Genomic DNA, 71139 nt, shown 5'->3' with positions numbered 1-71139 from the left:
GAAGGGAAGGAGGGAGGGAGGGAGAAAAGGGAAAACGTGGCATAAGGCAAGACACCTAACAGCATCTTGGATCCTCTATTCTTCGGCTGTTATCTCTGTGGATGAGGAGCCACCGTCCACACTCTCTGACCTGGAACACTCATCGCTCTGAGCTTCAGACCTAAGTCCGCACCCCGGGCAAGACTAGTGGAGCAGATGCCATAGCTTGAGAACCACATACGTTTTTAAAAAAAGGAGAGAGAGACCTAAGGGGCATACTTGTGTCTTGTCATTGGGTGTCCTCCACCATGAAGTGCAGTAAGAACATCCTCACCAGATGCCTCCAGAACAATACGGGGAGTAAATCTTTTCTCTTTCCAAATTACCTAGTCTGTGGCATTGAGTTATAGCAACAGAAAATGGACTAAAACATTTTCTAACACTTCATTTCCTCCAGACAACTGACACAACTTACCCGGCTTCTATCATGGAGGCCAGCAGAAATTGCCTCCCAGGGGAAAGAAAAGGACCCAGAGGCTCTGGCTCCATTTAGGAGGCGGGGAGGGGGAGAATGGCACAGAAAGCATCCCATGATAAGCTGCAGTTAGTCACATCCTACTCCACTCAAGGCCAAGGTGCGAATGTTTTGGGAGGAAAGTCACGTCACCAAGAACTCTTATCATGTGAAGACCTCTTATGGTTCTTTGTCTGAAGAAAATGCTATCAGTCTGTTTTCCTGCCAACCATGGAGAGCTGGTGAAGAGACAAAGATGGGGGAGCAGTCCTGGTAATGGGGAAAGCATGGCTCTGACCCCTCAGATGACCCCATAGAAGAATTTCCTTTGGTGTGCTCCAGTGCCCTTGAATGTGTGACCAATTGGCATTGGCACCACCACTTCCTCTGGGAACCCCTGGCTGGTATCCCAGCGTCTGAGTTGGAACAGACACCATGTGTTTGCTCCATTGTCTTCATTCAACACACATTTCTTGAGTCTCTTCATGACGCCTACATTCAAAGGAAGAATGGATGGGGATAATAAAATAAAGAATAGGAGTCATAAGGGTTTTAAAGAAAAGGTAAACATGAGAAAGGAGAGGTGCTGTCTGAAGTTCTCTGAAAAGGGGAATACTAAGGCAGATACCTAAACAGTCAACTGCAGGGAAGGAGAAAAGGAGAGCTGTCTCAAAGGCAGCAAGAGCAAAGGCGCTGAGCTTGGCATTCTTCGGCATGGGCAGAAAGACCGTTATGTTGGCGAGAGGAAAAAGAGGACCTAGAGAAGAAGAAGAAAGGATGGAGAGTAGACCACACTGTGGAAAGCAGGTGACACTAAGTCGTGGGGTATCTTGGAAGCCATGATAAAAGGGGCTTTGAGTTTCGTTGGAAATGTCAAGGGGCGACAGGAAATGGGTACCATCAGAGAGGTGGCAGTTCGTTTGGAGGAGGCTTTGGTGTCAGCGTGGATGGTGCTAGGAGGCCAGAGAGAAAACAGAGAGACAAGGGAGAAAGACGAGGCTCTGGGACGGCTGGGAAAAGCTGCTGGATTACAAAATGGCGGAAGAAGGCATATTAAATATCAGCTTCCTGGGACCAGAAAGATGACTCAGGGGCTAAGACTATGCACTGCTCTTGTTGGAGACCCAAGTTCAGTCCCAGCACTCATGTCTGGTGGCTCACAGCCACTTGTAACCTGAGCTCCAGGGGATCTAACTTGTGTTCTTGCCTCCACCAGCACTCTCATTCACGTGCACATCCCCACACATAGACACATGCAAACACACATAACTCAAAATCAGTCTTAAGTATCAGCTACTGGCACTGTAGAAAGCAGAACCATGCTAGGCAGGGGCTAGAAAAAAAGTCACAAATTGATCCTGAATCCTAAGACTGTTGGCTTGAGTAACTGAGAGCCCATCGCAGAGTTGAGTCTGGGAGGAGAGCGGGCTTGACGAGACAAGGAGAGGAATTCAAACTTAGAACCTGTTGCCTAGCTTCCTGTGGCTCCGTCAGGATACCAGCAGAAAACAGGTGGCCCATTTGCATTAGGGTAATTTGAGGAGGAGTTTTGGTTTACAGGGGAACTATTTACCAAGTGTGGGTGTGGTATGGAGGAACCATGGGTGTGGAGTAACCGGAATTAGTGCTGAGGACCGATTCTCAGAGATGGGAAACTGGAGTAATCAGGATGAGACTCAAGAGAAGTAGATTCAAAAGTCTCTGCCTTCTCTGTTTACTTCCACATTCCTACCCCATACGTCAGGGGGAGTACTCTTCCCCACGGTGTAGATTTGCCTCTAAAGACATGCATTTTTGGTCATTTCATTTGGGCTTTGAAGAAAGGGTAAATAAACTGGGCAGTGGTGGTATATGTCTTTAATCCCAGAACTCCGGAGGCAGAGACAGGCAGATCTCTGAGTTCAAGGCCAGCCTGGTCTACAGAGAGAGTTCTGAGGAAGTCAGGGTTACACAGAGAAATCCTGTCTGGAAAAAAAACCCTAAAATCCAAAAAGTGGGTTGGGGGGATAAGTAGGGAAATTTCACCTTGGTCACCTCTGCCCTTTGGCCCCTGGGTGATGCAATGGGAGAGGAAAGACCCTCCGATACCATCCTTGATGCCTTCTCACTGCTCCAGTGCTCTGAAGTGAGTGCTTGTACGTTGCAAATTCTTTCTCCTCTGTGTGTTTTCTGAAGAATCCAGGTGACTCTAAAATCTTTAAATCCCCTTTTGTTGTCATAGAAACCATGTACCACAACCATTCGAATTTTTCTATTTTCACTGTCACTACTGCAGATAATCCTCTCGGGAATTGTGATTGTCCCTGCCTGCAGTGGAGAATCCGTGTTCCATTTCCCTCTGCCCTTCTTGAATAATGGATCGACCCAATCCCAGAATATTCAGGTTGTTTCCCGGGGCCATCTCCAGTGACAATTACTAATTCAGCCCAGGTCCCAGGAGACAACAGATGGTGCCTTCAACTTGCATCATTCGAGGGGGATTTGTTACAAAGGTCTTTTACAGATATGTGGGTGAGATACAGGGGACTCACGAGCTCTGTGAAGAACCAGGGACCTGAACAGTGAACTTGGCTGCTAGTGCTTCAGGTCACACGGAATAAGAAGAAGAAGCAACCAGGAACTGGAGGTAATACTTCTATAGAGCATGTCACATTGGCTCGAGAACACAGTCAGTCCCCGGTCAAACTCTGTCTGGGGTGGGGGTCAACTCCAGGGTCTCACCTATGCTAGCAAGCATTCTCCCACTATGCTCCACCTCCTTCCCCAAGATAACTCTGTTAGGGTGAGTACTATACTGCCAGTCTACTTACTGGCTCTTGTCCATCTCCTTTAAGGGTTCCACATTGCCTGAAGCCAGGGCCCCGGAACCTGTGGAGCCCACACCTACCAACCCCAAGGACAAAAAGCAAGGCTGGGAAGGGCGGAGACCAAAGAAGAGGGGACTTGAAAGATGTCAAGCACATTCAGTCAAAGAGAAGTATCCATGGGCATGTGACTATAGAAATTCGGAGTTATAGAAGGAGTTGAAATGGAGTTAAAATCTGTCTAGCATCTGCAGAAAGATGGAGTCAGGGAGATAAGCCCACGCAGGAAGTTACAGAAGGAAAAGCTGACAGTATCCCTTGACTTCCTGTGGCCAGAGTCCTGGAAAGGAAAGACACCAAGAAGGGTGGATTCCTGAAAGGCCAGCGAACGAGTCCCGAGGTGGAAGGTGTGATGGAAGGTCTTAGATATTGTCAAGATGCAAGGGCTGAGATGATGATTATAAAGAAGCTCTCATTTCCTTGCCCGCAGCCTCCAAAAAGTAATGGGAGCTCCATGAGGTGGGGGTTGTGTCCTTGGGGCAATGAATGCTGGGAGCAAGAGCCAGTGAGTGAATGAGTGATGCCCCCGTCAAGGTGAGGTTTTTGAGGGGATGAGTGGTAACCCGAGCTTAACTTGGAAGAGCTCATAGGTGTAACAAAACAGTGCAGTCAGGAACCCTGAAGCATCTGCCTCTCAGGGTGTGTGTTGTCTTTGTTGTGAGGCAGGTCTTCGAGCAGAACATGGACGTTCACATCTCCAACCAACTCAGGCCAAAAAGAGAATTGCTGGCCCGAAGCCAGGCTGTCTCATCTTTCTGGGAGCTCTCCTACAACAGCCCAAACTGGAGACGGAAATGCTGCCAGCGCTCTTTTTGTCTCGTTTCTGCTCTAATCTGATGGCTTGATTTTCTCAAACAAATGCCCTCCATACGGCAGGAAACATGTCCACCACTGGCCATACCCCCAGTGTCAAGACTATGCCAACACATAGTAGATACCCAATACGCATTTGTTGAATGAACCAATTGGCTCCGAGTGGAAAGAGGCACTACATTTACCTTAGTTACAGCATAGAATGTCAAAGGTTCAACCCGTCTTAGATGTAATCTCTGGCTTGTCAGCCACGGCCAGCAGGTGTAGCCCTCATTAAACCTGAATGGATGGGATGAGAAAGGAAATTCCAAAGGAAGAATGGAGGATTCCATTGCCAGAGAAGGAAGGTACAGTGGTCACCCCACAAATCCCCATGTCGTAAAAATATATTTTATGATTGAATTGGTTTTTAAAAATCATTAAGATACACTTGTAGGGTTTGACTAAGAGGATTTCTTTGAGTTCAATAGTCAGAGGTGGGCTTTGAGGAACTGATTGGTCCAGGGAGTGCTAGCCTAATCAATAGATTAATCCACTAATGCTCTTAGTTGGTCTGTGGGAGGATGGTGGAGCCTGAGGGGAAGGAGTCGGTCTCTAGATGGACAATTTGTCTCTGGCTCCTCCCACTCCCACTTCTTAGCCGTCTGTGAGTTAAGTGACTTTGTTCCACCACACACACTGCCATGATGCCCAGCCCCAAGATAAGCCCGTGGGAATGGAGCCAGCTGACCGTGGACTAAGATCTCTGAAACCATGCCCCACCCCGCACAAAAAAGGCTTCCTCCTGTTTTTTTCCCCAGGTATTTTCTCACAGCCATGGCACACTGACAGGACACAAAAGCATTTTCTTTAACCTGAAGGCCTAACGCTAACTTCTCAGGGAGACCCTCTCTGATCAGACTGTCCCCAGATCTGTGTTCCTCACTTCATAGCTGTTTCTGCCGTTGACATGTGGATGTGTGTCTTGCACGCTCGCCTAGCTAGGGTACAGATGCCTTCGGGCCGCCCACTCGACTCGCGCTCATAGGGAACCTCTTTCTTCCAGGGCCCCCCTACATCTATTGCCTTTCTCCTCTCTGGAACCATCGAGTCTCTAGGGCTAGGGAGGGTGTGTAAAGGTCAGGATGATGACACACTCAATCTACCTGTGTTCTGATCACTGTGAAAAAGACATTACTCTTGAGGCCAGGGAGAATTAAGGTTGGGGGAGTGGCGGTTAGAGACAATGATCAGATTTCAGAGTCACTTCCAGTCCCACAGCGCCCAGGCCCAGAAAAGGAAGTATCTGCATCTGTGGTCTTGACATAGTGACAGGGGAGGTGAAGGGGTTAGGACCAGAATGACCTGGGGTGAAGACGACTACAGCAGCCAGAATGCAGAAAAGACAGGGAATCTCTTCCCTGCTAGAGCCTTAGAAGGAATGGACCTGCTGATGTCTTCCTTATGCCCGGGGAGACCTGTTTGCAGGCACTAGCCACCACATACCCCGTCACTGTGCCCAGCAGCTTCCCCCGGACTCATAGGGACCCAACTGGTTCCAAGTTCAGCAAGCTGTTGTACCTCTGCTGACCTGCAGCCAAAGTTCCACACAAGGTGTCACCTCTTGTGAGTCCACGTTTTTTATGATTTTAACAAAATACCCAAAGCTAAGTACATTACAAAGGGAGTAGAAGCTGGAGGTGCCAAGGCTGGTGAGATGGCCCAGTGGCTCTTCCTGAAGACCTGGACCTGGTTCCCAGCACCCACACAGCAGCTTACAACTACATAGAGCTCCAGTTCCAGGGGATCTGAAGCCTTCTTTTGGTTTCCATGGTCATCAGGTTTGCATCCAGTACACATACACACATAGGCAAAACACTCACACATAAAAATAAATCTAAAATTTTTTTTAAAAGCAGCATAATACCAATGTCCTGGTGACAACTTCCTGGCTGTGACACCACATGGCAGAGGGGGACAATGAAAAGGCAGCATGCAGGCACCACGCCTCGGGTGGGTGGGTGGATATACTCACTTTATAATGACACAGGAACAAAAATGAACTTACTCAAAAAAGACCAACATGGATCCATTCTGTGGGCAGTGGACGATCCCTCCAGGACCTAAGTACCTCATATGAGGTCACAACTCCTGTGTCACAGTAGCACCACAGTGGGGAGTAACCTCCCTGGACGTGAGCCTTGGGGAAGTACATGAAGACTCATCCAAACCATAACCCTCCCGCTGAGGATATGTGGACACCCCAAGGGCACCCTTGTCTCTTTCAGTGGCGTGGACCTGAACTGCACACACCCACCCCATGGCAAGAGCAGGGGAATGCTGAAGAGATATGGGGCCGAGGAGGTGCCCCAGGGCCTGACAAAGTGTGCCAAGTCTGTCCCCGCCCCCCCCCACCACCACCACATACGCTCTGGTTTCCATTCTAAGACCACCATCCTCTGGCCAGACTTCCTTTCCTGGACCTCAGGTTCCCATCCCTATCTGTATAGCATGGGGCTTGGAATGAACGGCACACAGGGCCTTTCAAATCAGCACGTCCTGACCCTTCACTGAAGAGCTTGTGTGAGTGACTGGCAATAAAAGATGATTGACACCATTGGACACTGGAGGAAAGCAAAATTAAAACCACAGTGAGACACACGCATGCATACCCATGGAAAATAACGATCACTTTCAACTTTTTATTTCGGTTCACAAAGGCAGGGTCTATTTAATTGTTTACAGAGGATTGGATGAGGGGGTCTTCCCCGAGGCAGCCTAGGAATAAATAGAACATTAGCAATCGTTTAAATAATAAGAGATCACACTGGCATTCTCCTAGTACTTCAGTAACATAGTCCTGTACAATCGCTTCTCCCCACACTGCATCGTGGGCCACATCTGCTTATAGCAAGCAACCGGCTTCTGGGTCAGGAAGGTCATGGAATACCACTGGACACGGAGCTATCTGTGTTGGTCTGAGGAACCGTGCACGGTCGTCCACCAGGAGACTTATATCTTTTCTCCTGAGAGATGCAAGCTACAGAGCAGAGCCACCTGCAGGCCGAGACCTCACAGCTGTGGTGAGGTTCTTACCATCATCAGCCATATCAGAAAGGGAGAGATGGGCAAGAGAGAACCTTGACACATTGCCAGGGAGTTCCTGGCAAAAATACAAAGATCCAAACATTTCTTGACACCATTTTGCCCGTACAAGTTGAACTTGAGGAATCCTGGCGTCTCTTTGGACCTGGCAGCTCTCTTTGTACAGATCTTACAATAAAAGAACAATCTCTCTGCCTTTCCTAGCCCCACTGCAGGTTCAAAGCATGTCCCAAGAGCTAGTTTCTTGCTGGGGAGGCAAGAGCTGAACCGCTGTCACAGCAAGGGTAGGAGTTAACCCATGGCCACAGGCGCTGGGTAACGAGCTGTGCTTACCATTGGATTGATGACATTCACAAGTAAACAGACCCAAGAGTGCTGAAGATAAGTTCCCACACAAAATCTCAGGCAATTGGGTTGGAGAGATGGCTCAGGGGTTAAAAGCACTGGCTTCTCTTCCAGAGGGCCCAAGTTCAACTCCCAGCACCCACATGGGTACTTACAGCTACTTATAACTCCAGTTCCAGGTGTCTGGCACCCTCACAGGCAAAACACCAATGCATATAAAAATAAATAAATCATTTTTTTAAATAAAAAAAACAAACCCCAGGCAACAAATGCGCACAGCATCACTGGTCGTGGTCCCAAAGTGGAAGCAATTGAAGTTGCCACCTACCAGTGAGCAGAGACCAAAACTACACACATCCCTAGAGTAGGTGCAGCTTAGTCACAGAGAGTGCAAAATACTGCTGCAGGCATCGACACAGGTAAAATTCCAAATCTGGACACAAGGTGAAGAAAACCAATCATGCTGAACAAAATAAAATGAATATTTACATAAAATATCCAGAATAAGCAAGTACATTCACACAAAAAAAGAGTAGGCGCATCCTTGGGTTACAGATATAAAAAGAATATGAAATCTCACTTTGGAGAAATATTCTAGAATCAAAATAAGAGATAAAGTAGTAAGTAATATTTGTACATTACAATAATGTGCTAAAAACCATCAATCTATACTCTTCAACAAGGCAAAGAATATATCAGGATTTTTATAATGGTCTATGTAATAATGCTGGTTGCAAAATAAACAGTAAAATGAACACGTATCATTTAAACTTGAGGGGTTTTATATGGGACACTGCAAATCTCACATAAAACACTAGAAAGGATTCTGGTAAGGCGCAGGACGTCTACTAGCCAGAATGAAGTTTTAAACACAAACAATAGGGATCACTCAGGAACCAGGGGTCAAAACCCATCAATCCCAAGCAGATTTTGCAAAAATTCGATACATCCCATAGCTTCTTTCTAGCCCTTGTATTATAAAACCATGAGATCCAAACTTACTTCCTAAGTTGTCATTGTTCATAGAGCCCTTTCATACTGCAGACCAAACTGTCCTTTATCTAGAAAAGGGAGTCTACATGGGTAAAACTATTTTCCCAATAATGCTAAAATGATAACTGCGCTAACACGCAGCGTGCTCCTCATTGCTCTTTGCAAATGAGTCCATAAGTATTTTCAGTGCCTCTGTTTAAAGTTCCAATGGTGAATATTAATGGTTTTAGCCCATATAAACAAAAGCTCCTTGGTCATTTCAGTAAGTTTTAAGTACATGGAGGGAGGAGCAGTCACATCTTAAAACAATGTTGAGTAAGAAAGAAGACACAGAACACAGCCTATGTATTAGAGCTGCCTAAACACAAGTGAGGCTCTTTGTTAGAGCATTAACAAAAGGCCCCATTGATTAACGGCATAGCCTTCCATGAGGGAGGAAGGCATAGCACTGAGAAACCCCATTCAAAGAGAGCAGAACAGGAGAAAGGTCTAACAAAGACAATGACCGCTATGAACTGCAGTGCGTGCTGAATTCAGCCCTCTGCACTAGAATTCCATGCCCTTCCCCAAAGGAAAACACTATCAGTGACTGGTGATGCTGTAGCTGCCGGTGACCATGACAACAGTGATGCCAAAGACATCTTGCTCCTGGATTTCTGGCATCATCACCTTCCTGAAGATGCCCCATCCTGAAGGATTTTCTCCAACAAATCCACCCAAAGTGAGAAGTCACAAACAACCTAGCTTGTTGATAAAGGGCAGAGAGGAAAACGAGACGTAGCAGAGACAGACCCAAAGAGTCCAGAATCGGGAGTCAAACATTTCCGGGGACTGTGCCTTGAAATGTTCAACTGGACTGGGAAGATGGCTTGATGAATAAAGTGCTTTATGACAAGCACGAGGACCTGAGTTTGAACCCTAGAAAAACCACATACACAGGCACGTTCTTTAGAAATCTGAGCAGTGGGAAGAGAGAGACAGGCGGGGCCACTCGCCAGCCAGCTTCACCTGCTCTAGCATGAGGTCTAGGCCAATGAGAGACCCTGTCTCCAGAACAAAAAATGATGACAGTTCCTGAGGAATGACACCTGATATTAACCTCTGGCTTTGACTTGTATGTGTAGATGGTTACTTTACGCAGGCCATTGACGGCTCTATGAGAACACCACCTAGCCATATGGTTTCTTGCTTCCCCAGGGTCACTGCTTGCCATCACTCAGAGTGGAGGTGGTTGTTGTTTGGCAGCTGTTCTCAGTGGAGCATTGCTACAAGCCATGCATCACACTCTGACAGGCCAAGGACTGGGGGACCCTGCCATGCAGAACCCCCTCGCAAGTAGGCAGGCCATCCTAATGGGTTTCTCTTCTACTGAATTCCATGCACGACCTTCCAGGCTCCCCTTTTGCTCCTCCCCTGTTTAGAAAACCTTTGTGTTTTCTGCTGTGTTCCTTTTCCTTGCCCTTCAATCCCAGCCTTTGGCTGCCCTTCCCCTCCTTTAGGAAGCTTCTAGGCGCACCCCTCCACCCTGACGCCAGCACACTTCTTCTCTGACATGGCCCTTCTTTGGAATCATGGCACTAATTTGTAGAACCAAGTGCTAAAAGTGAATCTTTCAAAAATCATCAAGAACCTCAAAATGGCAAGAACAAGAGTGCTGAGCTAAAGCCAAGGCACATGTGCCACATGTGACCACACTGGCACACAGGCCGTCCCCTTCAGGCCAACATGTGACCACACTGGCACACAGGCCGTCCCTTCAGGCTAACTGCCCTTAAATATGGAGGGAGAAAGGAGCCCTCAAAAAGCTGCTTGAGACAAAGCAGGTCAATGGTGCCTGTGCCAGCAACTTACCCCAGGCAGAGAACATGCTGTCTCAGAGGTGGCTAGGAAAAGAACCCAAAATCTTAGCATCTTCCTTGTGTTATTGCTATACGTGGCTAGAGCACAAAATGCAAAATGACGTTGAAAGTTAAGGAACAGAAAGATTTCCAAATACTCAAAAAACACAGTCAAGTCTCGAAGAATCCTTCCTGAGTACAAATCCAGGTTTCAGATCATAAAGAAACACCCACTTGTCTAGTTCATTGGGGTGGGTGGCTGCTACTCTGGGGCACCTGGAGACTTGGGAGCTTAAGACAGGTATCTTGGGGGCATGGTGGATGCCAGGAGGGGCTTCCTGTTGTTAGAAAAGGCAAGCCGGTGTGAAGTGCTGGGCAATCTCTCTCCAGTGCAAATTCTTTCCGTCTCTGGTTTCATGAGTCACTGAAGCCTTGCTCCTCAGATGGGAAAAAGGTGAAACCACTTCACTGGGAAAGAGCTGAAAAGCCACAGGCTGGGGTCCGGGGGTGGAGGAAGAGAAGGTAGTGTAGGTGGGAGGGAGGGTGGGTGGGAGGAAGGAAAGAAACTATCTAAAAGATTTGATGCCACAAGTTCTGCGGCATTAAGCCCTCCCTCCCCCCAGGGTGTTCCTGAGCTAGGAGTTACACAAATGTTTCAACTTCCTTATGTGATATGTTTCCTGTCACCCGTGCAAAACACCCGCCCTCAGCATCCTCTGCTCCAAGAGTCTAAAAGATGCTGAATCCCATGGTGACAAACCAGAAACTCAGACAAGTCGGAGCATGGTCCCCAAGACAAAATATTGCTAGCCATGACTGCAGGCAGACAGCCCTCCACTTGCCCAAAGGGAAAAAAGAGGCTGCCAAAATTACACTAGAAGACCAGCAACTCACAACTCTGCCACATCCACAAAGTCAGAAAGAACGAGAGAGGTTTGAAAAAGAGACTGTCTTCCGGTTTTGTTTCCAGATGAGGGTTGGGGTTGGGGGAGGTGAGTCACCTGGAAGAGCAGGACAAGAGGCTCCAAAATTCCCTACACCACTAGAAAACAAAGGCAAAAGCCGTACACAGCCTTCTCTGGGGACCGCTAGAGCAAGGCCTGTGGGTGGACAGGCAGCTGATCAGGAAGGAGAAAGAGAAGAAGCTGCTTGAGGAGGTGAACACGAACCAATGCCAAATCAAAGACCGGGATACCTAAAGATGCAGAATGCCCAGAAGCCATCTTCCTAGCCCTAGAGTTTAAAAGAGTGCTTCCTGAAAAGAAGGGGCTAGGTGTCATCAGGAAGTACATTTCCTATAAACACATGAAGGAATAGAGGGAGGAAGGGAGGGAGAGAGAGAGAGAGAGACCCTGCAGCTAGTCCAACATCTCCAATCAAATCAGCTCAGAGCAGCAGCAATCAGCAAAGATGTCCACCATCCACCCACCACAGAGTTCTCTTGACCTCCAGAGCAGGGCAGCACCTTGTCACAAACAGCAACCAGCCACCATGCAGGGCTTTCTCTTCTCAGTGGAGTCCTATCTAGACCAGCAGCCCCAAACACCATATCCTAAGGTCACTGGAAGCCTCCAGCACAGCACATAGCCTGACTTGATCCAAGCTGCCTACCCCCAACAGGGGGCAAAAAGCTACATGGCACAAGTGATTTTGTGATAAGGGTGCCCACTCCACCAGGGAGACCACACTCCAGCCAGCAGAGTTTCTTTTGCTTTTTTTCAACTCAATCCATCGTTTGTTCCCCTTATAACTCCTTAAGGAAACATAACCTATGCTTCCCGAAATTAAATCTTCTGCTTATTCAAAACAGTGTAGAAACATCAAATCAGTGTAGAAACGCTGTAGGTTGAGGCTCAGGACTAAAACATTAAAAAAAGAACAACTCTTTGACCAGTCTAGAAATATCCTTCAAAAATATGTTTCTTCCAAGAAACAATGAATCAGACTGCTTTGGCCTTGGCTCCCACTGGGAATCTCGGCCCTGCAGGAGGGCTACCTGCCAAGGGACACCCACCTGATACCTCTCCTGAACTTTTGACCTGTGCTTGTCTGAAAGCCTTTCTTTATTCGGAGAAGAGCAAAAAATCTACTGCGCTAACACGTCAAAGAGAAATACCCCATTCCTGAACTGGCAGAAAGCTTGATCCTAAGCTTCCCTGGGTCCTCAGCCTCTGACTCTGACTCTTAGAGCCAGAATCTAAAACATGAAGCAGGAAGTGGGGCCAAAGCCTGGTTTGCTGTGGAGGCCAAATAAATGGTCAACCATCAAAAGCAACAAAGGCCACACCACAGTCAATCCAAAAAGCAGGATGTGGACCTCAGAGCATTTCGGAAGACTTCCAAACTAAGGGAAGTTCCAGATGCTTCCACTAGGACTCTCATCTGACCTGTCAAAAGAGCCAACTGTTTGTTCTGGCATCTACTTGAAGGAAGAACCACCTCTTCTCAGGTTCATAGTTAAACAAAATGATATTCACTATACAAGAGGATGCCGTCCCTGTTCTTGTCTGGCCATGACTCACATTTTACCCCTAAGGAAAGGACCCAAAACAGTTAAGTGACCTCCACAGCCTTTCACACCTTTTGATTTGCATAACAGGGCCTACAAGAATTGAGCAGCAGGTTACCCACTGCCCAGCCCAGATCAGGACTCAGTCATTTGTTTCCCATGGGGTTGGGACTCAGAAAATCTACAGTCCTTCAGTTTTGAAAATGCCCTTTCCTAGGACTGAGGGGATTCCGTGAGCCAGAGTACAGGCATAGTTTGAAATCAGCAAAATTAAGAAATCTCAACATACAACAGCACAGTGGGCTGTAACCAATTACAGAGGCTCACCCCAAAGGGAACACAGAAATTCTGATTCTCCACCAGGGTGACTCTATTCCCTTCCCAGGGGAACAGTCAGCAAGGTCTAAAGGTGATTTCCATTGTTAAAACTGGGGCAAGATGGAATGGAAGGTGCTACTGGTATCTAATGGGTGGAGCTGGATATACTGCCAATCATCCTACAATGCACAGGACAGCCTGCCTCCCCACCACCCTTCACACAAGTGACTTAGTTCCAATGTCAATAGTGCTGAGGCAGAGGGCATCTGTTCTAAATACAGGCCCTTGAGCCCCACCTGAGGCAAGCAGCCAGAGCCAGGACCTCTCTGAGCAGCTCAGCTAAAAGCTGTAGACTCTGCTGCCAGGAGCAAACAGTGTAGACTCTAGAAATGCAGGCACAAGACACGAGGATCCCCAGGGCTTACTGGGACGGGGTTCATCAGCCCCTCCTGTCCATTCATGAGCCCCTATAATTATCAAATGCTCAGCTATCAAGGTCAGGTACTCATTTTTCCAAGTAGTCCAACTTTTTAAAAGAACTTCCCTAGCTAAGAGAAAGTTGGTTCAAATGAACTGTGTATACTCATGAGCTTATTTAAACTTCCCAAGTATCCCAATCGGGACCATTATCACCATATGCATACAAATGAACTGTGTATACTCATGAGCTCATTTAAACCTCCCAAGTATCCCAATCGGGACCATTATCACCATATGACAGAAAAGAGGACTGGGGTACAGAGATTTAGATAATGCTTCCAAGATGACCCAGCTAGCAAGTGGCAAGGCCACAGAGGGGTCTCCCCAAGAACGCCGAATTTGAAGACTACTTGTGGACCCTGCAGTGGGAACCCAGGCACCCTGGCTCCATCCGGCTCTCCATCTGGCTCACACAGATGAAGTGTGCTTGACGAACCCAAAGAAGTCAATACAGGCACTCTTGTTCAGGTAGGCATGCAGAGGAACGCCATGGAGGTGAATTCCAGACATTAATCTTTGATGCTCACCAGAAGCTCATCACTGCCCTGATTTCCACAGGTACAGGTGTCTCTAGGTTCAGTTCTCATCAGTTCACTTCTCCCATTATGGTGCCTCTGGAACTCCATCAGCTCCTCCTTGGCTCCATCCTCTCTTACCAGCAGACATGACTAACAGCATCAGTGGCAGATCAATGATATCAACTTACCAACTCCAGGATTCATTTATTAGTCCTGATTTGCCTGCTCAGAGATCACCAGGCCTCATTCTGTGCTTCCTCAAAGCCACAAATCTGATATTATCTAGAAATAATGAAAGAGGAAAGCAATCATCAGTCCCAAGGTTTCCTTATTTTGCTTTGGTCAAATGACTCCTGGGGTCCCTCGGCCTCTCACTGCTTTTGTTTTTTGTTTCATTGTAGGATGTTCAGAGACCAGACAGATTACAGATCATGCAAAAACAAAGCTTATCAGGTCAGGAATTGATCCTGAGATTGAGAAGCCCAACACAGAAAGCTGTGCTTCTTCTTATATCCTGATGGTCATTCCTTGAGTCTCACTGCTATAGAGACCCACCCAGCATGTGATGTGGGATTCCCCTCTGTATGTGTGAATATCATTGGTGAATAAACAAACTGCTTTGGACCTATAGCAGAACTATAGGGAAAAAAGCTAAGCAGGGCAAACTAAATGCTAGGAGGAAGGAGGCAGAGTAAGAGAGAAGTCTTGTAGCCCCACCAGAGACAGACACTGGAACTTTAGCTGGTAAGCCACAACCATGTGGTGATACACAGATTAATAGAAATGGGTTAAAATAATATGCAAGAGTTAGCCAATAAGAAAATAGAGCTAATGAGCCAAGCAGTGATTTAATTAATAAAGTTTCTGTGTGATTATTTTGGGGCTAAGCATCCAGGAACCAACAAGTGGCCTCTTCCTCCAACAAATTGGTACCAACATGGTTGACTAAAATCCACTTAAAGCCTGAGAGGGCTTGAAAAGGAATTCTAGACACAAAATTACAGAGTTTAACACAGCTTCTTGCTGTTTGTTGGCACCATGCTGCAGCTCCTTTAACAGGGTTTTCCTGATTCAGTGGTAGCAGAAAAAAAGCCATGCCATTTTGAAATGAGGGCTTTCTGGGCCATGCTGCCAGCACAACCTCTGGCTCTTTCATAAGACTGAGCATTTGAATGGGGTTTGTGAGCAACATGCTATGGCTTGCTTGGTGGCAACATGGACTGGCAGTGTACCTAGAGATGGGGCACTGTGCATGGCTCTAGGTGACGGCAAACACCTCTGTCATGCTGGACTGGGTGGTGTAAGCAGGAAGTTCCATATTTACCCTAGCAATGGTGCATCTTAAGTTTTTAAGAAGCACTTAGCCTTTTAAGAAGTGTCCCTGGATAGTAAAGAATTACAGATACACAATAGGACAGATTCAGACATAAAAGACCTCTAAATGGGTCACAATGTTGGATAAATGTACGTAGCCTTGGGAGAGAGAAGGAAAAGAGTATAGAGAGTTATAAAAAGAAGTGAATGGTTTATAAAAAAGCAAAGTCTTTAAAAAAATAGTACAATTATAGATCAAAGGAATAAAGATAATAGCATAAATATTAAACTTGTAGAAAAAGTAATAGAGTAAAACAATAACAAGCCATGTAAAAATGGAAAATTCACAGAGTCTGGATTATGTATATTATTATGTTTCTTTGAAATTTTTACTACAGAAAGACATTTGATACTGAGGACTGCTAAGCTAAACCAGCATATATATTTTAAAGTTATCTTGATTTCAGAATTTGAGTCTAAGGATATGTTGCTTTGGAAAAGAGGTTCTTCTTTTGTTTCCACAGAGGATGAGAACCTGTGGATTCATTCCAGGCTAATGTGGTTTGGTGCACCAAGTTCCCCTGAAAGGTTGCTGTGAACACTCCCAAAAAATTACTTCGCCCAACTGCTGACTGAGATGAACCTAGCACACAGGATACACCATAAAAGATCTGATTAAGCCGGGCCGTGGTGGCGCACGCCTTTAATCCCAGCACTTGGGAGGCAGAGGCAGGCGGATCTCTGAGTTCGAGGCCAGCCTGGTCTACAAGAGCTAGTTCCGGGACAGGCACCAAAGCTACAGAGAAACCCTGTCTCGAAAAACCAAAAAAAAAAAAAAAAAAAGATCTGATTAACAGCACCCCAATCAGCAGAAGTAGTCTAGAGAACTATGCCCAAATTCCCAGATACTGTTTATAAATGTTTGTTTACATTTAAAATGGGATATGCTAGAGAGACTTGCATCAGTATGGATTGGTCTATTGATACAAATTTAAGGTCAATTTTTATATGTATATTTCTGCTCTTGGTTAAGGTACTGTGACTGTGTAGTTCATTTAAAATGTAATGTATAAATAAGAAATATAGGTTAATAGAGAGTCATCTATAATAGTCAAGTTTGTAGTCATGTTAGGTTTTCTAGATGTACAGAGATGTATTTCAGATGGATAGGTATTCTTCAAATCTTTCAAAGACTACAGAATAAGGAATTTAAAATGTTTAAGAACTTAGGACTTCTCATGACAAACACCAATTACTTCAAGAAGAAGATGGGCATCAAAGAGGCTCCTTATGGAGTTTGCTAGCCATTTGGGCAAGAAACTGCTCTTGCCTCAACTGTTTGATGAACTGGACATGAAGGGCCCACAGAGAAATGACGGCTTAACTTGCCTAAAGTTGAGATGATCCTTCAGGGTTCCTGCTTCATGAAAGAGTCTGCTAGACATTCTACAGGACACAGAAGAAAGTGACTGACAAACTGCCAACATAGGTGAAATTGTCTTTGAAATTTCCTGCTTCATGGAAAAGTCGACTGGATACTATGGGCCTATAGGCTGAAGATTGGATGTCCCAATGATACAGAAGAACTTTGGGTGATTGTCCAGGCAGCGAGATGTCTCTGTCATTTCTAGAGTTTTAGAAGTTGCTTACAATGCACTTCCTGTTTACTTAGGTAATATTATATCCTTCTGGAGTCTTTGATGGAGTTGAATAGGTATAAATAATATAGTTTTCCTTAGTTAAGATAAAGTAGATATAATAAAGCCTTCCTTTTTATTTAAATAGAAAAAGGGAGATGATGTGGGATTCCCCTCTGTATGCTGTGAATACGATTGGTTAATTAATAAAGAAAACTGTCTTGGTCTGTTGATAGGGCAGAACTTAGTAGGCAGGGAAAACTGAATGGAATGCTGGGAGAAGGAAGGCAGAGTCAGGGAGAAGCCATGGAGCCCTACCAGAGATGGGATGCCAGAACTTTACCTGATAAGCTACAGCTATGTGGTGATGTGCAGATTAATAGAAATGGACTAAATTAAGATGTAAAAGTTAGCCAAAAAGAAGCTAGAACTAATGGGCCAAGCAGCAATTTAATTAATACAGTTTCTGTGTAATTATTTTGGGGCTAAGCGGCTGAGAACCAACAAGCAGCTCTCTCCTTCAACAGGCATGATGTGGAATTCCCCTCTGTATATGCTGTGAATACAATTGGTTAATAAAGAATCTGTCTGTCTTGGGCCTGACAGGGCAGAATAGAGGTAGGCAGAAAAAAACTAAACTGAATGCTGGGAGAAAGAAGGAGGAGTCAAAGAGAAGCCATGGAGCCCCGCCAGAGACAGATGTCGGGGACGGAACTTTACCCAGTAAGCCACAGTCATGTGACAATACACAGATTAATGGAGATGGGTTAATGTAGGATGTAAGAGCTAGCCAATAAGAAGCTAGAGCTAATAGGCCAATCAGTGCCAGGAAATGAATAAGCAGTCCCTTACAACACCGGCACATCATCTTTTCATCCCCGGGAAGCCTGTGACAAGTGAGAAACTGCATTTATCCAAATTGTGTTCAGAAGCATGTTTCTCTGATAGGCTGGTGATAGATTCAAATCTAATGTTTGTTTCAGAAAACACCCGGGCTGGTGAGGTGACTCAGTGGGTCAAGGTGCTTGCTGCCAGGCCTGATGACATAGCTTCAGTTCTGGGATCCTATATGGGAGATGAAGACAACCAACTTCTACAATTTGTCCTCTGGCTTCTACATGTACACTATGGCACGAACATGCCCCATCCCCTCATCACACACATACACACACACACTCGATGTAATTTAAAAAAAAAAAAAAAAAAACAGCATTCATTCAGACTTACCAGACTAACGACCTGTCAGGTCTACTTTTTACAATGTGATTTAGGGGCAGGTAAGATGGCTCAGCCCATAAAGGCACTTGCTACCAGACCCAAGGACCTGAGTTTGATCCCCAAGATTCACACTGTGGAAAGAAAGACTAACTCCTGACAGGTTGTGCTCTGACCTCCACCTGTCGCCACATGCTTCTGCACACGCCCACACACGTACACACAATATTGATTGATCAATTGGTAAGTGTACCTTTAAAAAAATAAACAAATGGGTTTTAGATGGATTTATTTTATGTGTGTGCTACATGCATGTATGCCTACGCTCCAAGTGTCTGCTGTGCCCATAGAGACCTGAAGAGGACCTCAAACACACTAGAACTGGTGTGAGCCCCTATGTGGTCGCTAGGGATCAAACCTGGGTACTCTGAAAAAGTGGTCAGCGCTCCTCACTTGTGTGCCATCTCTCCAGCCTGCAGCCCCATTTTTAAAATGAGTTCAGTGTCGTAAAGCTAAGCTCCCTGCCGCTCAGCACTGTGGCACTTTACCTTCACCAAGTGCTGTACTGTCTGATGTGTGGCCCCTCTCCAGTCATTTCTTACAGTTAAGGGACTGCCATGTAACCAGAGCTGATGTAGGTGGGCCTTCTATCTATCTGTTGCTTTCGTTGGTTAATTAATAAAGAAAACTGCTTGACCTGATAGGTCAGAACATAGGTAGGCAGGGAAGACAGAACAGAATTGTGGGAGAGAGAAGGCAGTGAGGCAGACATCATGCTTCTCCTGCCCAAGACGGATGGTGGTTAGAATCTTTCCGGTAAGCCACCACTTCATGGTGCTACACAGATTATTAAAAATGGGTTAATTAAGATGTGAGAATTAGCCAATAAGAGGCTGGAACTAATGGGCCAGGCAGTGTTTAAATGAATACAATTTGTGTGTTGTTATTTCGGGTGTAAAGTTAGCCGTGCGGGAGCCAGGCGGGACGAAAAGCAGGCCTGCTCGCCTCCTCACTACACAGAACCAACATAGCTTGCAGTCTGGTGCATTTTGATGTTTAACAGGCACTGCAGCCCCTGTTCTTATCTGGATTCTCTTGAGGGATCTTTCTGGGAAGGCAGAAATCTCTCCTGGACTGGCTGCTTCCTCCCTATCTCTGAGCACAGGTGGCTTTGGAAATGCCCACCTCAGGGCCTTCCTCTGCATTGGGAGGAGGTTGTGTTCCTGTGATCTGATCCCTTGGGGATGATGGAAGCTCCCAAGGCAGGGGTCCAGGGCCCTTGCTAGTCTAAAGAGAAGCACCTTAGCTCAGGACGGTTTGGAATCACTCTGTATCTAACAACAGGCTGGAAAGGATGATCCCCACCACACAGTGGTGGGCAAGCAGCCTACGCAGTGAGTGTGTCAAGATCACACAGCCAGTTGGAAAATGAGACAGCAGCTAGGCCTATGTCCTTCTTCTTCTTTAGACCCTTGTCCTTCCATATCTCACGGACAGCAGGCTGTGCAAAGAAGATCCCATTGTGCTTCCACCATGAGAGGAACCACCTTAGTGCTGCGATTATCCCCAGAGAGCATGCTGCTACCAGGGCTAGCAATTCCTATCAAGAGGGAGAGGACTAGAAACCAGAGAAACACTAGCTGATACCAGGGTGCTCTCTGCTGGCTAACTCCTGAACAAGTCAAATCTTGGATACAAGGCATGTGAGACTTCTCAGCTATAGGAAGTGAGATCCAGGAGTGAGATGTCTGAGGGAGAGTCTCCTTGCACAGTATACAGATCACCTCTTCTGATGCCCCAAGAACCCTCCCTGGTGGTGGACAAATCATGCCATATTCCTCTGACTGCTTCCTAAGCATACCTGCCACCAGGGTGGTACTATGGGGACCAGGAACGACAGTGTCTGAAAGCACTAGTCAGCCCCTTGTAGAATTGGAGTGAGCAGACCAAAACAAACAAACAAACCAGTGACAGCATAGATTTGACAAGATGGACCAGCAGAGTGAGCTGGGAAAGAAAAAAAAATGTCAAGGAAATCTAAGAGAGAGGATCTACTTGTGTCTGGACCCCCAACTTTGAAAAGAGAGGGAGATGAGAATAAAAAAGACAGTGCTTTTCTGGGAGAAGGAGCAGACTCAGCTGTTGTATTTCCTCCCCTTACCCCTCCCCCTGCTTCTTGCTTTCTCTTTCTTTCTTTCTTTCTTTCTTTCTTTCTTTCTTTCTTTCTTCTTTCCTTCCTTCCTTCCTTCCTTCCTTTCCTTCTTTCTTTCTTTCCTCCTTCCACCCTTTCCTTCTTTCTTTCCTTCCTTCCTTCCTTACTTCCTTCCTTTTCTTTCAAGACAAGGTTTCTCTGTGCAGCCCTGGCTGTCTTGGAACTCGCTCTGTAGACCAGGCTGGCTTCGCACTCAGAGGTCCACCTGCCTCTGCCTCCCAAGTGCTAGGATTAAAGGTGTGTGCATGCCTCTGCCACCACCACTGCCCCAGCTGCTTCCCCTTTTTTGCTTCTTCCCTCCTGTGTGATCAGATTTTTGTCAGCATGACAGGTGCTGAGGTCATCTGGGAAAAGGGAACCTCAGTTGAGAAAATGCTTCTAGCAGACTGGCCTGTAGGCCAGCCTATGGGGCACTTTCTTTATTGATGATTGATGCCGGGAGAGTTCAGCCCATTGTGGGTGGTGCCATTCCCGGGCAGGTGGTCCTGGGTTGTACAAGAAAGCAGGTTGAGCAAGTCATAAGGATCAAGCCAGTAAGCTGCACTCCTCCATGGCCTCCACTTCAGTTCCTGCCTTGAGTTCCTTCTCTGACGCCCATCAAAGGTGGATGGTAATTAGGGTGTGTAAGCCAAATAAACCCTCTCCTTTTTCCAGGTTCATGGCGTTCATCACAGCATTAGAAACCAAACCAAGAGACCACCTAGCTTACTATGTTCCTCTCCACCTCCAGACTTTTTCTCTCTCTCCCTGCCACGCCTCTCTTTTAGGCCAGGTCTATGTCAGGTGTGATTCCTACAATGTCCCCAAGCACTTATACCTCAACACCACCAATGAATTGGTCCCCGAATCCCACATTGTCTAGACATGGTACCTTAACATGTGGAAGACATCCCTTCTGCTTTCCACTGCAGGGGCTTCTGCCAGGCCCTTCCTTGACTCTGATAAGGAAGCGATCCTGGGGAGGCTGGAAAGGCATCAAGGGGATGCACCTGAAGACACTTCTCAGAGGTTCGGGTGAGGTGGGGAGAAGGGATGCGAGCCCCATAGGCAATGGCATTGACTGGGCCTAAGTAGGGTAAGGAGGAGAATTTAAGAGCAAAGTCAACAGGGGGCTCCGGAGAGTCCACGGGACGGGGCATGGTAGGTGTGCTCTGACCACAGTGAGGTCAAGGCTGGGAACAGGATAGGGACATGAGTTTTTTAAAGGGGGAAATGCAAGAAGATGACTCAGTGTGTTAAAGCACTTGCCACACAAGCTTGGTGACCCAAGTTCAAGCCCGGAACCTTCAGTGGAAGGAGAAAACTGACTCCTACAAACCATCCCTGGCCATGCATGCTGCGGCCTGCTTTTATCTGTGCATGTGCACATAACACACACACACACACACACACACACACACTACAGTTTTTTTTTTTAAAAAAAAAATCAATGAAGAAGGAAGTGAATGGGGCAGCTCCCTGCCAGGCCATCCCAGTCCCCGGCTCATGCTAGTCCCCCGCGAGGGCTGAGAACCTGGAGCTGAGCCTCTGCACCTCCAAGCCTGGACTGCTGGAAACTTGCTAGAAGTGCAAGCTTTCAGGGTGGGGAGCGAGCCCAGTGGGTGAAGTACAAGCATGGGGATCTGTGCTTGGATCCCCAACACACATATAAAAGTCACAGGCATGGTGGTCTAAGTCTGTAACCCTGGAGCTGAGGAAACCCAGTCAGTGAGCTTGAGATTCAGTGAGAGAAGCTTCCTCGGAAGCAAGGTAGAGAGTGATTGAGGAAGATACCGGACGGACGTTGACCTCTGACCTACACACGCACAACTCCCACTCTCAGGACCCAACCAAAACCCGAGTTAGATTCCACATTTCTACAGATTCCTGTGCCCGTGAAAGTTTGAAGAATTTCTGTCCTCGTTACAAAAAAGGGCATTTTCAAGAGGCTGGTTGTGTGCTATACTAGTGGTTAAAAGATGCAGGCATCAAGGCCCAGAGTGAAAGGAAGCATCATATAAGTGCCCTGGCTTCCCATGCCCATGCTGACTGTCCTTTCCTCAGCAGCCCCAGAGCTGGGACCAGGGACAGGATATCCTAAGTGGTGCCAGGGGCGCATTGGAGTCTTGGAAATTCTCTGAGCTCTTATCTTGTGCCCCTCAGGAAGCCCAAAGAGCCTGTGGGACCCTATATAACTCAGGGCAGACCCATGTGGTCTCAGTTAAGTACAGTCTCTCACCTGGGCTCACGCTATGAAACCCCGCTGACACCTGGGAATAGGCATGGGTGTGGAATGTGGAAAGTTGCCGCAGCCGGCTGGATTTGTGCTGGTGGGCTAGGTTCTGGTGGCCAGTAAGAGACGTAAGGAACAAGATGGGTGGGTGGGATTAAAGACTAAAGGCAGAAAAGGAATCAGTGTGGCCCGACGCACCAGATTGAGGGCCCGGCAGCAATGAGAGCTAAAGGTCTGGATGGGATGGCAGCCTAGAGAAAACAGAGAGCCGATTCACACTCTGGGCTTCTTAAGAGGCCTTGGGGAGCCATAGAAAATGTTTGGTTTGGGGATGTGGGGAGCCTGGGCCTTAGAATGCCCTTCTGGTGTTGGTTATGTCCTTTACTGGATGTCAGGCAGTGGCAGAAGAGGAGATAGGCTCCTGGAGGCTCTCAGAGGCTCAGCTCGGAGCTGGCTCATCTCAGGATCACCAGCTTTGGCCTCGGAAAAGGGCCCAGCAGGTGACTATCTCAGAGGGAAGTCAACCTTTAGGCCAGGGGTGATCTGTAACCAGATTTGAAAAGGAAACCAAACCACCCTCTCCGGACCGCAAGCCCGTGTGACAAGGTAAGAGACGGATTGGTGACAGAAAATCCTCCTAAGGATACAGGAGGAGAAACTGCCTGTGACCATGCATGTTACATACCTGGTATTAGCAGGTGCACAAAGCCACGATGGCTCCTCTCTACTCGGACCCTTCCCTTCCCAGACAGGGCTTCAGGGACTTTGCGACATCGTGGTACTCTCTGGGCCCCTCAAGTTTCTTCTTGCCCCTTGTTAATGATAACGTTGGTTGAGTGCCTTTTCTTATCACAGCCCTAGACACAGGAGCCCATCTCACCCTGCAGGGAGGCTTTGGTGTCAGCATTTTCCCACTTTAGAGGTAAGAAACACAAAGCCAATCCTATAGGGTACTAGAGAGGTAGAAGGGGACCCGAATTTCAGTGTTATTATTGGTCATAAAGAGAGTTAAAGGCTAGTCAGGGCTATATGAGACTTACTCTCAAAAAAAAAAAAAAAAAAAAAAAAAAAAAAAAGGAAGGAAAGGAGAAAGGAAAAGAGAAAGCTCACAGGCACAGAATTTTCTCTTGAGCACAAAGGTCCCTGACTGAACAAGATGTCAGCCTAACCACAGCTCTTCTCTTACAGCCTCCAACAGGAGACCACCCAGAATTCTGTGACCCTTGGGGTACCCTTTCTCCCTCCATAATTCATCCTCAAATAGTTGTGGGGCAAATGTTTGAGTCTTCTTCTTTGACCAACAGGCCCACATCACCAAAAGTCAGTGAGCTATAACCACGTGTACGCCTGTCTCCCCCTGAACCTCGAGCAGCCCCACCTTCCAGTCCCTCACTCGCATGAGCCTCAGACAGCTTTCCCCTAAGTTCTCCATTGAGGCACCAAGTTCATGCCGTCCAGAAGTTCATCGTGGCTGAGCATGTCCAGCTCATAGGAGCCTTAAGTGACCTGCTCTAGGTTGTGATAGGATCCTGTGGGATGGGAATATTCTCAGTGTCTCTTACCAAGTCTTGGAAGATACAGGATTTATCTCTTTCCCAAGCCAGCACCCTTAACCAGCTCCCCTATTCTGCTCATGAGTCCCTTGACCGGCCTCTCTTCAACTGTCTTCTTAGCGTTACCCTCTCTGCTCACACCCGCCTCCTAACTGCCTCTTAGATTGTTCACTCCTGGGCATTCCGACAAACCAACTGCTCATTCTGCCCTTCAGTGGCTCAGGCCAGTCCTTCCCTACTGGGGCATGATCATTCTCTGCCCTTTCTTAGGAGTTATTTTCCAGGATACATGCGTCCCAGTGAACCACAGACTCTTTAGACACAAGAACTGTCTAAACTTCCCATCCCCACAACATGGGTCCCAACAACTGCGACCCCAAATTACTAAATGTATTCCAAGTATGGTTGGAATGGATATGAATTGAAACAAAGAATTAGTTCAGTTAGGAGGGATTTTGATTCATAGGGTCATTTGGGTTTTCAAAGTTAACATGGAAGTACTTCTTAACACAGTCTCTTACCAAATTACTCACCCAACAGAGTTCTCTGGAGGAACAGAACATGTATGGGGACTTATCAGATTGGGTTACATGGCAGGAAATGAATAGTGCTCCAATAAAGAAGCTAAGAACGAGGTCAGTTCAAGTCCCAGTCAGAGTGCTAAAACAGCCTAGAAAAGTCGCTGATATATTAAGTCCATGTTAAAAGACCCAGAAGCAGAGTCTGAAGTCAGCGGAGGATAGCATGGACTCAGAAGGAAGGGTGCTTCAATCTGACGGTGGTGACGTGCCTCAGCACTCAGGAGGCAGAAGCAGGTGGATCTCTGTTCAGAGCCAGCTGTCTACACAGGGAACTCCAGAGAAACATGGGGCTATATAGAGAGACCCTGTTTCAAAAACCAGCAACAAAAAATTAAAAAAGGAAGGGGAGAGGGAGAGAAGAAGGAAGGAAAAAAGGAAGGAAGGAAGGAAGGAAGGAAGGAAGGAAGGAAGGAAGGAAGGAAGGAAGGAAGGAAGGAAGGCTCACTCAGCCTGCTTCTGCCTCCCAAAAGTGCTGTAAATTTTTTCCATTTTAGGTTTTTTTCTTTACGGGGAATTAAACTCAGTTTTGCATATGCTTGGCAAGTTCCCCACACTGAGACTCACTCAGTCTTTTTTGTTGTTGTTTGGAGAGTTCTCACAGTTTGTTCGGGCTGGCTTTGAATTCGGTCCATGGGACTCACACAGGCCTTAAGTTTGGGGGCTTCTGCCCCAGTCTCCCGAGTAGGTGGAATTACAGGTCCAGTGATTTTTCTCTTTTTAAATCATCTAACCGTCTCTATGGTTTTTCTACCCAAGGCTTCCTTTATATTAACACTACCTGCTATTTGTATTTTAAAAGGCTGTGTGTGTGTGTGTGTGTGAGAGAGGAGAGAGAGAGAGAGAAAGAGAGAGAGAGAGACATAGAGAGGCTCTACTACTGTGTACTGTGGCAGTACTTTTGACGATTAAGAATCCTAGGGATACCACATCATCTGACAATGGGAAGAATTTATAACCATTCTTAAGACCCTGACTTTTCTAGTCTGATTACACTGTTAACTATGATCCTGTTAGCAGGCATATGTGATGCTTTGAATCAGAAATGTTCCCCAAAGACTTATGTCTTTGCACCCATGGTCCCTGGTTGGTGGCACTTTGGGCCACCTTAAGAGGTGCAGCCTTTTCGGAAGAAGTACCTCGCTGGAGGTGAACTTGGAGAGTTTATAGTCCTCCCCCACTTCCAGTTTGAGCTCTTTAGTTTGTTTACAGTTGAAGATGTGTTCTTGGAGCTTCCTGCTCCAGCTGCCAAGTCTCTCTGACATTGCAGGCTCTCCCTCCTCTCTTCTGGAAATCATTTCTGATCATAGTGTTTTATCATTGTGGAGGGAAGCAGAGTGGCATGCAGGCAGACATAGTACTGGAAAAGGAGCTTGAGAGCTCTACATCTGGACCCACAAGCAGCAGGAAGAGAGAGACCTTGACTTAAGCATTTGAAGCCTCAAAGACCACCCCCAATGACAAACTTCCTCTAGCAAGGACACACCTACTCCAATAAGGCCACACCTACATAGTGCTACTCCCTATGGGCCTGTAGGAGCCATTTTCATTCAAACCCCACACATGGCTAAGCAGCTTCTCTTTTTGCTTGCTGTGTAAGCAGCAGATGGATGCTTCCACCCCGCGGCTCAGCAATGCCCAGAGTCTCCGCCTCTTTTGCCTTGTGTTGATAGAAGGGGAAAGGGTCCCTGCAGGAGACTCCTACTCTTCTTCCCTCTACCTCTTTAGGCCTGGCTCAGATGAACACATATTATCCACTCATGATCCGGAATGGTGACTCTAAGCCCCAAACTTCGGTGGGCACAGCTGTCTCTGCCATACCAACGCCAAGCAAAGAAGCAGCAGATGGAGGAGGATGGCCACGCACGTGTGGCTTTTCCAGCCTGGAGAAGGTCAGATGAAATTACAGCAGCACAAGAAAGCCCTCCTGGCACGGTGAGATCGGCAGGTTTGACTGGCCCCAGCTGCCACAGTCACGCACAGGCCTTGTACAGACGATCACCTTTGTGTCGCGGTTATTTTTTTTTTTTTTTATGGCTGTGATAAAACATCACAACAAAAGCAACTTGTGGAAGGAAGGGTTTGTCTGGGCTCATAGCTCCAGAACGATACAAGTCCATCACGGCAGGGAGGCATGACAACAAGCCGCAGGTGTGGCTGCAGGAACAGAGGAAGCTCAGAGCTCACGTCCTCATCCACAAGCCCAAAGCAGAGAAAGCAAACTGGAAGTAGGGGGCATTTTAAGTCTCAAAGCCCACCCCCAAGTGATGGACCTTCCTTCAGCAAGGCTGTACTAACTTAATCCTCCCAGACAGTGCCACCAACTGGAGACCAGGTGTTCAAATGCCCAAGAGTCTGGGGGTTATACCTCGTTCAAATTATACTCAGCACCCCACGGGGTTAAACACTGCTGAGATCCCAGCCTCAGGACATAGTCAGACCAGCTTCCTGGGACATTTTATCTAGATTGAGAGTCAAGCACTGTCAACCAGTCTAATGTTTGTATCTGCAGAATCACTGTGGTTGGCGCCACGGCTGTAACGGATACCAAAGCCCCTTTTATCTAGTGGCAATAGCACTTCATACCGCTCACACATAGCTTTCTACGCCTGAGTCGCCTCTAGATCATCACAGACCTGTCATGGTGAGAGTACCATGTAAATAAACGTGAGGATGCATTGTTTAGGAAACAAAAAGGCCATTTTCAGTGCAGACCCCAGCTTTGCTTCTAAATCCTTGCAACCCGTGATTGGTTGAATCCCAGGTGCAAAACCCATGGTTAGAGAGGGCTGGCAGCATACACACTTTCTTACAGTTCTTAAGATTTCAGAAAGTTCATGACTACCACCACCGCCTCCAAAATTACAAATAAAACTAAATCTGATCTAAGATTCCTTCCACTCTGTGATGTGTGAATATGGTGTCCCCATAGGTTCCTGTGTTTGAACACTCAGATAGTAGTGTGTTGGGGAGGCTGTGGAACCATTAGGAGGTACACAGGAAAGGAGGATGCCACTGGGCTCTCGCTCTCTCTCTTCCTCCCTCCCTCATCCCTCTCCCTCTCCCTCTCCTCTCCTCTCCTCTCCTCTCCTCTCCTCTCCTCTCCTCTCCTCTCCTCTCCTCTCCTCTCCTCTCCTCTCCTCTCCTCTTCTCTCTCTCTCTCTCTCTCTCTCTCTCTCTCCCCATCTGCCAGTTGGGCCCCATGATCCTGCCGCCTTGCCTTCCTTGTCACGAGAGGCTCTCTCCCTCTGGAATAATTGTAACCCAAAAGCAAACCCATTCTTCTCTAAGTTGCTTTTTGTTAGGGTATTCCATCACAGTAATGGCAAAGTGACTTACACACCCACCCTGAATAACAGAGGGCTCCCACTTGCTAAACATAGACAGAAATAATCCATTACTATAACTTTGTTATCTGAAATACACAAACAGGTCATTCTGGGTTTTGTTCTATTTTATTAATTATAAAGTCATATCTCATAAAGACCTGCCAAACAGTTATCAACGAGTGGGGATGTAAAAAAAATACAATAAAGGAAAAGCCCCCAAGCCATATACTCAAAGCCTGGGAGTACAGCCAGCCAATCATAGCTGAAGTAGAGGGAAGCAGGTGTTGGAGATGTCCGGCACTGTGAGGTAACACAGTCTGATCGCTTTGGTTCTTCCCTGGCAGGGCCATACCCCACAACCTTCAATACAAGAGCTGGTATACTATGGCACTTTCCTTGGAGCCTGTGACCAGATACTGACTATCCGAGGATATGTCACAACACAGGATGTCATAGCACTCCTCTGTCTAGAAAAGAAAGGTAAGGACCATGAATGGTTGGGGCTTGAGTCAGACGGGAGGACTTCACGTTTCAAGATCTATGTAGACTCAAGGCTTCACTGGGTCATGGACAAAGCTCAAAGTGAAGACCATGGGTTCACAGGATCAGTCCTTAATCCCTGCCACTATAAACTGTCATCTCAGTGGTATCTTCCAGTTCTCTCTGGGACCCATCAAGTAGGGATCTGGGGCCACAAGCGCTGAGTGTTTTGGTCTATACACCTCCACCCCTCACCATCCCCATACCTGGAACAACCTTCGGAGAGAAGGCGCCTCTAAACAATGGATCGTGCTATCCAGCGTGGCCACAAAATGAGTCCCTGGCAAACGGAAGAACAGAGTGAGAAATCAGAAATTGAGCCTGTGTTCTCATTCCACTATCTTCAAGTAGACTAGGGAGAGAGCAACTACCTTCTCTGCCTCAGTTTCCCTAACCTTATAAAAATCAGGCCCATGTTATCTGCTGCCGCCAGAACCACAGCCAGGACATGGTGATCTATCCCTGAACAAGGGGCCCACGGGATGTGACTACTGCCACTTCTGTCTGCCTGGACCTTCAGGCTTCATTCTATATGGAAGTCTTTGTGGTCAAGAGTAGCTTAAGGAAAGTGGGGGCAGGGAGAAAGTAGGAACTCATGGGGCCACCTGGCTTCTAACTCACCACAAGAGGCAAACTTGAGGTTGTGGTGTTGTGAGTATCTCTGGACAACAGCTTTGTACTTCTCCTCCCGGTGCACGTGCAGGATGGCAATGTCACTCATCTTCAAGCCCGCCAGCACCCACTCCTCACTGGGGTCATGGGTAATGCTAAGGATCTGTGGGAAGTTTGTGTCCGTGCTCAAAATCGTCAGTGCCCTCATTTAAGCCCTGGCCTCAGATTTACCCTCAGCATCCCCCTGCCTACACCCAAGCCCCCACCCTGGCGTTGAACTTGGTCCTGAAGGCAACCAAGCAGGCACCTCATGGCATAAGTTGTGTTGCTGAATCTTCTGGTAGCTCCTCATGTCCCATGAATACAGGACGGTATCTTCACCACCTGTCCAGAACTTAAAGCCTGTGATGTCCACGCAGCGGGACCCATAGGGAGGAACTTCATGCTTCCTGGGGAGAAAACAACTGAGGTCTTTAGCAAGGTTTGCTCCCCGGCCCCGAATGTGGAAGAGTTAGGAATGTACAGAGTTGGAAAGTACCTAGATGTCCCTTCCAGGCTGTTTAGCATAGCCCTACTGCCAAGAAGGCAAAGTGGGGTCTCATTCTCAAGTCCTTCCCAAGACACCCGAGTGGTTCTGGAGAGAGGTCCTACCTGATCAAGATTTGGTTCTGCACATCCCAAATCTCCACGAATCCTTCGAAAGAAGCCAAGCAGATGTGCGCATCAGAGGAGAGGGCCAAGGAGTAGCATATGGGGCCTGTGGAGGCCATCTGCGCCCTGATTTGGGGTGTGGGAGCCAGGTCCCAGAGAGTAAGAGCCTGGGCTATTCCCCCTGTGATCAGGCTCTGCTCATCAGGGAACAGCTTGCAGGTAAGCACACGGTTCTGAGGGTCCTGGGGAAGAACACAAGCTATCAATACACTTGGCAGTGCTGAGGACAGAGGCCCTGGTTGACTTCTCTAAACCTCACCTGAAAGTCCAGCTGGGCCTGAGGTGCTCTGTCTGAGGCATGCAACGCGTCTTCATCCCACACCCGGATGTAGCCAGTGCCACATGTGTACACGTGGCGCGGAGCACGGCTAACGGCAATAGCATTCACTCGCCTCCCATGGTGAAGAGTGCCAACCCTCCAGGAACCGTATGGGGACTTCTGTGTGACTACGGCCTCATCTGGAATTGGAGGCTGGGGAGATGACAGGACCTGTCAACCATGACAGAGGCCCGCTCTGCCCCTACTCCCCAAATTTCTAAGCTTGGTTCGGGGGTCCCCAAATCACATCTCTTGTAGAAGTGACTCTGTGGTTAAAGGTCCTATTTATCAAAATGGCAGAACAAGGAGAGTAGCCTCATGAAGAAGATGCTATCCCAGGTCACCCCAGAGAAGGGAATAGGGGTGTGCAAACCATTTCTCCATCGAGGGGTGTGCAAACACACCACTTCTCCATTGGAGGGTAGGCGGGAAAGAAAGATGATGTCTAGGTGATTAAAACGTAACATTAAGGTACTTACAATGGCTTTGAGGAGTGACCAGACTTCTCTGTTGGGCAAGGACGAAGACCAGAACTGGCCTGCAGGGAGACAGCCACACCCACCGGTCATGGACCAAGTGTTACCGTATCAGTCACAAGGTCAGAAGGAGAGCTGCTCTCTTACACCAAACCTGGTACCTCACCCACCATCTGGGCTCCAGCTTGGGTCGCCCCCCACTTCCCAACCACACTGTTAGGGCCTGTACTTACCAGCTGTAGCTCCTGGTTGAGAGCTGAGACAGAGAAGAAAGACGGAGGACATGGCATGAAGGGCGGAACTTTGTGTTGAACCCTCTCTGCCCAGGACAGTCCATCACCCTGCCCACTTTCGCTCATGACAGCCTTACCCTGAGCTGGTTCCTCCTTCTGGTTCTGCTTCTGAGAACCGCATGTGCTGAAGCCCAGATGTGTCCTGGGCCTGGGGATGCCACCGCTGCTGGGTCATACTGTGCATTTCCTGATAAACGGGGTTACGCTGCATTGAGGGACATGGGGGCAGCTGGGTCTTTCCCTGTGCACTGTCCATCTGGTGGTGTTCTTGTTGCCATTGATGAGAAAAAATACCAGAGCTTCCTGGCATCTTCTTTATCGTGTCTGTTTCATCATAAATCCTGAGTATCCTGAATGAGTCCTCTTTTTCTTCACTCATGTTCTTGGGTCAATCAAGTGAATGAACCATCTGGCTCTAGGGACACAGCAACCAGATCCTGGGTTCCCGGTTCATCCTGATCTCCTGTACTATGAAAGAGAACAGAAAAGGGCTGGGAAACAGCTCCATTGCAAGTGCTTATTGCACCAGTATGAGAACCTGAGTGCAGATTCCCAGCCTCCATGTACAGACTCAAGCATGTATCTGCAATGCTCATGCTAGGCCAGTGGAAGCAGGGGACTCCTGGGGCTTGTTGGCCAGCCGTACAACCTGAATTGGTAAACTCCAGGTTTAGTGAGAGACCCTGTCTCAAAAAAAAAAAAAAATCAATTCATTGAAAATAAGGAGACAGGCCAGAGAGATGGCCCCACAAGCCTGAGAGCTCGACCTCAGTCCTCAAACCTGTGTAAAGGTCCAGATGTGGTAGCACACATCTGTAATCTCAGTACTTCTTTCTACAACAAGAATGGAAGCAGAGACAGAATTATCCAGATGTCTGAAGACCAGCTGTCCTGGAGCACACAGTATAGCAACAGACACAGAGAGACCCTGCCTTAAAATAAGGTGGAAGCAGAGAACCAACTCCTGAGAAGCTGTCCTCTGGCCTCCACGTGTGCTCTGTGGTGTGTGCACACTCGTATTCATGTGACAGGCACACACGCTCACCCCAAAAAAAGTGGAGATTGTTTGAGGAAGACAGCTGACATCAACCTTTGACCCACACATGCATGTACACACATACACACACTTCCACACACAGGAACACACACACGCACACACACACATACATACATACACACACGCGCACACGCGCGCACACACACACAGAGGGATATCTCATCCAATGACAATGAGGAAGAGCTTGGGACCATGCACTCTAATGTAAGACGCTCTGTTTGGGGAGAACAGGAGGCAGAGTGAGAAGACTTGGCCTGGCAGTGATTGACGTGTGCTGCACCCTGCGACAATGCTAACATGAGAACAGATTCACGTCTGCGGGTTGTGCAGCACTGTAGGAGGCCAGTAGCAAATGATACACAGGGGACAGGGTACTCCGCTGCAGCCTGTGCAGGGGAAATGGTGAATTTAAGACAGGCTGGAGCCCTCCTTAGAAAGATTCCATTCCAATCTATCCAACAGCTAGCCCTAGAAATGTCCCTGGGTGGAAACCCCAGGTTTTTCTATTAAGAGGACCTAACAGAAACCTCAAAGACATAGATAGCCATGGAGGGAGAATCTTCGTTTCAGAAAATGGTTTTGACAGTCAAGCTCACTCAATGGCACCCATTAAAGTCTCCAGCAGGACTTCAGCAGAAATCCAGCAGCCTGACAATGGTTAGTTGTATATTTGGCCCTGAACTAAATCCTTTACATGGAAGATCTAATTTTTTCCTTGCCACCACATGCTCTATATTTATGGCTGTTGGTTGATTGCTGGTTTGGGGTGCAGCAGATCAAACCCCGGGCCTTCCTTCTACATGCTAGGCAAGCGCTCTATCACTGAGCTGAACTCCCAGCCTTTCTGAACCATTTTATAAATGTTGTTTTGAGACAAATTCTTGTTCTGCAGCCCAGCCTGGCTTCAAACTTCTGACTATGGTCCTGCCTCAGCATCCCAAAGGCTAGGGCACATTTCATAGATTAATAAGCCAAGCCCAGAGCAAGTGGGCCCCAGGTCCCAGGTCGAGTGGCTAGAAAGAACAGAGCTGCTCCCAGTGGGCTCTCCCTTCTTATCGCCCACTAGAAGGAAGAAGGCAATACCCACCGTAAGAGCCAAGGCACATACTCTGACCTAGCACCCCTACATTCACAAAGCTGTCCTGTAGACACAATCAGAAATAGACAAAACGACATGCGTGCAAGCTGAAGCAAAACCCAAGCACCACGGGGAAGACTGGTGATGTATATAGCACATCCTCACAGAGAAAGAGTGCACAGTAGTTAAAATCACTGACATGGACCGATTCAGGGCATGCTATTAGAGGGGGGAGTTACAAAGCTCAGAATAATGTTCAAAATGCATTAACTTTGTATAAGAAAGGATGGAAATTAGAATTTATTTTCATGTGTGTACAGGAGATTAAGAAGAATAGCTGTGTTTCCAATATAGAAACTGGAAAATGGGAACGAGGAACAGTCACAAGACCCGATACTGCTTTTCCTTCTTTGGGGACATTTCAACCTATGTTAGAAACTCTTGAACCAGGAGCCAAATTTTCATCTCCCCCAAAGCACAGCCCCCATGATTCCTAATTAGTTCTGTCATTTGTTCACTTAACACGTTTTCTCTGGGAGGCATCAGGCTTCCTTTAACTAGGGACACCCAGGCTAGTTCAGCCCTGGTGAGAATCAGCAATGGGGTACAGGCCTCTGCACCTAGAAGAATGAGCATTCCAGATAAGTGAGGGCCCTGCTACAACGTCCTCCTATGGAGGTCGAGTAAAGCCTAAAGACAATGAAATTCCTTAACTGGGGCTTCTGACTTCAAGTTAACCAGATTTTCACCATCAAGGTAAGGCAAGGCTTTTGAAGGTACAATTCTCGGGCTCCCCTCTCCTCTCCAAGAGTAGGAAACTCTGCACTCACAAATAATCTCGGGCAGGAAACTCACCTCAGAAGTCAGGTCGAAGCCTAGAGATTAAAAGTGGAGGGTGAAGACCCAGCTAGGCTTGGATCCCCCCTTCCACACCCGGGGAGGTGAGGAGGGGGAGGAGGGAAAGAGTCGTCTGAAGTAAACACCGGGCCTAATACTGAAGCCCTGGGTAAGAACCCGGTCAGGTGTTTGGATCCTGAAGGGCTGGTCAACATCAGGGTGTGGCTACACACGTGCTGAGCTCCTGTGTCTCTGAGTGGAGAACAAGGCAGGAATCTCTCCATATAAGTTCAGCAGATAGAGTGAGAAACTTCAGGGGGATAAACCTGTGGTTTCAGCCGACCTAGAAGAGTCAGTATCTGGTCAAAAGGCATTTGTGGTTAAATTCTCACCTCCAGATGAATTCCCTTTGCGCCCAGGGCAGATCTTCAGTAAGCTGAAAACGGGGAGTTAGGGAAAGTGGGTGGCATTCCCTCTCCTTCTCCCTGGTCTGGCTTTGTGCCTTTCATCTTTTACCCGGTTTCTGAAATTAACCACTCAAGAAGCCTTGCATTTCTGTGACTGTCTTGTCTAGGGATTCTTGAATTTGAGCATCCCATGGAGTCCTCCAGAGGGCTTGATGAGAATACCCCTCAGATGTTCTGATTCAAGGGCTCAGGTGCTGAGAATCTGTGCTTCTAAGAGGGTGGTTGGCGATGAAGACCGTGGTTAGGAGAAATGGTTGTGGCAGTGGGGATGACAGAAAAACTGGTGATGTTGGGATGAGAGCAGTGATGGAGATGGTCTTGGGGATGAGGAGGGGAGGGGAGAGGGAGGGGGATTCGGCAGAGGTGAGGTGGGTAGTGATATTATAGATGGGGATGATGTTACTGTAGTAGTGGTGGTGGTAATGGTTGTAAAACTGGTTGGTGGTAATGAGAGTGGTAATGCCATTGTAGTTTTGGCAACAATGGTGGCAATGTGGTGGTGGTGATGGTGACAACCGTGGTGACAGGGTAGTGAGCGTACTGATGTTAGGTGCTGCTGCTGCTGTTGGTTGGAGCACCATGTTTGAGAAGCTCCGTACAACTCTTCCGTCCTCTGGTTCCTTCCCACGGGAGGACAGTTGTGGGTGAGTCTGGATACTTCTCTCGTTCCTGATTCTGCTGCCTGCCTGTCCTCTCTCCTCACTAAATTCTCTACTCTGGTTCCTTCTTCATCCCTTGATCTTCTTTTGAAGCAAAAACTCTGAAAAGGCTGCTGCTTAGAAGTCCCTTGCCTCCCGTCCCTAAAATCTTGTCTATTCCTCTTGTTCCCTTCTCGTTGTCCCCAAGACTTCTGAAGTTATCTGTCACCTTCATCACCCAGATGCCCTGGCCTGGTATTTAAGACGCACCCACATCTGCTCTCCTCCTGCTTTCCTGTTTCTGCCACACCTGACCCACGGTTTAGTGAGCAGCCTGTTCCCCCCTCAGGCTTTGCCCATGCTTGTCCTTCATCTGGGAATGATGTTCCTACTCACTTGTGTGTCAACAGATGCCCCCCTGCACTCTGAGCCAAGTGTGTGCCGTGAGCCAGAAACCAGGCCAAAGCCAAGCCCACGTCCTTGAAGAACTCCTGCATAAAAGGGGGGGGGGGCAGTGCCTGTGGTCAGTGCAGCCCTTGGAGGAAAGAACTTCTAGAAAGAGCTGCTGCATTTCCCATAAAGTGGTGCCCTGTTTATCACAGCCTGTTGCGTAGCCACCCAGGTGGGAGCTTCACATTAATCCATGTTCTAACACAATCCACCTTGTGATGAATTATCATGTATTGATTCTCACAGGAAACACAAGGTGCAGCAAACAGGGCCTGGGTTTGTCCCCAGTTTGGAACCATAAGAATTAATGGGGAGAGGGGGTCAGAATCCCACAAATTCTTGTCTAAGACCAGAATACAAATCCTAGTCCTGGCGGCTATTTTTAATGTTGTAAGAAGTATTTCATATGAGTCTTTTTCTATCAAATACTGTAAAACTTGTGTTTAGGACAAAGAACTCAAATCTTTTTCTGTTTGTTTTGTTTTTAAGACAGGGTCTCACTCTGTAGTCCTGTTTGGCCTGGCGGACCTTGTACTCAAGAGATTCACTTGCCTGTTTCCTTAGTGTATACAGAGGCATAGGAAGGGAGGAGCCTAGCGAATCTGGTCAGTTTCAGAGGCTTCTGAAACTTTTTGGTCTGTCTGCTTCCTGAGGGTCTTTTGTTTTCATATTTTGTTTGTTTGCGATTTTTGTTTGGTTTTGGTTTTTTGAGTCAGGATTTCTATGGATGTAGATCTGGCCATCCTGGAACTCTCTCTGTAGACCAGGCTGTTCTGGAACTTACTCTGTAAATCAGGCTTTCCTGAATTATCTTTTTATTGATTCTCATAGAAAACACACAGTAAACCAAACAGGACCTGGGTTTGTCCCCAATTTGGAACCTTACAAATTAATGGGGGGGGGGGGGTCAGAATTCCAAAGTCTTGTCCAGAACCCTTCAAATATCTTTCAATAAGAAGGGTAATGATAGCCAGGTGTGGTGGCACACACCTTTAATCCCAGCACTCAGGAAGCAGAGGCAAGCGAATCTCTGAGTTCAAGACTCAAAATTCCCTAAGGAGATCAGGTTGGCCTCTGCCTACTCAGGGCTGGGATTAAAGGTTTATCTCCTTACCTTCTAAGACAGTTAGGCTGATATTTTAATTCCCCCACCAGGTAAAAAAGTTTTATTTACACGAAGATTCTGCTACAGTTTCAGATTAAAGCGAGTGATTCCCTCCCCACTTCATCTCCTCTGCACTGTTTCAAACTCAGTCTCTGAAGAGCTGAGACCAGAGTCCAGGCCATGGGAAAAAGACACAGATGGTCACTGCAGCATTAGAATAAAAATCACATGCACTTCCTGGCTTGGGGTTCTTGCTCTTCCAAGCACACCCTCTTGATCACAAGTAAAGTCTTGTCTCATTGAGGCATTTCTGTTGGAGTGATGATCAAGTTATGCCCCTGGGCTTATTTCTAACAATGTGTTTGGGTGTTTTGCCTGCATGTATGTCTACGAACCATATGTGTGCAGTGTCCAGAGGCCAGAAGAGGGCATCAGATCCTCTGGCACTGGTGTTACAAATGGTTGTGAGCATCCATGTGGGTGATGGGAATCAAGACCAAGTCCTCTCTAGAAGAGAGCAGTCAGTGCTCTCAGCCACTGAGCTATCTCTTCACCACCTCCCATATGACTTTTTAAAATATTTGAAAGAGCCTTACTGAGCCATAGGAGTTCCTTCTACGTTCTTCATATATGGCCGTGTATGTATGTGTGTGTGTGAGCGTATGCGCTTCTCCCCCTGGTTGCCCTCTTTTCAAATGTCCCAGTTCAGTATTCAGACCTCCCCCTCTGTTCCTAGACTATCTCAGTGACTGCCGGTTCCGTTCTTAGCAATCCAGGATCCTACTCAAGTGCACAGCAGCCACCCTATCCCGTTTGCTGGCGCCACATGCCCTCACGCATGCTCCTTCCTCCATCCCCCACAGCTGCGTGAAGACTAACCCTACATCCAGCACTTCTGGGTTTGTGATTGCGGTCAACTTCAGCTCCTCCTGGAACCTCTGTTTCCTGACACAGAAGCTTCTCTACAGGGTAGCCATGAGAGATGACTGAACAGTTGACAGAGCTTCATGATCCAGAATCTTTGTCCTCCCTAGAAATCCTGACAGCAAAGCCACGCTCGCTGGACCATAGGGGACCTCCCCGACACCAGCTCTGTCTCTCTGAGCCCCAAGTGAATATGTGTTTATTTGGAATCTAGCATTGCTAAAGCTCTCACTGATCTAGGGCCCTTGCCCTCTTTCCTCGCCTATCCACTCAAAAGCAAGCCAACTCTTCCTCCAGAAGCAGAAGTTTGATTGCGCCTCTTCCAGTCTTAGGAAAGCTGTCTATGGTTAGCTCCATTTTCAGATGGGGAAACTGAGGTTCGGGCTAATAGCTGCAGTGATGAAAAGTTGTAAGACTGGAAAACGATGGTCGTTGTTCAACGCTGTGCCGTCGCAGAATTGTATAGAGTTAAAATGGTGGGTTTCGTGATGATTATGTATTTTACAAGAAAAAAAAGCAATAAGGAGTTAAAGGCCTGTAAGTCCCCATACCGTGAGCCTTCTTCCTCTCCAGCCAGTGAATTCCAGGTAGTTTGGCCTGTGGTTTCTTACCTTTGTGATCCTAGGAGGGCCAGTCAGCTGTAGATGGCCCCTGCCCAGGGAATATAGGCAAATGAAGTTTGCGGAGGTGAAGGTGCACCCTGGCTGATGGGTCAGCCACCTGTGTGACATTAGAATCAAGGACATTGGCCTGCAGACCTTCATTGGAGTCTCCGTTCTCTGGTGGACAAGTGCAGCCCAGCTCAAATCTAATTTCCAGTCATAGGGTCCCTGAGGCTGCTGTGCAGTTTACTAGAGGGCTATGCTCAGAGCATTACCCCCCTCCACTTCTATCCCTGACTCCGGGAGCTTCTCTTTCAACATGGTGCTGCCGAGAGGGTCACCTAGACACTTGCTGATGAAAATGTATAAACAATAATATCCACAGGTACCAAACACTCCTCTCTTCCTAGTACACTGTGTGAACGCCTGCAGTTCCAAGATCAGAGGGCAGAGGGCAGTAAAGAGTAAGCTGAGGCCACAGAATTGGGGGGGGGGGCTCAAAGGAGAGGTGACTTTTGCTCTGAGCAGTGTGGAGGAGGAACCTTCTAGAAGGAAGGGATGACATTGGGTCAGGCCACTCCTCACTATTCATCTGGTCCTTTGATGTCACAGGGAACCCCTAACTCTCCCATCCTTATCGAGTCACCGGTCAGAGATGCATTATGATGATGGCCGCCTCTCACACAAAGTCCTTACTCACTCCCTGAGACTGAACACTTGCATTCCAAATCCTACTGACTGATTTCTGTTCAGAATTCTCCTTTTTCTTCCTAAGGACTTTTGAGCTAAGCTTTGAGCTGTCACAGTCAGGGCCTTGGGGTGACACTCCTCATCACAGCTCTTCCAACAGTGAGCTCCTCCAACTGAGAGCTGTTTCATTACCGGACTTCTTTAAAGGCAATGTGGTGGGCTAACGGGTGTGCTCCCTCTCTGCCACCCCCGCAGCCCTCTGGTCTTGCCATCTTCTCGGTCTCCCCCCGTAGGAGAGAGACCTCAGGGGATATTTTGCTGCCACCACCTCAGTCCCAACAGCTCCGGGGTCCTGGATCTGAGGCAGTTGTTAAAGGACTTTTCCTCAGGTTCAGAGCAGAGAAAGAGCCTTCGTGTGGCCGAGGGGACCTGGTAGCCACACGCGGGTAATTTGGTCACTTGCTCCCCGCCATGCTGGAAGTGCCCAGGCGAGTTGCGCTGCCTCCTTTTGGCAGCAGAAGCGGAAGACAATTCCTAATGGCTGCTGTGCCCTTCCTCCTCCCCGTGCAGGGTACTCCAAACCCCCACACAGGGTTCATGTCCCTGTCCCCTTGCACCACGACACCAGCAGCAGGCCGGTACAGCCCTGCGCGAGGCCCTCCAGGAATGGCGGGAACTGTGCAGCTGGTGCATGCAGCTCTCGCCTGCTCTGGGAGGAGCCCTCGGAGGCTCCCGCCTTGGTGACGAATGGGCTGCCCCAGCCCGGGTGTTGGGGTGGGGAGGTAGAGGCTGGAGGACACGCCAGGGTCGTCGACAGAAGAGTTTCTTACCGTGACTGGCTGCGAGTCTCTGGGGGCACCTGGGGGCCGCCGCAGGAGACACTTGGTGCAGTGTGCAGGTGAGGAAGGCTTCCTGGAGGCTGGGCTTGGACGGAGGGTGGGTGGGATTTCCGCGCCCGAAAAGGGGTGGGAGCCGCACCTCAGGAACATGGTAGCCATTTGAAGACCCGCCCTGCTGCGGTGGATGAAACTGGAGCAGGAAGTGGCGCCCTGATCTCCACAAACAAAAGAGTAGGCTGATGGTTCCCACCTACCCTTCCGGTTCAGGCCTTCGCGGGGAGCCCCCAGGAGGCCTGGAAGGTGCTCTACCTGTGGGGAGCCACCTCATCTGTAGTGTGTGGGACTAAAGGAAGCAGGGAACTTCCCAACCCTGTGGCTGCATGCTTCTCCCCGAAAAGGCCAAGACCGGCTCATCTCCCGTTGTCCGATTCTTGACTAATCGGAAGGGGTTGGCAGACATTCTGAAATAGAACGGAATGCTCTCCTCAGTTCCTGGTCAGGCCAGACAACAACAGACAAAAGTGGAGAGAATTCAATGTCTTTCCAGAAGCTCTTCTCGGACTCATTATGCCCAGGTGTTTTCTGAGGGTGACAAGTTTGGGCAGGAGGGCACCCTGTGCCCCCGAGACAGATGTTCTGATCCAGACTGAAGGGAAAAGATTGTTACAGACGTCCAGCTGTGCCCAGAGCTCCAGATGAGAAATGTTACAGCGTCGGAACAAGAGTCTCTGGGGCTGAGGCTCCCGCGGTCATTGGAAGGCATCACCGGACTAGGGCAGATGTGGCTGGGGTACCTTCCTAGTGGTAGCTGATCGAGCAGGGCAGGGACAAAAGAGAAGATCTTGACTAGGTACTGTGGGCAAGGCTTATTGCTGGGAAATTCAACATTCTAGAGAAACTACTGTGTGTGACATATAAACCAGCCCAGGAATCCCACAGCTTTATCTCTATCTGAAAGCAAGCTGACTAAGGACCAGATTGGGTTATCCTCTCCTGAGCTGGGCCCTGGACCATAAGAGGTCAATGGGACTTAGTCTCTATCCTGACCAGCTGCCCTGTTTCACAGATCTATCCTGGCCAGTTTTATGACAACTTGACACAAGCTAGAGTCATCTGAGAGGAGGGAGCCTCAACTGAGAAAATGCCTCCATATGGCCAGGCTGTAGGCAAGCCTGTAGGGCATTTTCTTAATTAGTGATTGATGTGGGAGGACCAAGTCTATTGTGGGTGGGGCCACTCCTGGGGTGGTGATCCTGAGTTCTATAAGAAAGCAGACAGAGCAAGCCAGTAAGCAGCACCCCTCCATGGCTTCTGCATCAGCTCCTGTCTCTGGGGTCCTGCCCTGTTTGACTTTCTGTCCCAACTTCCCTCAGTGATGGACTGTGACCCGCAAGTGTAAATGGATTAAGTCCTTTCCTTCCCCAAATTGCTTTTGGTTATAGTGTTTCATCATAGCAATAGTAACCATAGCTGAGATCTCAACACAGAAAAACTCCAAAGACATCATGCAGAAGGTCACAGAATCGAGAAAGGGCTGCTGGGGAAAGGAGGTCTCGCTTTTAACAAAGACACCCTCAGGTATCTGGAATAAACACCTGGTCAGTGTCCGGGCTGAGTGGGCCCTAAGAAGTTTCCATTTGCTTTACAGGAGACTTCTTGTCCCATGCCCCTACCCCCCACCCTTCGACATACAGGACATTCTACCAGCCACCACAGAAAATCGTGTGTCATCCACTTAGGACCCCGCGTGGCCTCAGGAAGATGAGATGCCTGGCCCTGTCAGCCCCTGACCCTCTCAGAGTCAGCTCTGCACACAGGTCAAACCACTGAGATGGGACTGAGGTGGGAGAGAACTACCGAGAAGGTTTGAGAGAACAAGGGGGAAGGTCTGTAAAGGAGGAGGAAGGGCAGAGGTGGAGAGGTGATGCTCACAGAGAAAGAAGGTGGGGAAGGTGAGGCACACGAGGGTGGCCTGAGCATCAGGCCCCTGTAACCTCATGAGAGTCCAGAAGACAACATCTCCAGTTATCTGGTCTCTTCAAAAGGGTTTGTTTGCCTCTTGGGGGATGCTCAGCTATGGATGGGGCAGAAGCAGTCTGCTCTCATTAGTGAGCCCTACACGCTTGCTCATTGCCCCCAGGTACCCTAAAGCCTGGGTCTATTTGATATTTGATTCCAAGCTCCTAAGTCCAAGTGTCTGTTTCAATGAAGTGCGGGTGATGACCCTATCAAGCCTCTATCACGGAGCACTGAAGCACTCGAACAGAGGGCAAATGAGAAAAGCACAGCTCTCTTCCCCTATGGAGCCTAGCTGCAAACTCTGGACGGTCGCCCTGCGTTGGTACCCTCTAAGGATTCTGCTTTCTCATGGGATGTCTCCCAGACAAATTTATTCTCCATGTGACCTTGGCAGCCCATCTCTGGGTCCTCTGCTCTATCAGGCAAGTGTGTGCCCTACAGCATGTGGTCTAAACTTTCCTGGATATGAGGTGATGGGCCACAGGGATATCCTGTAGAGCCAAGTTTGGGCTATCTAGGAGAGCCTGACCAGGACTATGGATGTGGGAGGAATGGGGTCATCCCTAAGATCTGCCTCATAGGTACAGTTTTGTGTTTCTCTAGGGGTCATATCACACAAGTTGTAACTCTGCTCCCATTAACCCCATCTTCACCTAGATCCTGAGGGTTAAGGAAGGGATGAAAGAAGGGTGCTGGGCAGAAGGCCACTGAGCAGCAGAGCCCCAGGGGGAAGAGAGGAGGCTGCCTCTGCTGGAAGTGTCCCCTCCATGCCCACAGCCTGTGGGCATGTGTGAGAGCATGTTCTGGGCAGGTCCTCCGTCTGTGAGGGTGTTTCAGTTGTTTGTGCAGGTGTGTGAGAACAGACTGTGCTGTGCAGATAGGTGACTGTGAGACAGAAAGCACACAGGACATACCTTCCCTGTTAGTCATGTGTATTTTGTCCCCAGACCTACCCATGGAGATGTTCAAGTGTGAGCCTTCTATGCATGCATTTGAACATGCTGGAAGCTTCCCCACGGTCAGAACTCTCCCTTTAGATGAGTAGGCAAGGTAACCTACTTGGGGCAGAGGAAGCTAGGGAGGCATACTGCTGCCCTTGGTGGCTCTGGATTGAGGCAGAGAGCGAGCCTTGTACCTAAAGCACACCCACTGTGTCTGCTCAGAACTGCAGAGGACCATTCTCCACACAGGTAGGAAGACAGTCCAGCAAGATACAAGGGACGTTTCCCAGGACCCCCAGTTTTCTCCAGCTGCTAGCAGGAACAGAAATCCACGGGACAATCCTGACCGGAGTCTCCAGAACTCTTCACAGTTGGATTTGGCGACATCCCAGGCAGGGGTCGCATGTGGACTCACAAGCCTGCTCCATTCCACAGTGACCGCAACACTAGGCTGTCTTTCTCCAGTGTGACATTTTGTCCCGAGGGCTCTCTACTTCATTTAAATAGGCTACCAAAGACACATGCCACACAATTTCTTAACGCTGGTTTTCCCGATTTGAGTGAAAATGGGCCCCATTGGTTCATATATTTGTAAGCTCAGTCTATGGTTGGTGAACTGTTTGAGAAAGATTAGCTGTGCCCTTGTTATATCAAGTGTGTCACTGGGGATGGGCTTTGAGGTTTCGAAGGCTCATTCCAGGTCCAGTGTCTCTCCGTCTGCAAGCATTACTGAAATTATTTGATCTGCACGCATGCACGCTGTCACTCCCTACCATAACATAGTAAAACTGTTAGCAAGGATTCAATTAAATGCTAAAGAGAAAATAAAGAATACGTTACCTTAGTCATGGTGTCTCCTCACAGCAACAGGGTGGTAACTAAGACACTGAGTATAACATGAATTCCCTTAGAAAGATCTGCACCCAAACAAGAGAACCTGCTATGAATGCTGTCTGCCCCACTGACTACACAAAGATGTTTTCATGATGTTATACTTACCAACATGGATTTTTTTTACACCAATGAGAACAGAGGCTTGGTCTGAAACATTCATTACCTAAGACATTAGATGTTGCATCTCAACTCAGACTTTCAGCTCTCCCCAGAGTAATTTGTAAAAGTATATATAAAATTTTTCAAGACAGGATTTCTCTGTGTAGCCCTGGCCATCCTGCAACTCGCTCTGTAGACCAGGCTGGCCTTGAACTCACGGAGATCTGCTTGTTACTGCCTCAGCCTTCTGAGTGCTGGGACTAAAGGTGTATGCTACCACCACCCAGTGCAAAGTACATTTTTATTGTGCAGTGTAAGCAAGAAATACTAGGACTAAATGTCCTCAAAAATCTCACAAGATCATAGAAAGTCGGGTATTGCTTTTTCCACTGTTCTCTTCCCTGTAGAAAACTGTTCCCAAGAGTCCAAAACCTGCTAAGCTACTTCAGCTTAGTGAAGGCCAGGTCTGCACTGCTATCTAAAATTGTCTGGGCTGTTTTACCTAAGTCTTATACTTCTTAAGAGTATTTTGAATGTCATCTTTATTTTCTTATAATCCTATGTTCAAATTAAGGAGTAAGTATCCCACTAGAACCTGATTTTCCTCAAACCCTTTGATATTTAAACCCAGGTAATTCCTCGGGCTAACCGTAGTCTCAGAAAAAAAAAAAAATAGATATATTCTCTCACATTATAGAAAACAAGTCTCAACAACTTTTGAATTTGCTAGATTTATTTGTAAAGATGAATTGCACACTTCAAACAAGCAAAATGCTTAATTTCACTATAGGTATTTCAGTTTTTAAAATTTAATTATTTTTATGCACGCACAGAGACCAGAGAACAACTTGTGCGCGTGAGTTCTGTTCTTCCTACCACATGGGTTCTAGAGATTGAAACTTGGGTCAGGCTTGGCCTTTACCTGCTGAGCCATCTCACTAGCTGTTACACAACTTTAAGATGAAGACATTTTGCAAAGAACTACTGTATGGAGGAAAAATACTGACATCCTGCATTGCCTAATGTTTGTCTGTGTTCACAGAATTGATAGCTTTCATGTTGCTGGGTCTCCATTTTATCCTGCTTATTGCTGAACTAAAGACAAACAACCACCAAAAATCCCCAAATGGGCATAGGGGAATATGAATCAAGTAAATGGGTTTCTGCTTGTGTGATCTCTCTCCAGTTTCTAGCACAAGAACTTCTAAAAGCTTTGGTTTTCTAGTTGGTCTGAGGGGCCATCTTCTGTTACTCCTAAGGTAAGTCTTGAAGTCATCGCTTTATGCTAAGCTGACTTATTGCGAGACTTCTAGCTAGCTCCAGGACTGGGGCTCGTTGTCAAAGGGGCCAACCATGTGCTAAGAGAGTTGGAACTTTCAGCAACAGTTGACTTCTGAAAGGGAAAAGTTCCTAACAGTCAAGGCCTTCATCAATCACGAGTACATACTGGAATCGCCATAAAAGCCCTAACAATGGGGCCAGCGGGATGAGGCGCTCCCAACTCCATGTGGGTGAAAGTGACCACACGTGAGAACCCTGTGGGTCTTGTTCTAAGTATCTCTTCATGTGACATTCACGTACTCTGTAAACAGTAACTGTAAATTGTCTCTAGGTTCTGTGAGCTACTACAGCAAATTGTGAACCTGGCAGTGTTCAGTTTGTAACCAAATCAGAAATGTAGGACTCATCACTAGTGTCTGAAGATGCAGGAGGGAGTGAGAGGCAGTCTCCTCAGACTGAGCTCATCTCACCAGGAGAATGTGTATTACTAGTGTGTGAACTGATATAAATTGGAGGCTGTCTAGTTGGTGTCTGCAGACAACCAAACTGGTGTGGAAACCCAGATATTTGGTAGTAAGGGTGTTCTGAGTAGAAAAACATTTCCTTTGCTACCCATTAACAGTTGACAACATGGAGAAATACTGTTTCTTGTCTTCTTGGCAGCTTAAGTGATCTTATTAATGGCTTAGATTTTTTTTTAATGAGTAAGAGACTTCAAAGAGTATCATGAGAATTCCAACATTTTCATGGAACCCAAGACCACAGAGTTGAAATCCAAAGCAGATACATACCTTCAGGACATAGCCATGTTTATAGAGTTCAGACACTACAAAACTGGAACTCTAACATGCTATTTTGTTAAATATATTTTATGATTGTGTGACAGGCATCTATAGCAAATATAGCACCTATAATCACCGAGGGCTGCAGAGTATTGGGGGATATGCATAGCATATGCTCAATGTGACATGCAAAAAAATGTCTTCACTAATTTTTACTCCTGGGGTAATACTAAAGGAGAGCACTTCTTTAGAACATGATTTTGAAGCACAGCCTATTAATGCCACTGTTGATTTTTAAGTTATCTTTTGTTAAAAGCTGAATACTAGATAGTATACTTTATATCACAAATTTTACGAGGCGCTCCTAGTTTTGTGTGTTTGCTTTACATTTCTAACTTATTTGGAATTATTTACAACAAAACACATGGGTTTATTTTTGAATGAGTCATTTGCCAACTTTTTTTTTTTTTGATCATCTCTACTTTGGATCTGATTCTTTTAGAAATATTTAACTTTATTTATATTTTACATATGAGTGCTCTGCATGTATGCCTGCATGCCAGAAGAGGGCATCAGATCCTACTATTGATGGTTGTGAGCCATGATGTGGTTGCTGGGGATTGAACTAGGACCTTTGGAAGAGCAGCCAGTGCTCTTAACTGCTGACCCATCTCTCCAGTCCCTGAATCTGATATTTTTTAAGACTTCTTCTATCAAACAATTTTTTAAAAATGCTTACCCCCTTTTTAAGGGAAGTGTTATGCACTCTTATTGTCAAGAGCAGAAATAAATTAATTTCTCTCCACCCCTTTTGCCTGTTTTCTTTGGTTTCCCTCAGTGGAGAATAATTTCCTCTAGTCCTACAGAATAATTATTCCTAGAAATCTACGTTTCCTAATGCTGTTGGATAGGATGTTTTCTTTCATTGTATTTCCTGACTGGTTACTGATATAAAACTAAGTCATTTTAGATATAACTTTCAGCTGCTCGTATAAATCTTGATTAAAAGTAGAGTAAAACAGAAAAAAAGTTTCCAAATGAAGACTGTCATATTCATTCCCTCTGATGGTTTTCTTCCAAGTAATAACTGATGAGCCACGATCATTTCCTACTAAACACGGCAGTGTTTTGTTTGGTTGGTTGCTATTTTCTTCATCTATTAGGATTTTTCTTCACTGTGAACATCTTGATGCTGACTAAGTTGGAAACTAAACCTGAAAGTTTTCCCACATATGTTACACACATAAGGCTTCTTCCAAGTATGCACAGTCTGGTGTATGATGCAGTCAGAACTAAGGCTGAAGCCTTTGCCACACTCGACACATCGGAAAGGCTTTTCCCCAGTATGGCTCCTCTGGTGTCTAATTAAGTGAGCGTTGACATGGAAGGCTTTCCCACACTCATTGCACTGGAAGGGTTTCTCTCCAGTGTGGATTCTCTGGTGCACAATATAGTCAGAACTGCAGCTGAAAGCCTTCTCGCATTCCATGCACTTGAAAGGTTTCTCCCTGGTATGTATTTGTTGATGCCTAGTTAACTTGGCATTGATACTGAAAGCTTTGCCACATTCCTTACACTGATACGGCTTTTCTCCAGTATGGGTTCGCTGATGATCAAGTAGGTTTCTTTTAGAAGTAAAGCACTTCCCACATTCATTACACTCAAAGGGTTTCTCTCCCGTGTGAGTTCGCCGGTGCTGCATGAGTTTTGCATTAACGTTGAAGGCCTTTCCGCATTCACTGCACTTATATGGCTTCTCCCCAGTATGGATTCTCAGATGCTGCCGAAGCTGGGAGTTACACCGAAAGGACTTCCCACACTCATTACACTCATAAGGTCTCTCGCCCGTGTGGATTCTCTGGTGCTGGATTAACTTCCCTTTAGCACTAAAAGTCTTTCCACATTCGCTGCACTCATAGGGCTTCTCACCTGTGTGGACTCTCTGATGCTGAATGAGTTTTGCGTTTTTGGTGAAGCCTTTTCCACACTCACTGCAGCGATGTGGTCTTTCTCCAGTGTGTATACTCTGATGCTGCCTAAGCTGGGTGCTGCACCTGAAGCCTTTCCCACACACATTACACTCATAAGGCTTCTCTCCAGTATGAATTCTTTGATGCTGAATTAACTTTGCATTAACATTGAAAGCTTTCCCACAGTCGCTACACTCGTAAGGCTTCTCCCCAGTGTGGGTTCTCTGGTGTGTGATGTATGCAGAACTACAGCCAAAGCCAGTTCCACACTCCTGGCACTGATAGGGCTTCTCTCCTGTATGTATCCTCTGGTGTCTAACTAGGCTTCCATTAACACTGAAGGCTTTTCCACACACCTTACACTGATAAGGCTTTTCTCCACTGTGGATTGTCTGGTGTGTGATATAGTGTGAACTATAGCTGAAGCATTTCCCACACTCCACACACTTGAAAGGTTTCTCTCCATTATGAAGTCTTTGATGCCAAACAAATTTTGCTTTAACACTGAAGCCTTTGCCACATTCTGTACACTGGTAAGGCTTCTCCACAGTGCTGCTTTCTGGATGCTGACTAACTTGAGAGCTACCTTGAGAGGTTTCTGCTAATTCTTCGGGATTCAAAGATCTTTCCTCTGTAGGAATTTCTCCATTCTTAGTAAGTTTGGTATCAGAATATTGTTCTCCAGTGGAGTTGGTATAATTCTGGGGCACATCTGGATTCTGGCTACAGAAATACCCTCCCAGGAAGCTGGTCTTAACTCTTCCCTCAGTGGCACTGATATTCTCTGTCACACTACCCCTTAACTGGACTTCCTGTCGCTGGTCTACAACAGAAGTTTTGGAAAGGTTTGTTTTCTGGGAAAAGTCCTTCTGAAGCTCAAATGCTGTATTCTTTTTTTCTTCAGACACTTCTTCTGTCAAATTATTGCCAGTCTGGACAGCAGTATAGTCTACCAAAAGAAGTAGAAAAATAAGATGTCATATGGAATTGTGCTTGAAGAAAATACAAAGTTATTATATATATATATATTATATATATATATGGTCTCACTATGTTGTTGGGCTGGCTTTGAACTATTGATTGTGCTGCATCCACTTCACAGGTACTAGAAAAATCACTAGACTAAGTCAAATAGCCTAAGGTTCATCCAGAAGTTATAACTGTCATGGATAAAAGAAGAAAATAGATCCAGATTGTAGAGCATGAAAAAAAATGCCCAGATATGTAGAGCAGGAAAAATAATTTAAAATAAAATAAAAATCATAAACAATAGAGATTCCGATTGTGTAATGAAAAATGAGAAGAGTAAACAAGAACATGTATCTCTGTCGGGAAACTTTGGGAAAAGTTCAGCTACATGAGACCATGTCAATCGAAAATCATCCCCAGCCATATTCTCCTAAGGCAAGGCCACTACAAAAGGCAACATCAATAGCAGAAAGGTTAAAAGTGATAGCAAAGGAAGAAAATTCTAGGTCTTGTCTATTAGACAGTATTTTTCCATTGTCTCATGCTTTCCTACATTTTAGAGTTCCTTCTTGGTTGTCCCTATGGACCAAGTTCCTTATTGATAAAAGCAAAATAATCACTGAAGAAAAGGCAGAGGACCTAAATGATGTACCGCAGGAAGACCAGGTTTGACAGGCATCAACAGAGAAGGTACAAGAGCTGCGTTTTCTCCGCAGAACTTCATTCGAGCCTGTTCGTTCATGTTTATCCTCTGCTTCAGAAAAGCTCTAAGACCTACTTGACATCTCCTCCCATCTCTTCTAAAATTCCGCTACACAAACTCTTCCTTCCATCAATCCAAAAACATTCTTTTGTATATAACCACAATTTTTACAATAATGACCTCTCCATTTCTCCCCCCAAAAAGTTTCCTTTATTTTTTCATTTCTCATTTTTTCCAAACATATAAAATAATGTCCTCCCATCTTCTGTAGCCAGGCAGGGATCCCAGCGGTAGGACTGGGACACCAACCCAGCCACAAAACCTTCTACCCACACCTGTCCTGCCTGCAAGATATGCTGAAGCAATGATGTCTCAGAATTTAGGGAGTGGACAGTCAAAGACTGGTCTAACTTGAGGCCCAAGCCAAGAGAGGGAGCCCACACCCAACAAGATGGCCAGGAACTGGAAACTGGATGGCTCAGAGACCTGGAGAGAACCACACAAGACTGCCCCACCCCCAGCTTAGAGACCTGAAGAGAACCAAACACTACTGTACTCCCCAAAAGTCAATGAAATGATTCCTAATGATATTCTGGAACCCCAAGGAAGAGGAGGAGGAAGGGTTGTAGAAGCCAGAGGGATCAAGGACACCAGCAGAGCATAGCCCACAGAATCAACTGAGCAGGGCTCGTAGTTGTGGTTTTTGTGGGACTCCTAACAGTGGCGGTAGGGGTGTCTCTGACTCTTTTGTCTGCGTTTGGGACTCTTTCCTCCTGTGTTGCCTCATCTAGCCTTCATATAAGGGTTTGTGTCTAGTTGTATTGCATCTTGTTATACCATGTTTGCTTGCCTGCTCTTTTCTGAAGAGAAATGGAGGAGCATTTCTGGGGTAGAGAGGGGATTGGAGGAGAGAGGAGTGGAGGGAGGGGAGGCTGTGGTCAGGATGTATTATATGAGAGAAGAATAAATAAAAATAAAATAATAAACTATATCCTTGCCTTAATACTTCATTATAATTATTCTCAACAACACAAGAAACCTGAGTTCCTTTAGAAAGGACTTTAAAACAATATGAGCCTTTCAAGATTAAAAACATGTGTATCTGTTGCTATAGATCAAAGTTTGTTGTTATCCATCCCTAGCATCCACCTGTAAAATCCCTAACTTCAAACAAGTGATCGTTATTAGGAGGGAGCCCTTCCGCGGAGCCCTCAGATGGGACCGCTGTGCTGGAGGAGACCTGGTAAATGTCTCCTCTTCCACCGTGTGAAGACACAGCAAGAAGACAGACAGATGCCTATTAATTAGGAAACAAGTCTTTGTTAGACAGAATCTGCCTCTACCTTGATCTTCTTGGATGTCCAACTCCTAAATTGGAAGAATGGATTCATGTTTTTATAAACCGCCCACAGTATTCTGCTATAGCAGCCCAAGCTAAGCCATACAGAAGACACACATTACATTGTTTATAGATCACCCAATCTATGGTGTTCTGTTCCAATAGTTCAATCCGATGAAGACGCCTGTAGTACTAAAAACTTAAAAATTCAGTTAAAGACTGCAAAAATCTAATGGATAAATTACTAAGTACTCTTTCTGCCTGCAGAAGTACCTCAACTTAGTAACGCTCTCTATCCTGAAAACTGAGATTGTTCCCACAGCCGTGATACTCAAGTACATCAAAGTATCTATGAGTATAGTCTATGACTACTTTTCAAGTCTACCTCAGAAAACAATATCCAGGTTATCAAGTGCCAACTTCTCTTCTATAAAGACTCCCAATTCACACTGAATTGACTCCAGCTCCAAATATCACTGACATTGATAGAACGAGGTTCCCTGATAGGTGAGTCACCTCTCGCTATTATGACTTTCCCACTGTGAAGAGCAAACCCAGTGTCTCAAGCATTCTAAGAATGCTCTGCTGCACTGCGTTCCCAACCTTCTTTCATTATTGTGATGTGTTTGTCTTTGGTTTCTACTGAGGACAAATACTTTTTAAATTAACAATTTGTACCATTTTTCTTTTGGTTTTTGTTTGGTTGATTGGTTTGTTTTTTTGTTCTTTTTTTCTTTGTTTTTGTTTTGTTTTTCAAGAAAGGGTTTCTTTGTGTAGCCCTGAATGTTCTGGAACTTGCTCTGTAGACCAGGCTGGCCTTGAACTCAGAGATCTGCCTGCTTCTGCCTCCTAGTTCTGGGATTAAAGATGTATGCCACCACTGCCCAGCTACATCTGTACATTTTATGTAGATCAACAACTCATTATTAGTTCTTTTCCAACTTTTATTAATGACCTTTCAAATCCTACAGTATGGCAGATATTAGTATCCAGTGATTATTTTAATTTTACCAATATACCTTTGTAGTGGGGAGCTGCGGGCTGTGTTCCTGCCGCCCCAGATCCTGGTAGCCTGGCTAGCTTATGCCCCAAAATAACAACACACAAACTGTATTCTTTTAAACACTGCTTGGCCCATTAGCTCTAGCCCTTACTGGCTAATTCTCATATCCTGATCAACCCATCTCTAATAATCTGTGTAGCACCAGTCTTACCAGGAAAGATTCAGCATGTCTGACCTGGCGGCTTGCTTCATCGTGTCTGCCCCAGAGAGGAGAGCTATCGAGACTGAGCTCACTTCCCCTTCCTCCCAGAATTCTGTTCTGTTTACTCCACCCACCTATGTTCTAACCTATGAGGGCCAAGCAGTTTCTTTATTTTTTAACCAATGACCTTCCTCCATCATACCTTCAATTTAATTTTTTGAAGTACTGATCTGCCCACCAAAATCATATTTTCCAGCTTCGCTTGCAGAAAAGATCTAAGGTCCAGCAAGTTAAGACTTCTACAGAAAGCACTGGGTTAACATGAGAAAAGCTTTGATTTGTGTTTTAAAGTTTAGCTGCCACCAGAGTCTTCACCCTCCATCTTCTCCCTCTGCCCACCCAGAAACTGTCTCATTTCATCCAGACAAATGAGACTAACTACTGCCTACAGTGTGAGAACCAAGCACCTTTGATTAAGGACCTCATAGTATGAATATAAACGCAGACACTTGGCTGAGCCCAAGACCTACCGACAGTCTGTGTAACTGTAAGAACCCCAAATAATAGCTTACACATCAACACTCAAGAAGCATAGAATGGGGACATTTTTTATTTATACTCTCGATGTATAGATAATTTTAACTAAGCTAGACCCTTGATATCTGTTACCACATTTAGTCCTGAGCCACTGAGTGGCAGACACCACTGCCCCCTTTGACTATCACATTTCCAGAGATGAGGTCACTAGACTGTAGAGACGTCAAACAACCGACCTGCACAGCCATGGAACTAGAAAGAAAGTTTCCTCACAAACACAGGTGGGATGAGACCTCAGGAAAAGCTCTTAGCCACTTCTGCCTCTTTGTAAAACGCTGCAAAGGCTACACCCTCCACTGTCAGTGGCAATGCTAGATCCCTGCCCCCATCCCCAAATCCACGGTCTTGTTTGAAAATGGTGAGGTCAGAGGTAGAATATGGCAGCTGAGAAAAAAATGCATTGCTATAATGGATAATATGGCACACATTTATGTTGTTGGGCAATCTGTGCCTTGCTTACCAGTCCAGAGGCCCTGGGAGTCTGCTCCAGTGGCCAGCTGGGACAGGTTCTCCAGATCCTTTTCCTCTTCTAGCTGAGAGATCACAGCAGGTTTGAATAGTAGAAATCCTGATTTGGGGTTAAAAAAACCAGAAGAGACGTGAAAACTCTCCCACAGGTGCATCCCTAATGTCTCCTGAGATGCCGGAGCAAAGGGAAGGTGAGATCTCTCAGAAGGGACGGGGTAGGGGTGAGAAGGGTCAGACTGTGAGCCAGGATCCACATGCAGAGAAAAGTGAGAGTCTGCCCAAAGGGGATACCCCTTCTTGATCTTGGCCTTGAGATTCTTTGAAAAGACTCAAGCAAGGCCAGGGCAATCTGAGAAGGCCTCTGCAGAACAGCAGTTTCTAATTTTCACAGCATGTCCATACACAGGTTCTTTACAGTAATTCAAAAACATGCACTGGTCTCAGCAAAGTCCCATAATAGCTTGGGATTTGCTCTTCCAGCAGGCTATACATAAGGAGATTAGGAAAAGCCCACTCATAAAGGATGACCAGGTCCCCGCCTGCCACCTGAGGAAGAAAAGAGCCAGGAATCCCAAAATGGCAGTCTGGGTCCCAGGGAGAGAGGCCTTACCCATGGAGGCCAAGTTCCTATAGTTCTCCAGCATTACATCCCTGTAGAGCGCCCTCTGTTCAGGGGACAGACTATCCCATTCCGTCTGGGTGAAGTACACAGCCACATCCTCAAAGGTCACCAACTTCTGAAACAACAGGTTCTTGCTGCCCTAGGGCCATGGCTAAGGCCCTAAGTGAGGGGCAGAGGGCAAAATCAGGGCTTGGGGAGGGGGCTTGTGAAGAGAATAAAATTAGTAACAAAGGAAAGTGGAGGGGAAACACCAGGAAGTAAACTACGGAATATCCGCCTTCTCTTACAGCAGAGAAACCGCATGCCGTTTTCACACTGGGCTGAAAGAAAAAGAATTCCCATGAGCAAATTCCACTACAGCAATGCTGCTCTCAGGCCGCTCCCTCTCTGGCAGGCTGCTGGAGGCAGCTGCAGTTCCCACTGCTTCCCTGTGAGGTCCTAGCTCCCCTGTGGCTTACCTCAAGCCCCAGCCCCACTCATTATCCTCATCCTCATATGGTAAAACAGATGTTCCCTGCCCAACAAAGGGCTTCTATCCCGTTTGCCACCTGACTCCCAGGATAGACAACCCCCAGCCAAGGGCCCCCAGGTCCCCTGTCTTTTTCTTCCTTGTCCCCACTTTCCAGCATCTTCCCTATCCTTCCCATTCACCTGCAGCTGTTCTTCCACCCCAGCTATTAATTACTCCAAACCTTTGCAACTCCTCCATGCATATTCATGCACAGGGCACCACGTGGTGGTTTCCATGGCCTCTGCCAAGGTGCGCATGTGCAGTGTGACTCCCATCTGCTAGGTTTACTTTCCTGCACTCTTCATTGGTCGCTGCCCCAGTCTCTGCCACTTGCCTGTCCACCTTTCCCACAAGATCCAGTCTGGCATGCAGAAGCAGGTTTTATTCCATGTCTCACCAGCATTCTTCTCAGTTCTCAATCTGAACTGCCCAGAGGAAGGGATGAGGGGCCCACAGCTCACCTGGGGCCAAACTGATGGGATCATGGCTGCCATCACCTGGTCTCCCTCTCAAGGGCTGGACCTGAGGAGAAGCAGAGAGTTGGGGTGGGATGTGAGGCAAATCACCCCAATCAGGAGCACAACTAAGACCTGAGGTACAGGGTGCTGTATCCAGATCCTCTTGCTGGCTCAAGTGCCCAGCATCCTTCCCAGGACACCGATGCTCTGAAGTTGGCTGCCAAGAAGCCTCAGATAAAAGAGGGTTTACAAACTTGGGCAGAGTCTGAAGACCAACAGGCCAGGAACTAACAATAAGGCTCAAGAAACAATATTATCAAGTCTAACTCACTTCTCCTTCCGTAACCAACCATCATTCACAATCACAGGCAAGAAAAGGCCAGCTGCGGACAGCATGCATGCGGGGTCTGGGAGACAGGCTGCAGGAAGACACCGCCCAGAAGGGGACAGCTGCTCCTCCACCTCCCATCGGTGCTCTCATTCTTTAGTGTCAAGAATCCTAACGCTTGCCAGAAGCGATGGTGCGTATCCAGCACACAGGAGCTAGAGGCAGGAAGATCAGATTGGGGCCAGCCTGGGCTAAGGATTTTGTGCAGGTTGGTCTCAGTGGGCTGGCTTCCTGCATGGCCTAAGTTACCCTTGAGAAAGCTGGGCTAGAAGTGAGGTAGCAGGCTGCCTCTCAGGTCTCAATCTGAACTGTCTACTTTTGCATCACAGATATGCCAAATGGAGGCTTTCTGCAATTCTCCTGGGCAGAGACCAGCTTCGCAATGCTGTAACCAACCTACACCGGAAGCTGTATCATATATGCCCCATTCCTGTCCTAGGGTTTCTCCAATATTCTGTGTGAGTTACCTGCTGGGTCCTGAACTGCAGGCAAGGAATCATCAGTGAGGCTGCCCTTGACCGACAGGGGACAGAATTTGACGGGTGCTTTTCCCATCAGCCCTAGAAGGGCATCCTTGAGATTCCAAGGCTCCTCAGAGACTCTGCAAGACAGAACCTGGTGAGGGCCAAGCCTGATAAGGCAACCTTGTATTGGTTTATTAACTAATAAACTAATTCGGTCTAGGAAAGCCTCCCTACTCAACCAAGGGCTCAGTGGTTCTCACGATGCACATTTTAATTCTTATTTTAGAGCTCAGTAACTCTGATTTGTCTCTGATGTAATAATTATTTAGAATATATTAGTGCTGCTCACACTTTCCCCCCTAATAAGCTCTAGTTATAATATTATATGTTTAAATTGCCAGATCTATTACTTCATCTTTACAATTTTTTTTTTAGAGTTTTGGGTTTTGGTTTTTTTTTTTTGTGCATGGTATCAATGTCTATCTTTTCTTAACATCCTTTTGAATTTAGAAAAAAACTTACTCTACAATGAAAAATACGTAATTCAACTTGAAGATAACAAGTTAACTCTATTAATACATGGCCAATCTCGATACTATGGTGTTTAAAAAAATTCAGTATTCACATCTAATTTTAAAATGTATGCTACGGGGGTGTCCAGAAGATGGTAAGAGCAGGAGTGAAAATGAACAAAATGCATTGTATACGTGTATGAAATTCTCAAAGAAAAATAACTTAAAATGTATCCCTATGACTATCTCAGATGTAGGAGATATGGACAAAATATTCACCATGAGTACTCTTTTTCATATATAACCAGTCTGAAAACAACCGTCCCTAACCATTGAAAATTGCAAGTTTGTGTGTTGTTTTTATAACTGAATATTACCCAGTAGGTAATACGCTAGTGAATTTAGAAATTAACCAAGTACCAGGTGACTATACACTACGATGCTCAAAAACCAAAAAAGGTTAAATTGTTTACACATTAGTGAATATTAGCAACAGGCTATGATTAAGTCCTTACCTCTAAGGGTGGGAGGGTCCTGATGGATGCAGCAGTAAAGACCCAAACTCTTTCTTAATTGACTGCTCATAGGTGAGCGTTTTATTTTTTCTTAAAACACTCACCCTTTTTCTCTCTCTAACACACACACACGCACACACACACACACACACACACATATACACACAGACCCTTGGAAAAAGTGTTTTGACAACGGTAAGGCTACGACCAAAGAGACCTGCATCCATCCAAAGGTCGTACTGTCTTCTACGGGGTATGAAATTGCAATTCTGAAACTACTCTGTGTGTATTCTAGCGATGTCGTAATCGTGTGGGCGTGTGTGGGTCGCGTTACCTTTGGGGCCTGACGTCCATGCAGCACACCAGGCCTCAAACCTTCTGTCAGCAGCGGCTGGGACAGGGTTCTGCTTTCCCTGCCATGCCCCGAGCCCCTCACCCTGTCCGGAGCCCGGGGACACGATGTACACACCTGGAGCGCCTGCAGGGCCGCAGCGCGTCCGAAGACTGGCGATGTCACCTCGAGACGCTTCGCCCCCGCAACGCGGTCACCCTATGGCTGCAGTGGCAGCTTCTCCGGCCTGCCACCTGCTAAGCGCTCTGGGCTTGGTGTGCGGCCGCCACACGGGACTAGCCACGGTGAGCAACGAGAACTGCTGGGCCACAAGGCTGCCAGCGGGAGACCCTGCGCGTGGACAGCCAGGACACCGCTCACCGCAGCGACGCCTCACTCACCTACACTGCACGGTCCGCGGCGCGACAGGAAGTGCGTCACCGACCAGTCCCGCCCCTCCAGGAGGGTTGCCCTCCCTCTCGGGGATGCCCAGCCGGGCCTCTGCGGTTCCCCTCTGTCCCCTGGGGCTCAAGTCCTTGCTCAGGGTCTGTCGGTGGGGTCTGACGCCCGCGGACGTTACTCCCGGGGACCCGGACAGCCCCCGCCCCTCGAGAAAGGCCGCCCCAGCTTGTGGTCTTGGTGAAGTTGCAGGTGCCAGCAGGTGGACTGTGCCAGTGCAGTGCGTCACAGGCTGGAGGAACCACGGTCCACTTTAAAAATAACTGTTACGTAATGTCATGCGAGCCGGCTGGGCTTTCGTCGCAGCTGTTCTGGAAGCTACTGCTGGAGATGTAGCTTTGTGGTACAATGTTTGTCTGTCCCTCTGGATTCAATCATCAGTGCAAATAATACAATAATCACTTTGTCCTTAGCATGAAGTTCCCAACTACCTACTGTCCTCACAAGGAAACAATTCTCACCTTAAAGGGGAGAGGAGATAGTTCATTCTGGACCCAAACTAGACTGATCATACCCAGGAGCACTGATTTAGGTTACTTCAATTCCATGTTCCAAAGTGGACGCCGTTTCATAGTTTTACAGAACAAAGTCCTAAATCAAAGCAAGTTTTAAAATACATTGGTGGTCACATCAGAGAGGTGACTACAACAAGATTGGGAACCGATAGATGGTACTGATAATGTTCTGGGCGTTGGGGTTGGTGGGAGCTAGTGGCCAGGTGCTAGATACCTGTTGCCGCAGGATGTTAGTTCTGACAAAGATGGGCAAGGAATGGTTATTCGGATTCTAAAACTAGCCCAAAATAAGATAATTAGCCTCTGCACCTGCAACATTCTAGCCTCTCCACATCACTGCCTAGAGATCCACAAATTATACATTTTTTAAAGAAACATGAATATAATTATAATAGCAATACTACTTTGGTCTAGTAACATACACACTTGCCATTGTCACACATAGAATTTGAATGTCACAGCCACACAGAGTTGCTGCCTTTTCCTAGTGTTTTCAAAAATCACAAAAGTGTGACCTAAAATGTTGAATGCTTTTGAGAAAAGTTCTGAGTGAAACCCAGGATAGTCTTTCTCTTCATTATTCTGTGGCTAGATATAATCCTGGAATTACTACATGTTAAAACTGTGTGAACATGCATTGTGTAAGTCCTAGATTCAGGGCAAGGTTTTCCCTTACATGGATGACCAGGAGCCTGTTTGTAAGTCTGAAATCTTCCCCTGTAGGCAAGGCTGTCCTGCATGACATTCTCTGTGGCACTTCTGACCTCCATGCACAATGCAAGCCCACCATCACCAACAAATGTTTAAAAAAAAAAAAACCCAAGACCAAGTTCTCAGCACAAAGGAGATGGATTTGTCCTAAAGCAACAAAGGGCAGAGAATAAGAGACAAGGATAGCAGATGAGGGAGAAGGGGAAAGGGAACAAGGGACAAGGGGAAAGGGAACAAGGGACAAGGGGAAAGGGTATTTGTCCAGGACAAAAGACTGCCTCTGGAACATAGGCGTAGGAAACATAGCCTATGCTATGGAACATAGCCCATAGGAAAATGGTGACTATAAAGGTTGAAGGGGAACCCCTGTGTTAGGATGAAGTGTTTAATTTTTATTGGGCATGTTAATTAAATGAGCCAAAGGGGGTTTTGATTGCTGGACTTCAGTACCTTGAAAGTTGGACTTTGGTAGTCAGCTCAGGAGGAGGAAGTGGCCGAATAAGGGAATAGACCTTGCTGGCTAGCTTTAGGAATGTAATCTAATGTTGTTTTAGAAAGGCAGAGGGAATGGGAGAGAAGGCAAGGTCTGCCAGAGCTATGTTCGCCATGCTTGGGCAGGCTATAGACCCTTCAACAGTATCACTAGGATAAATAGAAAAGAATTCAGAGAGCATAGAACCATATCAATACTGGACTCGAATGAACAGGTCACACATCTGTTACTGGGTTTTGCAATTAAGAAAATATGGCACAATAAATAATCATGGGACTCTTATTCCTCAAAATCACAAAGCATGTGACCACATCAGACATGCTGAGAAACTACTGTTCTGATTCTGCCTGTGTGGAAAGGACACAGAGCACTTGGTCACACCGAGATAACAGAGTCCCCTCCTCATTCTAATACTGGAGACAAATGACAGCCCACAAAATGATTTCTATATTCCTGAAAATTGGCATTTTTTCTTAGTTATGGTTACTATTGCTGTGAGGAAATACCATGACCAAAAGCAACTTGTAGAAAGAACAGGTTTATTTGGCTTACATTTCCACATCTCTATTCATCCCTAAAAGAAGTCAGGACAGGAATTCAAACGGCAGGAGCCTGGAGGCCGAAGCTGGTGCAGAGGCCATGCAAGGGTGCTGCTTACTGACTTGCTCATCATGACTTGCTCAGCCTGCTTTCCTATAGAATCCAGGACCACTTATCCAGGGGTATCCCAACCCACCATGGACTGGGCCTTCCCCCATCAATTACTAATTAAGAAAATGCCCTACAGGCTTGCCTACAGCCTAATCTTATGGAGGCATATTTCTCAATTGAAGTTCCGTCCTTTCAGGTAGCTCTAGTTTTACAAAAAATTAGCCAGCACACATTGCAACACAGCTAAAATCATTGTGTATACAATGCTAAGTTAACCTAGTTTCAGCATTCAAGCTACCTAGGACTAGCCTGATACTAATCAATCTTCCTTTGAGGGTAAGCAAATGAGTCCAGAACCGCAGAAGGCAGGTCATGGCAGAGAAAAAAATTCTGAGAGGGCAGTCAGGTTAGCAACAACAGTCTGAAAAAGGAATGGCCAAGGCATTTGGGACTCTCGTATGAGCTCATACTTCTCCTTCTTGAAAATGGGTTGTTTATTGTTGATCAAAGCTGGTCATTGGTCATTAAATGACTGTTCCTCAACCAAACATTTGACACTTCGCTCGACACCCAAAGAGTCTGCACACACACACACACACAAAAATGTATTGCCACTTCAGATCAAGCCTTCTCATCAGTTTGCCTTCGAGAATGGAACCTCTTTGATTCTATAAATGCCCTTTTAGTCTTTCACTGTTGAGCTTACAAGGGGACAACCGGCCTCCATCTGTTTAGACACCGATCCACAAATGCCATCTCAGCACTCCCCTGAACCCACTTTGCTGCTCCAAGTGTTCATCCACCCCCCCACACACACACACACAGGCTCACTCTGCCTCACACGCAGCCCACAAAGTAAGCAGTTCAGTCAACATTGGTCCTGATCAGCTTGCACCAGACCCTCCATAGGACACTGAAATTAAGAGCCATGCTGCCTGTATTTAAGGATGCCCAGCAGAGGGCACTCGCTACCTATGGGACTGGAGCAGTACATTCTGCTTCCTGAAAAAAGGTGCTTCTAGAATCTCACGGCTGCTGTTGGATAGCCTATCTTTATACCTCTAGAAACCAACTGGCGAGGACACAATGTTGTCAGTGATGTGTACAAGACTAGATGTGTGGTGTCCTGTGCCCATTAGCAGCTCTCGGGTGCAGGTTCATTCCACCCCATAGATTCTTGGGGTCAGACTCAGGTGGTCAGGTTAGGTGGCACGCACCTTTCCCTACCGAGCCATCTTTCCAGCCACCGAGGATGACTTTATATTTGTTATTTTATTATTGTGTATGGGGTGAGGGTTTGTGCCTGTGAATATAGGTGCCTGTTTGGAGCAGAGGCACTGACTGGATCCTCCTGGTGCTGGAGTCACAGGCAGTCGAGAGCCACCTAACACGAGTGCTCAGAAATGAGTTCAGGTCTTCTGAGAGAGCAGTCTGTGTCTTCACCATGGAGCCGCCTTTCCAGCCCATAGCAGAGGGTTTTAAAAGCATGTGCATTAGAACAAGAAAATAATTCTAGGACTGTCTCACTTCATTTTTTTGTGTTTAAGCCTTTGATTAACTGCAGAGCTTCGTCAGATGTTGAAAACGCCATTTTAATAAGTTTTTATAAAATTGACAGTTATCCTCTAAAGTTAATTTGTAAATGGATTTTTTTTTCTCAACTCAAAAAGCTTTTGTGGTGGTGGTGGGGGGGGAGTTGTCAGGCAGTGGTGGACAGCTTTAATCCCAAAATTCAGAAGGCAACCTGGTCTACAGGGTGCGTTCCATGACAAGCCAGGACGACACAGAGAAACCCTGTCCAAATGCCAAACAAACAAACAAACAAACAAAAAAAAACCAACAAAACTTTTCTTACATTGAAAACTCATCTGAGACAGTGGTTAAGTTCCCATGTAGCCTAGGCTGGCCTGGAACTTGCCATGTGTGGGATGTGGGAAGCATGGAGGTCCTTGTGCTCACAGATAGACAAACCAGGATTGCTAAGCACATAGCGTTGTTTCTTCAAAGAAAGGGTGTATACTGCTATCCACCCAGAAGGCGGGGAACAGATGAGGTTGACAGCCTTGTGATCTTTGCTTTATCAGTGTGACCAAGCCCACTCTGAATCATCCCCCAAGGCCCTTATTATGAGCTTTTCAATCTACAGAGTCCACCTTTATGGAACATATCATAAGTATTTTACAAAGAGTTTTGATGTAGTCACATCTTAAGCTTTATTGTGTACCTGGGGTTAAGTTAATTATTACCTGGAAAGTTTTCTCCAAATTGTGTTGTGCTTAAATATGACAAAAGCTACTTGGGGTCAGAGTCCTGAAGTTTGAACTAACTCCAGCCACTTGATCATTTTGAATCAAACTACCTTCTCGCTTCCCTCAGATCATTCTGTTGGCTGTGGTGGTGCAGAGAACCTCAAAGTCAAGTAACTAAGGAAAAGCTTGAACTAATCCTCCTGCCTCTGTCTCTGAGGTTCTGAGATTACAGGCATGTTTCCAGTTTTTACAGTGCTGGGGACTGACCCCAGAGCTCATGCATTCTTGGCAAGCACTCTGCAAACTGAGCTAAATCCCTAGCCTCTGGGCTTTTCGTTTAGTTTTGTTTTGTTTTGTGTCTTATCCATTGTTCTATTTCCATGAAGAGCTACGATGTCCAAGGAAACTCTTATAAAAGAAAGCATTTGATTAGGAGCTTGCTTATAGTTTCAGAGGCTTAGCCCATTACCATCATGGTGGGGAACATGGAAACACACAGGCAGACATGGTATTGGAGAAGTAGCTAAGAATTCTAACCCCAGATCCACAGCCAGTAGAAAGAGAGAGTGACACTGGACCTGGATTGGCCTTTTTAAACCTCAAAACCCACCCCCCACTGACACACTTCCTCAACAAGCCACACCTACTCCAACAAAGTCACACCTCCGAGCCCTTCTTAAGCAGTGCCAGTCCCTGATGACTAAGAATTCAAATATATGTGCCTATGGGAGCCATTCTTTGGTTTGTTTGGTTTTCTAGAATTCTTCCATTAATTGAAAAGAAAATGGTTTATATCATTTCTTCTTTTCTTTTTCTTTTATTCTTCTCTCATACATGACGTCCCCTTCCCCCACTGCCCCCAGTCCTTTCCTCCCTACCTCCCTTATCCCCTGGAGCTACTCCTCTTCCATTTCCCTTCAAAACAAAAAGCAGGCCTCCCTGGGACACCAAACAAATATGGCATAACAAGTTACACTAAGACTAGGCACAAACCCTCATATCAAAGCTGGACGAGGCAACCCAGTAAAGAGGAAAAGGGTCCTAAGAGCTGACAAAAGAGTTAGAGACAGCCCCCGCTGGCAAAAGGGTCCTAAGAGCTGGCAAAAGAGTTAGAGACAGCCCCCGCTGGCAAAAGGGTCCTAAGAGCTGGCAAAAGAGTTAGAGACAGCCCCCGCCCCCACGCCAGCTGTTAGAAGTCTCACAAGAACACCAAGCTACACCACCATAACATATATGCAGAGAACCTAGTTCAGACCCATATAAGGTCTGTGGTTGTCACTACAGTCTCTGTGAACTTCTATGAGCCCTGCTTAGTTGATTCTGTGGGCTGTATTCTCACGGTGTCCTTGATCCCTCTGGCTCCTGAAATCACCTACCCCAACCTCCCCTGGCTCTTCCTGGTGTTTGTCTCTACACCTGCTCCCGTCAGTTGCTGGATGACACCTCTCTGATGACAATTAGGCTAGGCGCCCGTCTATGAGTATAGCAGATATTGTTGGGAATCATTTCATTGAGTTTTTTTTTTTTTCCTAGTTGTGTTTGGCTCTGTACTGGGTATCTTTGTCAGTGCTGCCGCTGCTGCCCCTGCCGGTCGTCAATCTTATGACTCTGCACCTTTCACAGAAGCCTGCCTGCTGCTCAATGCTGCCCCTTCTTCCCCTGCTCTCTCATCTCTGCAGCGCTACCCTTGTCGGCCCTGCCCGGATGTTTCTTGGCACACCCGAAACAATTCGAGAAGCAAGCACCCAATTGGGAGCAAGAGGGATGGTGGGGATAGAGAGAGGGCGGTGAGGTGAGGCTGAAGGACAGAAGACTTTGAAGAGGGGCTAAGGAATTAGCTCAGTCAGCAAAGAGCTTGCTCTGTGAACATGAGGACCCCGAGATCACTCACAAAATGCCGCATATAGTGGTGTATGCTTGCAATATGAGTGCTGGTGAATCAGAGTTTCTGTTGCTGTGAAGAGACACCATGACACCAGCAAGGGGAAACCCAACGGCTTCCGACTCAGGAGTCGAACTACCCCATTTCCCAATGTGTTTGCTTATTGCTTGGGTAAATGAACATCAGGAGCGTTCAGAGTAAGCACTCAGCATTGACAAAAACAGTGGTTAAAAACAACAGGCTTCACAGCACACGCCGCCTGCTCAGTGTCTCAAGAAGAGGAGGGTCTCCCTTAACTACCTCAAAAATAAACCAAACTGCAAGTGAGAGGTTGGCTTTCTGTATGTCCCAGCAGCATGCATAGCACGGGCGCATGTTCAGTTGGATTTCAGTTTGGGTGGTATGTTTCCTTTTTTAAAGGATTCATTCTGTGTGTTTGCATGTGGCGGTGTGTGTATATGCGTGTGTAGGCAAGAGCCTATGGAGGTCAGAAGAAGGTTTGGATGTCCTGGAGCATTATAGGTGGCTGTGAGTTGCTCAAGGTGGGTGCTGGGAACTGAACTCTGACCCTCTGGAAGAGCAGCAAGCACCCTTATCTCTCTAGCCTTCCTGTGGCATGTTTTCTAAATTTCACGTTTCTGGCACTAGGGTTCTGCACGGGTTGCTCCAATCCCATGAGCTCCTTGTGCCTCTGTTCAAACTCTCAGCAACTGGATTCCGATGATCAACATGGCGTTTCGATTTCTGTTTTTCCTCTGAGCTTTCTCTTTGAAGTAGTAATGAGTTATCTTCCTGATTTTGCCGGCTGTGTTTGCTGGCCCTCTGCAAGGCTCTAAGCCACCCTTCTTTCCCTGGGTTTGTTCCCTTGACCTTTCCCCTCCATCTTCCCATGAGCAAGTCCCAAAGTTCAGATCTAGATTGGGATCTGTAAGTTCTGCTGCTCTTAAATATTTGATTTTGGATCTTTTGCAATGTAGCTCAATTCTGTGCATTTGGCAGGAGTCTCTAATAATACGAGCTGACATGGTTTCCCTTATTGGGCAGAATTATTTTATTTGCTCCCTTGGGCAAATTTCTTCGATCATAATTAGTGTTGTCACTGTTGAATCAGACTGTGTTCTGTCATGGGGGAGGGACAGCGGGAGAGAAATGAATGGCTGTACAGCACTGAGCAGTGCCTCTGGCAAGCACAGCTGCTTTTATGTTGTACAATGGTGTCATCTAATGTTAGACTGAGTAACTTTCGCTAGTTTTCTATTAACCTGGAATTTCAGATTTCAAAATTCTTACTTCTGCTTCTCTCGGAGACAAGGAAATGTTGTTCTTCTCTGATTTATGATTTACTGCTAACTTTTCATATTATCAAGTAAAAACTAATATCTAGTGAACTGGACACTTCTTAGAATGCAGGAATTGGTGAGTTTGGACCAGCTGAAAACAAAATAAACAACTTCCGTCTGCACAGGACCTCCTCTCTTTTTATTTTTTTGGAATAGGATCTTATGTAGTCCAGGCTGGCTCTTAACTCACCAGGTACTGAATCAAGGATCTCACTATGTAGCTGAGTTAAGGGCTTCCTGTCTCTTAAATTACAGTCAATAAGAACTCTAAAACTTCTGAGACTTTCCACAAGATCCAGTTCCCAAAGGAAATGCCCCCAGAGCATTGGTTCTCAGCCTGGCTGCGTCAGAACCCAGAGCGTTGGTTCTCAGCCTGGCTGCGTCAGAACCAGCTGAAAAGATTTTCGAAACGATAATGATTGCATCCAGCCGGGCGAGCACTAACTCTCAACTGGATGATTCTCACTCACACACACACCGTGACCCCCTGGAAAGCCTTTAAGAATGTCGAGGGCAAGCATTGTGTCGTGTCCAGTGTCTGTGCGACACCTGCGGGTCCCACTGGGTTTATTCGTCCACTCTTAGAGGTGTGACTATTAAGAAAGAATTAGACAAGAGACAGCTGATAGTGCTGGGAGCGCATCCAGTAAATACTGAGATCCACCTCATATTAATTTCTCATATATTTCTTTACATACCCCAATCCAAAGGGGGTGGGGAGGCAAGAGGCTTCTTTAACAGATACAAGGAACAAAGTAATTACCTTCTTAATACCCAAAACATCAAGTAACCACACCCTAGGTCAAAATGTCCTGTTAGCAGCCACACCTTAAGTCAAACCTCCTGCATAAAATGTTGAAGGAACAAGAACAGGTCTGAACTCTCTGGCCTTTAGTCAAGGTACAAAGGATCCACTCCCATGGGCTCCCACAATCTGGAGGGATCTAGAGTCTAAGATGCTGAGAAGTATCCCTCTGGGCATAGAGCAACTGATTTACACAGCCCCAAATGCCAATAGTTCCCTGGTTAGGAAAATCTGACCAGGGTTGGAGAGATAGCTCAGTCGTTAAAGGCTAGGCTCACAACCTAAATTATAAGAAAAGTTGGTCCAAGCTTCAATTCATTAGCTGTGAATCCAGCCTAGGCACTGTGTTTTGAAAAACCTTCCCCAAGTGATCTTAACATGCAGCCAAGCTTGATAATCCATTACTAATACCTTTTGCCAGAGAATATTCTAGTATGGAGCTAACTTCCACCCATGCCTCTGAGTTTGAACTGGAAGTTTTCCACTGGAGATTGGTTTGAGAGTGGAGAGTGTTTGAGAGAAGAGTTCATTGCTTTTTGTGAGCAAGCCAAGGCGTCCCACAACACGTGTGGTATCTCCACCAATTCAAGTTCTGTGGCTTATCGCTCACCTTGGGAGTTGGCCTCCCTGGCACCGTGCAGGCGGATCATTAACCACAGTCAAACACAACCATCCCTGGGAACCTTGAAAACACGGGAAGTGAGAGGAGCCAGGCACAAATGGTTCCTTCCAGCTTGTGTGCTGTCATCCAATTTAAAAAGGATCTAAAATAAATAAATCCAGAGAGATTAAAAGGGGGAGGGGATGGAGAGATGGCTCAGTTGTTAAGAGCATGTACTGCTCTCGAAAAGGACCTAAGTTCAGTTCCCAGGCTCAAAACCACCTCTAACTCCAGTTGCAGGAGATCTGACGCCCTCTTCTGGCCACTGGGGCACCTGCACTCATGTGGATACATACCTACACAAACATAATAATGTAAAATGTCTTATTTTAATTTAAAATTTAATAATCTAAATTTTTAAATAATTTAAATAAGTAGGACTCAGTCCGGTTTTTCCACAGCCACAGGAGCCACATGGGAAAGAGAAAATGTGGAGAAACAACTTAATGGGTACAGAATATTCTATTGGGGTGAGAAAAAAAACACATCTTGGAAATAAATAGAGGTGACAGTTGAACAGCATGGTATATATATGAAGTACCACTGAATAATATTCTTTTAAAAAGTGGCTCATTTCATAGGGTATGAATTTTACTCAATAAAAATTCATTAAAGAAAGTTTTTAATGTTTTAGCTAATATTTGACTTTAATAAAACTAGTTAAAATAAAAGTGTTCCATTTTTCTTCTAAATACACTCACTCTTGAAGCCCTAGTTAATTATAATTGATCAAATATTTTTTAAAACATATGGCCAGAGAGATAACCCAGTGAGTAAAGGCACTTGTCACGGAGCCTGACGACTCGCTTTTCCTTCCATTTTGATAGAAATCGATAATTAGAAGCCTGTAAAATATTCTGGTGTCTACTTATTGAAGTTGTTTGATTCCTTGATTCCTAGAAACTAGTGTAGCAAACACTTCAGCCAGGTGTGGTGGTCCCTAGTGGTGGTCCTCTAGCTCTTGGTGGGCGAGGCAGGAGAACAGAGTACAAAGCTAGCCAGAGTTACAGAGCAAGACCCTGTTGCTCGGGATTTTACAGCCTTTTAAAACCAACACTTAGGGAGTCTGAGATTAAGCTCACACTCGGGCAGAAGTTTTAGAGATACGAGAGGGAGCTGTCTAGAGAGTTAGATGTCTGTGATTATAGTTTGTCATTTTTCACAATAGTAAGCAAACCAAGAAAAGGAGTGTGAGATAAACAACAGTAATCCCTGTTGGGGGATTGTCGTGAGAACAGCTTCCTTTCGAACTGTTCTTAAGGCTGTCTTTCCCTGAGCTGCTCTGTCTTTCTCCCTGTCTTTTCTCTGGCCCAGGACAGAGACTTTGGAGGGAACTTTTAGACTAACACGCTTGGGTCTGGGGCAGTCAAATTCCAACTCCAGAGCCAGCCTTCTCAGTAGAGAAAACAGTGTGAAGCCATTTTCAGTAGTAGTCAGACCCCAAACATTCGAAACTTCCTGAGACTGAACCCCAGTCATCTATATATCCACAACCACTGTGTATGTGTGTGTGTGTGTGTGAGTGTGTGTGTGTGTGTGTGTGCAAATGGGGCAGACAACCTGAAATGCTTTTACCTCTTAGCTGTTAAAGATGCAAGCACACACACATACCACACACACACACACACACACACACTTTAGAGATTTATCTAGTTCCATTCATGGAAAATATCACATATCAACCTAATTAGTGATTCTGATTTTCATTGTCAATTGAATTAAGGAAGCCAAAGTTAATTTCTGTCTTCATTGAAATAGGTATTTCTGAAGACTTCAATAAAAAAAAAAAATCAAGAAACTCCCAGAAACAGTGAGGCCATTTGGCCATGGGCTAAAAGTTCTGCAATCTTGGACCAAAATAAATCCCCTTCATTTCCCTCTGGTGTCTTTCACAGTGACAAGTCTAACTAGCAAAACATACAATAAAGGATATAGATTTAAGGTACATCATTCAAGAAACTTGATGCTTGTGTAGAGCTTTGAATCTACCATGATTTTCCAAGAAGCTTTGTGGTTTTCGTTTTATGCTCAGGTCTGTTATTAATATTCTAGGTTTCTGTTTATAGAATAAAATATGAACCAAGAAACAATTTATCAGCATATCTTATAAGCTATATTGTTGGGATTCACAATGGTTTTTTTTTTGTATTAAGGAAATGCATATTTATAGGTTTGGTAGAAAGTAACAAGCCATTCATGTCATACTATTAAAAAAGAAGAAAAAAACTATTTCCACACAGTTTTCAATGTGTGTTTGTGATCATGCACTCACAGACATCCCCACTAACATTCCCAGCACACAGCTCCCTCCCCTGATGAGCTTTGGGGAAGCACATCTGTATGATAGAAGGCAGGGGCCTTTCCATCTCCCTTCTATGTTCATATAGTTGAGAACAGTTTGTATGATATCTGTAGGCTTCATCTTATGACCTAGGAAAAAGATGCCCCCAGAGCCCCACATGTTCCGGGTGCCATGTGGTCCATTATAGATGTTAGCTGTTCAAACAGTGCAGCTCATAAATAATTCATTTTTATTTGGAATAATTTATAAAATAATTATTTAATTTATCCTCACTCAATCGTTATACTCTAAAGTACTGTATAGCCAACTCTTTACGTTATTTATAAGACAAGAAACATGATGGGAGATACACTACCTGTTTGCTCTGTGTGTATCAGGATAGACAACTGAACGGAAGGTCTAAAATTCACAGCCTTGCTAGACAAGGTTGAACCCGGAATTTTTCCTGTGTAAGGAAGAGTCTGTATTGTACTTACCGGTCCAGCCTGTACATCATTAAACATTTTACAATAGAAAATGGATGATGACTGTCTGCTATTGGAATAGATACCTCAGGATAAGATTCGGAAGAGGGGAAAAAAAAAAAAACACGTACCATGCTAGCTGCTCTATTTCTTGATGTACAGAGAGGTGTGAAGGAAGCTGTAGAAAACCTTTGTTGATGAGTTTGTTCCATGGATGATGAGTGCTCTGTTAGACCCAGAACACATTCCAAGTTCTCAAGTTTCCTTGCAAAGAATGGCAGTCTCACTCAGACATGGCGGCTCAGGAGGTTGAGGCAGGAGTTGAAGGCCAGCCTGTGCTACGTAGTAAGTTCTAGGATAGCCTGGGCTACATAAGAGCCTATCTTAAAATAAAAATCTAAATAACCTCCCCACCCAAAAGACTTTCCTCATCTTCCTACTTCTCTTTCAGGGGTCCGTTTCTTTCCAAAAGTCTCGGCCTGTGAGGGGAATGTACTGAACATAGCAGTTTGTCTCAAATATGTAGAGAAAAAGCCTTGTTTGGGGGTTTGCTTTATGGTTGTTTATTTGTTTGTTTGTTTGTTGAGATTTGATGCTAGCTTTGCATTCTAGGGGCTCTTGTTAGCATTCCGACACAATCAACTAGACCTGGAAGGGAGTGAGCTCTCCTGCATCGCCCCGCTTCAGAGTCCAACTGCACACACCTTCCTGCTGGCCAGCTCTTCCGAAAGAGCTGTGCATACACATGAAGTGGACGACGCAAGGTCATGCAGTTTCATTCCTTTCTTTTTGTTTCATTATTAAAGGCGCTCTTTTAGAATTCCTGATTTTAAAGTTCCCCCTTGTTTCACATTTAAACTCACAGGGCCATTCAAGAGGACTGAGGGTACCTTCTTCCTGTATGGCAAGAGAAAGGCAGACGACACAGGAGGCTTGGTGTGGCACACGCCATCGGGCACACTCGGGAGCTTGGTGTGGCACACGCCATCGGGCACACTCGGGGATTTGGTGTGGTATGCACCATCAGGCACACTCTCAGAAGACGGCATACACGAGTGAGAATCTGAAAATTAATTCCCTTAGTTAGAGCTGTCTGAAGTAGGCCAGTGGGACAGCTCAGTGGGTACGGGTGCATGCCACCAAGCCTGCCCACCTGAGTTCAGCCAGTCAGTGGGTACGGGTGCATGCCACCAAGCCTGCCCACCTGAGTTCAGCCAGTCAGTGGGTACGGGTGCATGCCACCAAGCCTGCCCACCTGAGTTCAGCCAGTCAGTGGGTACGGGTGCATGCCACCATGTCTCACCACCTGAGTTCAGTCAGTGGGTACAGGTGCATGCCACCAAGCCGGCCCACCTGAGTTCAGCCAGTCAGTGGGTACGGGTGCATGCCACCATGTCTCACCACCTGAGTTCTGTCATTTGAACCCAACTCCTGCACGGTGTCCTCTGACTTCCCCACGTGTGCCATGGCATGCATACACATGCACACACACAATAAGAATGTAACAAAATCGATAATGATGCTATTGTTAAACAAGAAAGACTCTTTAAATTTGTGCTGCTATCCTGGCTTAGGAGGCACTCACCTCTAACCTTG

The 71139-nt window shown here is 46.5% G+C and overlaps 2 protein-coding genes across 9 annotated transcripts; both read right to left on the bottom strand.

Moving 5' to 3' along the window:
- Positions 1-28667: 28667 nt before the first annotated feature.
- Tle7 (TLE family member 7) lies at positions 28668-40102 on the bottom strand. Its single transcript, XM_057754415.1, has 10 exons — positions 39935-40102; positions 31334-31443; positions 31197-31219; positions 30967-31025; positions 30428-30640; positions 30109-30350; positions 29765-29906; positions 29467-29620; positions 29052-29125; positions 28668-28772 (listed from the first exon to the last, which is right to left on the bottom strand). The coding sequence occupies exons 1-10, from the start codon at positions 40100-40102 to the stop codon at positions 28668-28670; spliced, it is 1290 nt and encodes a 429-aa protein (XP_057610398.1).
- A 4506-nt stretch (positions 40103-44608) lies between these two features.
- Znf23 (zinc finger protein 23) lies at positions 44609-57426 on the bottom strand. Of its 8 annotated transcripts, XM_057753989.1 has the most exons (7): positions 57150-57426; positions 55657-55790; positions 54805-54865; positions 54120-54152; positions 53821-53947; positions 53203-53310; positions 44609-48878 (listed from the first exon to the last, which is right to left on the bottom strand). In XM_057753989.1, the coding sequence occupies exons 3-7, from the start codon at positions 54835-54837 to the stop codon at positions 47119-47121; spliced, it is 2061 nt and encodes a 686-aa protein (XP_057609972.1). In that variant the 5' UTR covers positions 54838-54865; positions 55657-55790; positions 57150-57426; the 3' UTR covers positions 44609-47118. The 8 variants fall into 8 exon arrangements, with proteins under 8 accessions (XP_057609972.1, XP_057609979.1, XP_057609977.1 ...); XM_057753996.1 differs by having other exon boundaries at positions 53821-54152; positions 54741-54865; XM_057753994.1 differs by lacking the exon at positions 54120-54152 and having other exon boundaries at positions 54741-54865.
- Positions 57427-71139: the final 13713 nt, after the last annotated feature.

This window comes from Chionomys nivalis, chromosome 21 (genome assembly GCF_950005125.1).
Source record: "Chionomys nivalis chromosome 21, mChiNiv1.1, whole genome shotgun sequence".
NCBI classification, from domain to species: domain Eukaryota; kingdom Metazoa; phylum Chordata; class Mammalia; order Rodentia; family Cricetidae; genus Chionomys; species Chionomys nivalis.
This window is presented reverse-complemented; position numbering and strand designations above follow the sequence as displayed.

Coding starts and splice junctions, on each gene's coding strand:
- Tle7 (XM_057754415.1), bottom strand. CDS start 40,102: ATGGCTACCATGTTCCTGAGGTGCGGCTCCCACCCCTTTTCGGGCGCG. Junction 31,444..39,934: donor GAGACTCGCAGCCAGTCACG/GTAAGAAACTCT, acceptor CCCGTTTATCAG/GAAATGCACAGTATGACCCA. Junction 31,026..31,196: donor TCAACCAGGAGCTACAGCTG/GTAAGTACAGGC, acceptor GTCTCCCTGCAG/GCCAGTTCTGGTCTTCGTCC.
- Znf23 (XM_057753989.1), bottom strand. CDS start 54,837: ATGGCAGCCATGATCCCATCAGTTTGGCCCCAG. Junction 54,153..54,804: donor TCCCATCAGTTTGGCCCCAG/GTGAGCTGTGGG, acceptor TTTTTCTTTCAG/CCCAGTGTGAAAACGGCATG. Junction 48,879..53,202: donor CTCCCAGGGCCTCTGGACTG/GTAAGCAAGGCA, acceptor TTCTTTTGGTAG/ACTATACTGCTGTCCAGACT.